The 72,089-nt window shown below is 39.2% G+C and overlaps 1 protein-coding gene across 1 annotated transcript; it reads left to right on the top strand.

Annotated features, from left to right (window-relative positions):
• Window positions 1-24,490: 24,490 nt before the first annotated feature.
• On the top strand, window positions 24,491-60,229 carry KLHL4 (kelch like family member 4; the record flags this gene model as incomplete). Its single annotated transcript, XM_082289739.1, has 11 exons — window positions 24,491-24,912; window positions 44,473-44,643; window positions 45,074-45,210; window positions 45,706-45,902; window positions 48,765-48,977; window positions 50,033-50,219; window positions 53,198-53,422; window positions 55,277-55,439; window positions 58,095-58,307; window positions 59,330-59,501; window positions 60,170-60,229. 11 exons carry the CDS (start codon window positions 24,491-24,493, stop codon window positions 60,227-60,229), a joined length of 2,160 nt encoding a protein of 719 aa, XP_082145865.1.
• Window positions 60,230-72,089: the final 11,860 nt, after the last annotated feature.

Raw genomic sequence — 72,089 nt, 5'->3', positions numbered from 1 at the left:
AATATAATGATATTTCCATGCTGTATAATTGCAGAAAATTTGTAATAGGTTAAATCTTTTATCAATTTGAAAAGCATATGTTAACCTTTCTCAGCTAATCAATTCCTTCTAAAAATAAAAATAGATTTTTTTTAAACTAAGAATAAGTTTAAAGTTAACAAAAGGACTGAACCAAAATTCAACAACATGGCAGGTTTAGGCAAATGGCACAGAAAAAAAAATCTCAGAACCCAAAGCTCTACTTCAATTTGCATCTTTTGTGCAATTTCCACTTAAAAAGCTCAGTTCCACTGAACAGAGCCAAGACTTACTCATTAAGTACTGCCAGGTATGAGAAACTTGGGAAATAACTGAGACTCTTATGAAAGATTACAATGAAATAATGTGGGACAATTCACATTACTGAGCATCACTGCTCAAATCCCCCTGCTGTCATTGTCACACGCCACGCAAGGTTTATAATGAACTTGTATACAAACGTTAATTAGAAATTTCTTGGAAGTTTAAGAACAGGAAGGGTTTAGTGAGCTGTGACAAATGCTCTGCTAAGGCACGTGTCCTTTTTGTAGCATGACTGCCAGGATTTATTCTGGTGCAGCTACAGGAGGGTCCCTGATGTGGATCCAGTCTGGACCCTGCTCATGCACTAAAGGCTAAGTTCAGCTGTAACTTGAACAGGTACACACACTGATATCAGGCTGTAAATGTGGCTGACATGCCTTAAAAACATTTCATATAGAGTTACAAAATATCCATGCCAATCTGATAGGAAACACCTTTGGCAGTGCCCAGTTCTGTTTGCCATGAAAAGCTCATTTACAGGAAGCATCATCCACAGGACTAACAGAGTCACCTACAACAAACTGAGCTCAGTAACTTCCCTGTCACCGCAGGGGAGGAGAGCTGAAATATGCTGGACATGCTCCAACAGCTCCATGCTGACTCAAACAGAGACTTATTGACTTATTCCTATTTTCCGAAGTTAAATACATTCTTCCAACTCAGATTTTCAAGCATGAACTGATCAATACCTTGTCAATACTTTGCACACTTCACACATTTTTGTATCAGCTGTCCATTTTAATGTTTGCCTTGCTAACATCGAATTTCTTTGCTGTGCAAGAGAAAGCCATTCCCTTGAGTAGTCCCATGAGTATTAATTACTCACCTCACTAATTTCAGTAGAGAGAGAAGTTGAATAACTGCCAGATCCCAGGTCTTGCCTACAATTAATTAAACCCGTGGAAAAGATGTTAAATGCTGCACTGGCTAAAGGTTCTCAGCAGCCACATCCAGGTGTGCTCACTGTGCCCGCTGCCATTTGTACAGCAGAGTCCAGGAGGCTTTTAAAAACAAAGATCAAAACCAATCAGAGACAGTACAAATCCCAACAGTTAATACATTCATGTCTTTTTCCTCACCAAAATGTAGAGTTTAAGACACAGAGGTGAGAAGGAGTGTGGAAGCTGCTGTACCTGTGACCTCCTTGCAGCTGTGTACTGTGGCCCACAGGAACATGAAAGCTTTGCAGTTAACAACTGCCTACATTCTGGAAAAAAAAAAATTCCTCCCCAAAACACAAATAACCAAAACCCCCTCCTCGCCCTCAAAAAACCCCCGCTAACTAATATTTTTGAGGATATAAAGAAACATATCATTTCAATTCTAATCACAAAATCACATACATTTAGAGATCACATCTACATTTGGGTGCAAAAATATTTAGGAAGAAAACAATGAAGACAAAGAAGAATAAAATAGGAGTCTAGTAAGTTTCAAAACATTGTGTGCCATAAGTTTTAGCACATTCTCTGATTTTTAGCTCATTTTCTCATACAGAAAAGCAGCATTTTGAGCCATTAAATTAATAGATCAATGGATGCATCTTTACTGTCTAACAGGTTAATAGAATTACTGGCCAAACCAAAACCAATGGACTTCTGTATAGTGCATGGAGAGAAAAAACCCCCACTCTAATGGGTATGTCTGGGAAACTTTAAAATACCACTATATTTTTCCCTCTTTACATACTGTAGCTATCCCTTCACAGACACACTTAATTGACTGGAACAATTCTACTTGGCTTCAGTGACTTTATAATTTGTCATAACCATCTCACGAGCTGTTGAGGAGACAGACTCTTCCTCATACTGCCAAAACAATCCTATGAAATATGGTTTGGTTTAATTAAAGTATAATTAATGCCTTGAATTTTAATTATTTCTGCTGTGATTTGGAGATGAAAATATTCTTCTGCCAGAATAACACATTTAATAAGAAATGGACACATTTTGTATTAATTCCCACTCTATATCAACTTCAGGAAAGAGTTCCTTTGATCGAACAGGCAGAACCTGGGAAAAAAAAAGTAACCCACAAACCTACAGTTTTCTGCCTGTCAGAATAGAGATGCAGTTGTTGAAAATGGAATTCATTCATTTTATGTGGCTTGCAAAAATAAAACTGAAATCTGTTTTCTGAATGCTAAAGGCTATGGCAGATTTTTCCTTTTATCTAGAGATGTGACTTGGAAAAAATATTTCATGGTTAACAGGAAGGGAATGTTGAGTGACACATTGACATGAAAATATTTTTGCTAAATGTGCATGTGCTAAATTTTAATTCTGCTCTGGAGAGACTTGAGAAGAAAAAAATCCCTACTGAGATAAACACAGGGCACTTTCTCTTCAGAGCAGTGATTCCATGACAGGTTACGTGGAAAATAGGGTGGAAACATTTATTATACAAATTGCAAAGTGTACTGATAATTTGATTTTTGTCAAATATGACATGGTTAACATTTGATTTAGTACTGCTGACCAAAATTTAACAGGTGACAGAATACTGCAGCCAGGGGAAAAACAAACCTGGTTATTCAGCGCTTACTACTTCACCATTAGGCACTCTTAGTTTATTCCTTTCTGAGCTTGTTAACTATTGCTCCTTTGGGAAAGAAAAACCCCACATATTTCAAACACAGAAACAGAATAAATTGCATAGCAAGTCATGGAAAATAAATAAATAAATAAAAATAATCTAAGATCTCTCAAAGGCACCACCAGTTTTCTTCTGGTGCAGAAAAACTTTCAACTTAATTTGCAGATTCATGGGGTTTGAGATGGTCAATCCTTTATAAGACCGTGAGAGATGGTTTTAGTTGCACTAGTTAATTCAGGGCTTTTTATTAGCTGAATTTCCTGACTCAAATGTGTTTTGTGTCTATGAAAATATGGTATTTCTATCAGCAGGAATGAATATGGAGTATATAAAGGATTTATAAGACAGTCTCCTTTGTACTAAATCAATGATCTAAAAAAAGATAAGCCATTGTTGTCACCATCTGCCTTTCTTTCTTCTCCTACCTTTGTTTCCATTTATTCCTCCTTGGGATTCCTTCCCTTACTCCCAGAGGAGCTCTTAACAATCAAACCTAAAATGAATTCAAACAGCGACTCTAAACATTAATTCCCCCAGGTTGAGAATGAAATACCAAGAGATGCCAAAAAATCTTACACATTCAGAAAAACAGAGCTACAAACATATGCAGTAACATATGCCTTGAAATGAGCAGTACAGTTATTTTAAATATTGAAATGTTTTTAATTTTTGAAGACAGGAAAACAGCTGAACCAGGAGCAGCATCATTAAAAATCTGGCAGTCTAAGTTTTCAAACGTTAAAGATTAAAATGGCTTCCAAATGCATCAACTATAGACCTAACATAACCCAGCAGTAATTGACATTTACCCTGGATTACCTCCTGTCTTTAACAGGAACTTTTCTGATAAGTATTGAATAAATGTATGAATTGCCAAAATAATTGCAATATCCTTGGGCATTTGCTTTAAAACATTAATTTATTCAAATAATGGAATGCAAATGTTACACCAAGACACAATCCACCTGCCTCAGTGTGCAAGGGGAAAGTTTTCCTCAGACTCTCTCCTTTAAAAGCTGTTACTGCCCTGAAAACCCTCCCTGTGTCAGACCCTCAGCAGGGAAACAGCAAAGCTCCATTTTGTTGCTCCAAAATGAGGAGCCAGGAGCTGCCTGGGTTTGACACAATGGGGTGTGTCAAACTGCCCATGAGCACAGGACTCAGCTCTGTGTCCCTGATCCCATGGAAAGGGGGGTGGCTTGTGGAGGACAGGATTTTGCTCACCCCCAAAGCAGAGGGAAAGCTCTTTCCTTGGCAATCACTGAGATGTCCTTTCCTTTCCATCTGTCCAGCTGTGACTCTCCCAGCGCAAACATCCCACGCTGTGCCCTGGGTATGGATCCAGAGCTACTGAAACTGCCACAGGATCTGAAATGGTGAATTTGAAAGGATAAAGCAGCAGATGGGGTTTATACTGTTCTTTACCACACATGCATTAAACTTCCTGTGAATTTGGCAGGCTTGTAGTGGCTCCCATGGGACAGCACGGGACAGAGACAAAAGACCTCTCTCCCAAGAGAGGCTAAAGGAAGACAAGCTTACCACTGATTGTCGCTCTCCCTTAGATCCCCAGCTGCCCAATGGAGCAGGGAGGCTCCATAAATCCAGTCTCCTAACAAGCACAAACAAAAAATTCCTATGGAATGGCTTGTAGCTGGAGGGTGAGCCACCCCAGCTATGCAGCAAACAACCCACTGGAAAAATTGTGTTTAAAAAGGGAGGAAAAAATAACCAAGAAATGGCAGGTCTGAGCAGTGTGATTTATAACATGCCAGCCCTTGGCTTCTGTTTTGGCTGCTTTCTTTAGTGCAAGGAGCTTTCCTCGGTGAGCAGGAGGTGCCCTTGATGTTGGGAAGCAGCTCTGGCTGTGCTGCTGAGCCCCTCACTCCCGGGAATGCTGCAGGATGGAAGTGCTGTCCCTGGGAGCTCTGGCTCCCCGTGGTGGTGCCTGGCCAAATCCAGAGCACCTCGCAGGGGACTGGAGCTTTCAGCAGGCTCAAATCCTGCAGCTACAGAGGGGATTTGGCTCCTCTCCTCAGCTCTGAGCACAGCTGAGGTGTAGCTCTGTACCTTGGGGCTATATCAAGTTCTATTTTCATGGTATCTTCCAGAACACAATTGAAAAAAACAAAAACAACAAAACCTTTTCCCACCAGTTCCTTTTCCTGCAGAAGGATCTAAAACGAACTACATTAAACATATCTGCTCTTCAATAACTCAGAGGAAATATTGCAGTTTTTGAAAGTAGTGCTCATCACTAAGGTTTGTAGCCTCCGTGTAGTAGAAGTAAATTAAGAATGAACTTCAGGTGGAATTCACATTTCATTTGTTTAAAAGTGTTTAAAAATGTGAAATCCAATGAAATTTCCTCTCTCTTGCACTACTGTAATACCTTCACATCAAAAGTCAACGTTTTGTTAGAATTTCTGTTAAACAGCACCTGTAATCCAGCAGGAATTCTGTCAGTGATTCCTGTTTGGTGTCTCCTCTGCCCCAGTATCAGCTACACAACACAGCACTCCCTCAGCCTTAAGCTGTAAGCTCATAGTAGGCTTGAAAGATAAATTCCCAATACTACTCCTCCACCTACAGATCACCCACCAAGTTACTTTAAAATATGGAAATTTATATATATAAACACATACGAAACGATATATGTTATGTATAATGCATTAACACACACATTATATAATGTACATTATACATATTTCAGCTTGCTAGGAGTACAATAGAAAATTTCGTATCATGAGGGGTGTGGTATTTTGCTAAACAGCACCACTGTTAACTAGATTATGAGATAAATTACAAGAATTTGTGTAAATATGAAGCTAGCCTTGTTCATTTCATACTACCAAATGGAAAATAAATAATTCAACTAAAAGTAGGATTTTTTGCTTGTTGCCAGGAAGAAAATGTTATTGGAAGCTTCAGTGCTTGTGGCAAATGGTATCAGTCACCATTAATTTGACTAAAACTGTCAGTTTTGCATTATTTGACAGGCACTTCTAGCTGGGGCTTATTTTCTGAGAACATTTTGACAAGTGTATCACAGTACAAGTATTCCTAAAAACAATGAAGGGGTTTAGGAGGCAGTCAGAATGATGCAGAGCAGAGAGGTGTTTTCACTTCTCAGAAGTCTGAAGAGCAGAATGCCAAAACTGAGGTAAATATTTCCCAGGCAATTACAAACATACAAAAAGCTCTCCTCAAGTTTTGCACTGTGAGGATATGAGCACAAGTAATGTAATTCATTCTATGTTTCTAGAGTTTTTTTGTTTTTTTTTTTTTTAGCAGCACTGTGCTTGTTTGTGAATAAAAAAGGAAGAATGAACAGATGATACTGAGGACTGTAGATATTAAAAATTGGCTGGACTGAGGATGCTTCACTGCAACCAGCTGGCAGATTTTACAAAGAGAACTCAGCAGAAGCAGTAAAGGGATGGCACATGTGACTCAGAACATCTTCCAGATTTTCTTGGCACCCCAAGAGATTCCCCTTGGTGCTCTTGCTTAAGGACAGCCCTTCCCAGCCCCACCCAGATCACTACTCCGTGCAGGAGAAAGGAAGATGACAGCATCCTAAACTCCAAGGCTATTGCACAACAAAATGCAATAACCATCCTTCAGACTGAAAACTCCTGTGAGCCACCTCGTCTCACCAGAAAACATCCAATGGTTTAACCAGGAGAATGGAAATTCACTATCAAGATTGGGTGTGTTCATTTACCTCTAAAAGGAAAACTTGTCCCCTCACTCTTTTTCCCAGATAGCTGCTGGTGTCCTCAAGTCCCAGCTATTTTTGGCAGGGCCTGCTGGACTGTTCCAGGACAGAACATATAATAGCCTCTAAGGTTGCCTTCAGCATTCAACTGTGGATGAACTGGCAGGAGGTTCAGTAACACAGCCTTAGATAATGGGTTGCTGTGGCAACATTCCTGCCTGCTGCCAAATTCTGGAGCTCAAGTTTAAAAGCTGATCTCAAACCAAGGTCCTTTTCCAAAAAATCTCTAAGCTCTTATTAAAAGAAGCAAACACACCACCATATTCCTCTAAAAAAAAAAAAAAAAAAAAATCCATCCCACATGAAAGGAGGTAGTCCTTGCTCTGGCATTTACTCCCAGAGCTGTTACCCCAGCTCTTCTGACCTTGATATTGGCTTCTCTTATACTAAAATGCTACATTTCCACTATGAATTTGCCTGGCTTAAAATCAAGCATGCAATATTTATATACTTCTACTCAAGCATGTGGAAGATAAGAATGCCATTTCTGAGGCAAGCAGCAGAGTTTAAAAGGGAGTTCTGTTGCTGTGGGTTTTCAAAAGCACCTTTGGGCACTGCCCTGTGCCCCTGTGAACCTCAGCAGAACTCAAACCAGAAGTTTCCCAATAACTAATTTTTTTCCCCTGGAAGTTCTGAAAAAGCAGGAGAAAATAGTTGCCCTAATTTTATGAAATTTAGGGCACACTGAAAAAGCTCTAGACTTATCAAACAGGTTTTATTAATACAGAAGGTAATGCAGAAACGAGTTAAATTTATAATGGAGCTTGGATGCCATTCACAAACTGCAGTGATGGCACAATTTTTTCATTATATTCCAGTTCTTAGAGCTTTTGAATTTGGGTTTCCAATTCCCAGCTCTAAGTTCTCAATATATTTAAACTACATTACAATGAAAAAAACCTCAACAATCTGCATCAACTCAAACATCCTATCACACAGGGAGAGAATGCCAGGAAATACAGTATATAAAGGGGTTTTTCCAAGGAATGTCAAACTCTTTCCACTCGGTCTTCAAAAAGCATCCACGCTTAGAACCAGCTAAAAATGAGAGATGGAGCTTAACAGTCACTGACACTTCAGATAAGAAATATCCTCAGCATCTTCAAAAGCCTCTCAGTGATGGACATTTCCATGGATCTTTCACAGTGTTCACTGTGAAGCAAATGCAATAATCCCTATGTCAGCTGGCAAGGCACCAGCAGACCAGAACTTCTCTGCACTGACTGTGCCTTGCACATCTCACTTTTCCACGCCTCAATGAAGTGCCCATGTCTCACCTTTGCACTGCTCAGCACTCAGCAAATCCTCCAACCCAGGCCAGCACCATGCCCTTGTTGTTATAAATTCAATTTAGTCACTACATGGATGGTGAAATCCAAAGGACTAGGAGGAGATTGCCTTTAGCAATTTCATGTTAGAGTATATAAAGCTTTCCCCAAAAGTTTTAGATCACTGAGGTCTGTCTGCTGCAAAAGCGAAGTAATGGGACAAAAACCCCATCAAGCACATCAGGTCTGGCTGATTCATGCATAAATTAGAATTCAGATTGCCTGACAAAGTATTTTAAACAAGTATCTTAGCAAAATACCTCATTCTAGGTGGTTCATTATACAAATAACATCAACTAAGGGCAGAATAATTGCTTTGTTTCATCTCTTTCTGCATTAAGTGCGTGCATTATTATTGTACATACTCTCCTAAAGCAAACAACCTCCTTCACTGGCTATTAAAAAGTCTTTTAAACTACTTGAATCATAAACCTCCCTGGTTCTCAGTTGTGCTTGGCTTTACACAGGGGTCTTGTTTGTACTTCCTATAATTCTATGTCTGCACATCTGCAAATGTGCTTATTGTGAGCAGATTATAGCAGCACACCGGGATCCCTGGGGCAAAGTTCAAGGATAACGTTCCTCATGCACAAGCAACACAACAGAGGGCTTTTAAAGACACATTGTTTGCAGTGATTTAAAGAAATGAACCTGTCTTTAAAACCTCTGTCAAAGCTTTAGGCTCTCCTAACTCCCAGTGCTCGCAGGTTTCAATGGTTACTGGAAGACTTGGGGCGTGTAAGACCTTTGTGGATTTAGAGCAGGGAGGAAATTTGTCTTTGGGACATTTGGCTCTGCCACCCACGGCTTCCCTTCTCCATCCCTCCTCCTTCTCCCATCTGTGGTGGCTTTTCAGGACCTTGAGGGAAGAGTTTGTGTCTGGTTTTGTCCCGGGATGCTCAGAACCAGTGAAGTTTTAAGAGCAGATTAACAGAGCAAAGTAAAACATTCTGGCCTCTCCTTTCACAGCATCTCTTAACTCCTCTTGAGAAAGTTTTATATTGAAAACCACCACATTAAAACAAGAATCCCAAGTGCGAGTGGAGTCTGTCCTGGTTTAGCAGAATGGAAATATTCAGCAAAACTGGGGAAGTTATGCCAAATTTTCCAAAGATAGTGGGATTTAGGCTTGAGTGTTTTAGGAAATTGGGTAACTGGCTCTTTTTCTGGTCTCTGTGGAGGTTTAGGTTGGATATCAGGGAAAGCTTCTTTCCCCAGAGGGTGCTGGGGTACTGACCAGGCTCCCCAGTGAATGGGTGTGGCCCCAAACTGCCAGAGCTCCAGAAACATTTGGATAACAGGGGACAGGGGATAATTGTTGGGGTGTCTGTGCAGGGCCAGGAGTAGGACTGGATGATCCTTGTGGGTCCCTTCCAATTTAGGATATTCTATGATTCTATGAAAAACTCCTAGAAAATAATCTAGAGTTCAAGAAAAAAGTGCCTGCAGTGAAATTTAAGAAACTAATTCCAGAAAAGAGATCAGTAGAAATTTTAGCAGTTTCATTCTCAGATTTAGGATCCAAAAACTCCCCATCCTATCCCATAACAGAACTAAAACTGTGGCAGTTTGGAGAATTCCCCCATGATTGATGCAATCAGCTGTCAATGTCTCACTGATAAGGTATAGCAATCATGTATATATATTTAAAATACACATAAATTATACACAGTGCAAGTGCTGCAGAGTGGGATGTTTGCAAAAGGAAACGAGTATCTTCCAACTTTGGAGATTCTATGGTACAAGTTTAACAAGAAAGTAGATTTTGTAATTTTTTTAGTACGAACACAAAATAATGACTACTTTATTTTCATGATCCTGAGCTTAAGACAATGAAAATGCACCACAGAACCACTTATCTATCCTTAATGTAGTTATTATCTATCCGAACCAGGTCAGCAGTTGATGAAAACACAGAAAATCTTTGAGTTTCTTCTGTCTCCCAGCTCAGACTGACTTTAAACCAGGGTGTTTACAGAGTTGTGTTTCCCTTTGGCATCAGGCATTTCTGAAAGCACCCCCAGAGCCTGACAAGCTGCACAACATTCTGCCATCTCACTAAAAAAAATCTGAACGCCTGTTTTTTATAAGGGGAGATATTTACCCAGATGAATTAATTGGCAACAAGATTTTCTGAAATACAGAAGTCCATTAGGCAAAGAAAAGTGATGCACAGTTCCTTGAGGACCTCATTTTAAAAATAAAATATAAATTGCTGAACAGTTGCACTCAACTATTCTGGTCCATGGCATTATTTTCTGGTAAATCAAATATCCTGCCCTAAAACTCTCCCCATGAGCAGAGTGTCCTGATGAGACAGAAATATTGCAGCGCTTTCTTTTGAGGAATTATTCTGCCCAGGGGCGTATCCTCACTGGGTATTTGTTACCCAGGGAATGGAGAACTGGCTTTGGCCTGTGATTCTGGGTTGGGAGCATAGACACTTCTTGGAATAGTCAATATATTTTCTCTCCCAGAGTATACTTCCTTCTGGGTGACTCACAGAAGGACATGGACAATGTTCAGGACAAATTAATTATCGAGGTAATCAGCCCTCTGGTCTCTGCTTTAAAGAGAGAAGGGTCACAGAGAGCACAAAGTTAATTTATATATAGCAAAGCAAAGGCAGGGGAATATGGCTTTTCTACAAAATAATTTAAAGATTTGTGAAGAGGCTCTTAGAGCTTTGGATCAGAGATAATGAAAAAATACCCAGTACATATTCTCATTATAACTTCTAGACCAATACTGTGACATGTTCATCAGAAAAATCCCAATTTTTCAACAGATTGCTTTTGCTTACTAGGAATTGAACTATTTCTTATCTGTAGCTGCACACACTCACAGACCTGATTCGGTGCAAGGAGACAAGTGAGACATTGAAATCTATCCCAAGTATTTAAAAATATCAGGAAATATCCCATTACCTTGACTTTTATGGCTGATCAAACAGAGCACATTGTAGTCTGTAGCTGCTGAATACAAGCTTATTTCTCTCCACCCAAAATCATTTTTCCAACTGTAAGTAATGAAAGTTGTACCCAAAAGTAGCCAAGAAAGCCCTTGCAGTTCTGCAGCACAAATAATCACTTGAAACTGTGTCTTGGTGACAATCTAATTTACTATACAACATCTGCAAGCTGACAGCCTGTGCCATGTAATTAAGAAATAGATGCCTGGTAAGATTTATGTGCTGGGGGAACCCTCTGGAACCTAACAGGTTTTTGACAGGACTGAAGAATTGGACAAACTCAATGACTCTACTTGGAAGATCATATAATTTCCTAACTAAGGTTTTGTTTTTTTTAAAGTTTTTAGATTACGTTTATTTGCTTTAAAAGCAAGCAGTTCAGGGAGTTCCAAATTCAAAATGGCATTGTTTATATTAGAAAGGCTATTGATGGAACTTTCTGGATTACATAATACAACACAGGAATTTCCACCTGGCTGCGTTCACATCCCACTGCTAAATTAAAGAGGTGGGAAAGGTGCCTTCAGCCTAGGGGTAAATAGTAAAACTGGCTTTGAGGAAAATCAGGAAGAGAAGGAAAATAAAGAATAAAATATTAATCATAATATTAAAGCCTCAAGCTAAAACAAAATAAAGCAAGGAAAGGCTTTAGTCATGCTATGGAATACAGCACTGAATTCTTTATAGGAATGATACCACAACCAAGCACAGGAAAAAAAAAGGAAATTTTAGTTTGGAGTTAAAGAAAGTGGGTCTGTTCATACAAATGCTGTCTCTTTTGCAGGGAAATGGATGATCTATTTCAAGGACTTTAAAGCTACTAAAGAGAACATCACATAAGGACAATTTTGCACTGACCTGGACTAGGTACCCGAGATCTTCCCATTTCAGATTATCTCATTAAAAATTGAGATGGCAGCTCTGATCCATTTTATATCACTTTACACTGCTGGCAGTATTTTAAACAGGCTCCAACAAAAAAAAAAAAAAAAAAAATCCCAACCTTCTTTTTCATTTCTCTTATTTCAAAGCGTGTTTCTTTAATCCTTGGGCTGAAAGGGTTCCAAACTTGTGCCTTGCAGCCCCCCTGGCAGGGCCCAGGCAGCATTTCAGGCATTTCATTCCCACCAGGCACAGCCTGTTTGCCTGGTGACAGTTTCAGGTGCCACACAAACCATGTTGTGGTTTGAAAAGTCTTTATTGTGCCTTTCAAACCCACACCCCTCCTCTGAGAAGCTCAGCACTGCAAAACTCTCTGTGGGTGTTATGGGCTAATTCGCAAAACCTGAGCTGGGCTGAGGACCAGCAGCAGTTGAGGAACACTAATTAAAATTTGTAAAGACTAGTGGAAACCTTTTACTTTGCTTCATTCCCCCTTTACTTTTCTATACTGCTGACATATATCAGCATCACAGGTGAAAAGTGTCTCCAAACAGCTTGAAGAAGGGGGACACAAAGCAAAGCCTCTCTTTAAATCACAGCAGCACTGAGTAAAACTATGAGTTCCTACATGCTGAGAATTCAAATACTGTATTTGTTCTAAATATGCACTTTGTCCTCCTCAAACGCAGCCAGGCAAGGGCTGCACTTTGGCTTTCAGGACAGCTCTGACATTAAACCCTCCTGGAGTCTCTGCTAACACGTGTAGCTAAAGATGCAGCTTTTTGTGTTCAGGCCTCAGTCCTGCAAAGCTGATTTGTGCAGCCAGATTAATGAGTCATCTATGTGCTGGCAGTGCTACAGAAAGTTTTGTGCAGTGTTAATCAAAATATTGGCCAAAATAAGATATTTAAGTTAAAGAGGTCTCTGCTTTTGAACTAGATGAAAAGGCAACTGGAATTTTGCAAGTGGTGTCAGAAAGAAAATAATTCCTGTACTGGTATTAAAAAAGCCAGACAGAACAATCTTCTCTTATTAAAGCTTCTTGGACTTTACCAAGTTGGTGAAAAGAAGGTTATTAAAGATCCTGATACATAAATGATGTGAATTCCACCACAGATTTTCAGTATTTCAGCATTGTTTCCTTTTGAGAGTAAAATGTGTGTTGTTTTCCAGAGGACTGTATGTCCTGGTAACCCAGCAGTGCCTTTGCTGTGGTGTGTACTTGCTGTATGTAAGTGAGAGCTCTGAAAGGCAGAATGATTAGATTGTCAGCCAGAAGAACAATGAGCTGTGTTCCAGCCTACAGAAAGCAATTTCAGAGGGAAAACCCACCTCAATGGAGCAGCAAGAAGCAGTTATTAAGTAAGGAGAGGCAAATAGCTTTTCTTTCTCCACTGCTTTCTCCTGTAACATTTTCGTTAACATGACATATAAAATGATGAAATAAAGCAGTAAAATAATCAACTGCTAGAAGTCATTAAAAAGCAATCACATGTCCAAGGCTTTTCTGCATGTTTCTGTGGTTAGCTGAATCCTGTATTTTAGAGCAGAGGAATTTGGGAGTTATATTTTTCCCTGTAATCACTAATTCCACATTAGCACCACCACATTTACAGACTTAGTTCTTTAAAGTCAATTGTATTTTACATGAAAATGGTGATAGCATCCAATATTCCTAAATGTCTAAGAAAGTGTAAAGCCACCAAGCACTCACTAACAAGACTATTAGCAGTAACTTAATTTAGGAAATGAATGCCACACACTGTCACTCCAACTGTGCCAAACACCTCAATATGTGCTCTAAAGTAAAGTTCTTTATAACCTCTGATGTGTAAATTGAGACCTCAAAATGAATTTATGCAAAAAGCCTTTTAAATTGGCACAGTCAGCCAAGAGCATCTCTGTTGGAACCCTGGGTTGTGAGAATTTCAGCCTTTCAGTGCTGAGAGGCAGTGATCCTCAGAAATACACTGTATTTGACCTGAAACCTTGGGAAAAGCTTCCTAAATTGTGTGATAGCACTGAGGTTATTGCTGTGTAATTAAAACTTATATCACTGGGTGGAATATGTAGAAACGTAGAAAATTAGGTTTAGGGGATATGGGTAATAATAGGTTACAATATGGAGGATTTGGGGTGTGGATTTTTTTTTAATCTTTTCTCCTTCCTCTTCAAAAAACTGAGTGCTCTGTCATTGGGTCAAAAGTCCCACACTGCAGGATGTGAAAACTTAGTAATTGGGTTGTAAGTAAAAGCATTACTTGCTATTTCATAATTAGTTAATTTAGACTTTAAAAAGCCTTGAAAGTAAAAACTCATGGCCATTTTCCACCTTGTAACCTTGGAGGCACACTGTGCAGCTGTATTATAGATAAGATATAATAAACAACCAAGTCCAAACAAGAATTCTCGATCTCCTGCATCTGAATTCAAACTCTGAGTAAAAGAACTTGAAAATCAGAAACAGGCAAAATTAATACATCTCTCTTTGTGACATATGCTGAACCATATTAGTTAGATATTACCAATTTATTTCAGCAGAAGCTTAATTTCAGGAGGCTTGCTAGCCTTAATTTCTCCTGAAACAGGTTCCTGTAGTGTATTTGCAACATGGTTTAATTTATTACAGCACAGTTGTCTTTGCTATAGAGTTTCTATAGTTAATGTATGCAGCTGCAAGTATTTTCCTTAATCAAAGAGAAAAGGGCCACTTTCCATTGCCAAATCTCATCAGAGCACAGGCACCCAGCAGTGATGGGTATTTCTGTCCTGCTCCCCAGAGGACCCTTCAGGAAGTGGTGCTGCTTGCCATCACCACCCAAGCGCCAGAAATTCCTGCTGACCAGCTCGGGGCTGGGGAGTTCCCACCTTCCAGCCATGCAGGATCGGCCACCTGCATCTCACTCAAACGCCCCCAGCTGGGTTGGGAAACTGGTAAGGGATTTAAAGTTTTTGTCTACAGCTTTTAACACAGAAACTCTGTCACACCTGCCGGAATTCCTCTCACGTCATTAGTGTTTGGGGTGGCACAAATCACAGCAAAATTCAGGTTCAAGATTAAGAGATGAGGAACTGTATCAAATAAGACTGCTGGTGAAGCTCTGAAAAACAACTAAAACAGCACAATCTACACTAAAAAAGAGGTGATCTTATTGATCACACCCCTGTCCTAGGCCGTAACTGGATTTTTCAGCCATTTTATGCTAAATAGTCAAAGTGTTGGGTTGTGTTCCTCTGTTTCTCTTTAGCAGGCTCTGAGTCTCTGGTCCTTTGGGAATCTGTCATTAATAGGCTTTGCCTCAGAATATGTTATTTTCTGTAATCTGTATTTTCTGAAGGTTTCATGTCATCCCTCTCTGCCTGAAATTTGCCATCACTTGCAAATGTAATCACAATGTTGTTCAGTACCTTTTTTATTATTAGGAAATAGATATGAAGATAAAACATATTCTATTTTCCTATCAATCCCCAGTTTTCATCTTATGGTGCAGTACTTACACGTAAATCTATTTTTTTTCCCAGAAAATATGAAAACACTTACTAAAAATTCCTTACACGCCAAAATAGAAATGCTGAGTCTCTTGACTCTAAAAATTGCAAACATGAAAGAATCAAAGTTTTTTTGCATGAGAAGGATGGGACTTGAATGTTTTAAATGTGGTTTTGTGTTTTTATATTCTGGGCCAGTATCACAGAGTGAAAATGCAGCCTCAAGGTGTTTTGGCAGCTGACAGCAGCAAGAGCCAGGCTGAACAAAAATAATATTGTGATGTGGGTCTGTATGGCTTTTTGTCAAAGTGAAAATTGAGTTATTGTGTGCTTTTACAGGTGACATGAGCAAAGGGATGGTGTTAGGGTGCTGGCAGACAGGTTGCTGACAAGGATATTGGTTCACAACACTTTTTCAGATGAGCTTTGACTATGATGCTTTTGAACATATGATTTTAAAAAGTATTCTGTCCTCTGCGTTCTTAGGGAATCACAAAGGAGAGAAAAACCTCTGGGAAAATTGGTAGGAATGGTGACAATTGGGAGGGAAACTGAAGCCAGAGAAAAAGTTGATGGATTATTATGTTACCAAACCCCAACTGTGAAAGCCTCAACTTGTAAAAAATGGCTCTGTTCCCTTGCTGATGTCAAAGTAAAGCAGGTGCTGTTCCAGAATTGTTCTTTGCACCCTTGCAGGGACCACAGAGCAGCTTGTGGCAACTCAGATGTGTGCCTGTGTCCCCATCAATGTGTGCTCGGAGTCAGAGAAGTCATTAAGGAGAAAGACACAAAACAATTGTCTCAAACCTCTCCAACACCTGCTGCAGGCTGCTCATTTTCTCACGAATAATCGAAGAGCTCTCCAGCCCCTGAAGTCAGGGATTCAGGGGAGATGCAGGACTACATATTTTAAGGGGCTTTATTGACATACAGAGCCTTTCATGAGCCTCAGAACACATTTGTGGGATTAAAACATAAACACTTCTGAGAACTATTACATTCTACAGTGCACAGAAATCCAGCTGCCTCCAGGATTCCCATCTCCTACAATTAAAGGTGCCATTTATTACTTTTTAAGAGACAACAAACAAGAGTCACATTAAAAAAACTTCCCAGAGAAGGCTGACCTTGGGCATAAGTCCTTGTTCTGCCAAGGCTTTCAGATGGTAAATGATAAAGAGCTGTACTGACAAGTGTCAAATCTAAATACTGGGCTTTGTTGAGGGTATGCCAGATCCTTTCCATACTCTTTCATATCCAACAGGAATAACTGGGGGTTAAATAGGGGTTGTTTTTATCCCTTAGTGTGCAGAAAATTCAAGTATTTTCTGCAAGAACCTGACAGCCATGATCCTTTTACATTTGTGGAATATAAGCCATCAGATGCTCCTTTGATACAGCTGTTTCATGTAATAAATGCAAGCTGCAGCTACCCTTCTACTACTTGCTAGCAGTTACTAGTAATTTACTAGTAGTTACTAGGCAAGCAGCAGTCGCCTTTAACTCAACACACATAAATACTGCCAGGTTTGCACAGCCCTGCCACAACAGCACGAGACAGATGTTGATAAACTGAAGAGAGTTCACAGAGGGTCCCTGAGGCTGATAAGGGCTGAAATATTTGCCCAAAGAGTAAAGTCTGAGGGAACAGGGCTTGTTCAGCCTGGAGAAAGGAGAATTGCCAGTGCCCACAGGAAGGATATCAAGAAGATGGAGCTATGCTGTTCATGGAGCATGGGAGGAGGAGGAAAGATATCAGACTGTGGGCAGGAATCAAAACAAGCGAGGTCCAGACGACTTCTAAGGAAAATGATTTTACTATTGGGACAGTGGAGCATTGGATCAAGTTTCCCAGAGGTGTTCTGATGTCTCTGTCCTAAAGATTTACAAGAGAAAATGGAATAAAACCTTGAGTGGCCGGCCTGCTCTGCCCTCACACCTGCTATGAGGAAGGAGGATGGCAGCAAAATGAAACTATACAACACCTGGTATTTCACTGTATATAGCTCCATTTCTGACTGCTTGGTTGGTATATGTTGGGTTTTTTACTGAGAAATGGCATTTTACATGAGCAGTAATGAAGACAAACTCTATTTATATCACAGCTGCCTACCTGGGGTTGGAGGCTATTGCAGTGAGGGACTAACAAGTGCGTTCATGCCTGCTGCCCATCAATGACCTGCTCAGATGAGTTTTCTTTAAGTAGAATGGTTACTTTGCTTCAAACTCTATGGAAAATACTCTCCCAGAAGACAATAAAGGGCCAGAGAGAGAAGAATGAAAATAACTTGTTCTGGAGTACTTGAACTAGTAGGATACTCCAAGAATAATCAAACAAAAAAGCCTCAAAACAATCTCAATGAACCAAAACCCAGCAGACCCTTTCTGACTCGCCAGTAGATACATTAGGATTGAACTCTGCACGGGGGGGGGACGGGACATTTTTGTGGTACTCAGAATTAACAGGGGAAAAGGGATGTCATTTCATGCCTCAAAAGATAACCAATATTAAGTTTGAAATTTTGCATTGAAAAGTTTGTAAGAATTTTTCTTACAGTTGAATATATTTAAAGTTATTTTAAGTAACCCACTTGGAAAAATGCTTCCTTAGAAATGGGCTTTCAGAAAGTCAGGATGCACCTATTAGTTTTCTACTCTCCATATAATACCTGCAAAATTACAGATTGCCTTTTTCTAGCTCTGCTAATCCTTCTTGGGAGTGTTACTACTCACAAGGGGCAGATTTTCTATAAGAACAGTAGTTCCCCATCACTTCCTGTGACAAAAATTCCATGCCTTCATCCATGTGATATACCAAGAAATCCTTCCTAAGTAGCCAGAGAAGGCTCTGAGGAAAAACACCCCAGCAGAGCTGGTTCCGAGCCCTCCTTCCAGCTGGCAGAGGTGGGGAGCATCCCTGCTGTAGCGCGAGGGCTGTCCCAGCTCTCCCTGGCCCGGCAGGTGGGAAGGGTGGAGGCTGCAGGATGCCAGCAGGGTCACCGCTCCTTTTCCTTGCTCCTGCTGGACAGGCCTGGAACCACAGGAGGGAGGAGGTTGGGAGGGTCCAGTAGGCAATGAAATAACTAACGTAACAGTTGGCTTTTCTTGAGCACAGCTGTTGGACAAGAACATCTCAAATTTTACTAAATATAGTGAAATCCAGTGCAAATAATTTTTATGCATCGTTGCATCAATCCACATTTTTTCCATTTTTTTATATCTTGTTCTTGACTTGTGACAGGTGTTTCAAGTCATGAGTTTGAGCTTATTTTTGATGCATTAGTGGCATCACTTTCAAGCCCTTGTCCATGGGAGACCCTTCCCAGTGGATATTTGCTATTTCTAATTTCACTCCAGTATTCCGGTTCCATTTTGAGGGTGGCAACTTTGTCACTGTTTATCAAGATCTTAATCAGACTGACTTATGCCAGGCTCATGTCTCACATTCTTTTTCTTTGGATCTTGTGGGAATGCTGTGATTTTTTTCCAATTCTGGCACAGAGCTTTGTAGGTGGGTTGCAATCTGTAGGATAGTTCCCAGTTATTTGAGGAAGCAATTGCGTCTAAATGTGTCAACACCTTCCCTTAAGTGGATCATCTCTCCTGCCTCCTTTAGTGGGGAGTATGGGAAGTCACTGATTGTCTTAAACTGATTTGTGTCTGTGGCATTCAAAGTTTTCTTTGAAGAGAAAGTGGAGCTTTCCTGCAGATTTTAAATATAGTTGTTTGTTCTGGGTTTTGTCCTGTTCCTTTCCACTTAGCTCTGACTCCTGCAATGCTGCTGCTGAGCTATGCAGATGTTTCCTGGCCTATCTCTTTCCCAAAGGATGGACTAATGGGAGTTCTTTTTAGCATTATTTTCAAAACAGGGTAATAAAAATATTCAACTTCTTGTTGTCTGTGTCTGGCCTGGCCTGCAGTGGAAGTGGCTGAGTACACAGAGTGTGCAGACCCTGTGGAACATGGTGTGGGCAGAAAGGGAACAGTTTTTGACATAGGGCTGGTTTAGTTATCAACAGTCTGTGCACATGTAAATGTGATTACGCTGTTTCCCCCCAGTGCAAACACTGTAAACAATACTGATACAAGTAATTAACTTGACTTTCTAAAAAAATGTAGTATCACAACAGACACCAAATGTCTTCAAAAATATGAGAAAACATTCTTCACTTTCTGTACTTGTCTTGCCTATGCAGATCTTTCCTAGTTGAGTCAGTTACCTAGCATCGAAGGACTCTGGTCCAAAGCTATCCTTGACTTTAATAAAAAAACTCACTTTTTTTTATGGCCTGCCTCATATCTGGTGTAGAACTGTTTTATCAGCTCTTTCTACTAACCTAGACCTTGCAATAGTCCTGGCTCTGGAATCCACAAGTGGTACCTTTCTGGACTTATTCTACAAGAAAGGTGGATGATTCCTTTATTATTCTTTGCTAGTCCTGTAGAAACAGATATTTTTCTAACAGGTTTTCTGTAGGTACAATGTACTACCAGGCTCAGGGCAAAGAGAAAAAGAATAATTTACTGTAATGCTATTGAGAAGAGAATAAACATTACATAACTGCATAAATATATTCCACTCAGTTGAATTTTCAAAGAATGAAATTACTGAGTTATTAATTAGAAAATCCAGACATTTTGAAATGCATTACAAAACTCCTTTCTGTTAGGTGTTTTGGTGGCAGATGGACTTGGGAGGCAGCTGTAGCTAAAAGTCATTTTTGAAGCCTATTTAAAACATGATTTGTGGCAAAATTCTAAATTTCTTTTTCTAGGTAGTTGCAGATGAAAGTACTTTTATAATTTGCTAAATCAAATGGTGCATTAGGTATTCACACACGTAATCTTAACATTATTACAAAAACCTATTTAGACTCTTAATACATATCATTTAAATTATCTGCAAGCTCAACATGTTTATACGAAGCTTTTCAAATCATTCCCAGTTTCCTGCTGGGTGCCAGTCTACCTTCAAATTTAATGTGTTTTCCTAATGGGAGCAAAGACCTTTCCCAAAATCTTGTATCCATTGAATGAATGGAGGGTTTCTTGTGGATAAAGACTTCTTTTTCCTCAAAGTCCTGGCAAGCCTGCTTGGGATGAGCAGCTGGCCACCCTCCACCCCTGCAGGCAGTGCTGCTTTGCTGCCGGACTGGAGGGGAGATTTCTGGAGATGGATTTGTTCTTTCCAGCTGACAACCACATGAATTTTACTTGGCTCTAGCATAGCCATGAGATAAAGATATCAGAGAGGCCCTGGCATGTCACACAGTCACAGAAGAACAGGTTGGGAGGGACCTCTGGAGCTCATCCTGTCTGAGCTCCTACTCAAAAGCAAGCCCAGTTAGAGCAGTGACACAGGACCGAGTCCACTTAGGATCACAGAATCCCAGACTGGTTTGGATTGGAAGGGACCTTAAAGCCCATCCAATGCCACCCCTGCCATGGGCAGGGACACCTTCCACTATCCCAGGTTGCTCCAAGCCCCAATGTCCAACCCGGCCTTGTGCACTGCCAGGGATCCAGGGGCAGCCACAGCTTCTCTGGGCACCCTGTGCCAGGGCCTCCCCACCCTCAGTGGATCTCACTTTCCCTGAGGAAGGAGATGCCACAGCCTCTCTTGGCAGCCTCCTCTCACCTCCCTGATCACCCTCACAGGCAGAAAGTTTTTTGTACATCTACTCAGATTTTTCCCCTGGGCCAACATGTGCCTGCTTTCCCCAGTCCTGTCAGAGGTTCCTCTGGAGCAGCCTGATTCTGTCGCCTCTCTCCTCTCCCATCAGGCACCTGCAGGCAGCAAGAAAATGCCCCTGAGCCTTTTCTTCGTAAGGTTGAACAAATCCTGCTGTAGCTGCCTCCCCTCATCCATCATATGCTCCAGCTGCCTGACCCTCTTGGTGGCCCTGGCTGGACTTGCTGTAGTCCTAGAAAATCCCATTCTTAGGAGATTTCCAACCAGGAGGGGAAAAGATAGTGCTGTTATGTGGTTATTCATCTAAATGAGACCAAAGGCCTTAAATTAGGGATAGTAATAGCAGAAAAATCTTATATCTTATCTATTTAGAAGTTTGAGCCCAATCAGAGATACACCTAAAAATATATGAGAGATTCAGAAAGAAATTGCCAGGAAGCAAACACTCATTGCATTCAGATTCAAGGGAACTAATTTTCTCACCAGAAGATAGATTTAAATGATGAAAAGCAGGTACATGGCATAAAGCTGCTCCTGGGTTATACATATATATTCCACATATCCACTTCCAACAATTTCAGGCCTGAAGTTTTGGGTTATCAAATCACTTATGGTGACCTAGTACTGCTCATTGAAATTTTAGCCAGAACGCTAACAAGCTCTGTAAAAAAAAGAATCTCCTTATGCCCTACCTGAAACATATTCTGTGCTGACTCAAGCTGACTTTCTGAGCAAGATGGTCTCTTCAGCAAAAGTCCAGTTTGGCTATTTTAATTTTAGTTAGATTCACTGCATCTGCTGAAGCATGTACTGAGTTAGCAGGAACAGGAGTAATTCATGAGCAGAAATGCTGTTTGTACATTCCCCACTACAATGCAAGGAATTTGCTCTTGATGATTCTCAGAGCAAAGGATGACTTCTGCAAAAGGGATTTAAGGGAAGAAAACCGACACAAGCTTTGTGACATGATGAAAAAATATGGATTAAATGTATCAGAGCTGTTGCTAAGAGGAGCTGACAGAGCTGCTGAGATAGCTCAATGACCTGATTAAAGAGTAGCGAGAAACCGTGTTCTCTGTCCACCTCGACAAGATTTCATCATAAATTATTTCATTAGCTTGGTATATAGAGACTGCCTCCCTAAAATAGATGTCAGATTGCCACGTAGGCAATCCTGAGGAATATATAGAGATACCACTGGGTCTCATTACTTGTGCAAAATTGAAAAGAAAAACATCCTTAGGTGTGGAGGCTGAAACTGAGAAGTCAAGAAATATTATATTGAATATTATATACTTGTAATGCAAGAAAAAAACCCTGAAGCACTTGGGTCTCCAGAAAGTTTTAGATTGTTGTAAAAGATCATCATTAAAGTGTGAAAATTTGTTACACTGACTTTTGGATATACAATAATCTCTCTTGCTCAATGCCCAGCCTTTTCACTGATCCACACACTCCTTATAAATCCTTGAATATTCCTGAAGTTTGGCAGCAGCTTCCTTATTAGCTCATATTCTCAACAAGCTTGAATTGAACCCCCCTTATTAAATGCACCAACAGGTCTTTATATACCTTCTTCTTAATGTGACTTGTTAGAAGCTAAGTTTTCCAGCTTCTCTCTATTCCTAGAACACCTAAAAGAAGTCTTGTTAAAGTACATTTGATTGCAACAGCTCAGCCTCAATGTTCTCTATAGCAACAAATATGCATTGGCTACGTCTGTCAAACCTTCCTTCAGCTTCTTCCTTTCTGCCTTTTATGGCCAAGCCTTTCACACAGGTTGTCTTTGGTACAAAGTCTTTCCCTCTACGTATCTAGATAGTAAAATATCTTTCAATTATTTTACTGTTCTTCACTCATCCTGTAATTTCTCTCCCATGCATCCAGTCCACGATGCTGCATATCCTTTGCTCAAATATCATAAGTAGGACAGGAGCAGGGGAGCCCAGCAAAAACCTGATGATTTCTTAGTCCTATCCTCTCATTTTGCTGCTTCTTCTTCTTCTTCTTTTTTTTTTTTTAACTCTACTTCACATTTCCTTGCTTGTCTTAATATGCAGTCCTAAAAGAATAAAAAGCAGATTTTATTTGAAGGTTCAATGTCCCATCATAGAATTTAGGTAAATAAAGAAGAAAAATTCACAACAAATACAGAGAAAAAGGAAATTAATATCAGAAGGTCTGAGAGGAGAGGTAAGAAGGTGTGTTGGAGAGGGGTAACCTCCTTTAGGTCTGAATCCTGTTCTACTAACTCTGTTACAGCTTCTTCTGCTTCTGCACAGTGCTTACAGCTGGATAGACCATCAATAGCCAAGCTGGGAGAATAAAGCATAAAAAAAATCCAGTCCATTCATTTCTTTTCAATTTGCACTTGAAAACATTCTGTGTACATTATTTCAAACCACACAGGGAACAGTTCTCACAGCCCTGCCTGGTAACCAAGGGATGGGAACGAATACATTTCTATTAAATTTGCTGAAAACACATTACAGTGCACGCTATCAAAAAAAGAAAAGAAAGGTGTTTTCAAAAAACCCCAAGAGCGTTTCACTGTCCGTGAGAAATTAAGAGCAGGATGGGAAGGGGTGTTTACTCGGGCACTTAGCCAGGAAACTGTGTTTTCCACGGATCCAGTCATTCAGGGAGCCCATCTCCGATTTTCCTGAGCTCCCTCCCTCTCTTCTCCCAGCCCTGCAATTATATTGAGAAATCTATCTGTAGGTGAGAAAAGACAGCCAGTCCTGCACCATGCATTCAAACGCTTCCTCTCCTTTAGGTAAGTGCTACCACACCGAGGCCATTTGTAGGAATTTTACACAGCAAGATAAACAAATGCAGACCCTTAAGGAAACGCGTGAGCTGCAGGAGAGTTTTGCAGAGAATCGCTACCAAAAATCCTCCTGAAAGAATCCTCTCTAAATCTCCTGGGAAATGCAGCATTGCTAATTAGCAGGCTTGATGGAAAACGCTGTGAGATAGATAGAAAGTCTTGTCACTTTATTTGTGCGTGCTTCCCTGCATCTTAAGTTGCAGCTCCGGCTCCCTGAGGATCATGTGAGGCTGGGTTATATATTGGGAGCCGCGCTATGGTGCTGGGAGTGTGTAAGCCTGGCAGCTGGGGAGTGTTATGGTTGCTGCTTTCCTGTGCTAAGCTGATTTACTTGTTTAAGGTCTGACCTCATCATCCTGTCAGTATGGATTCCCACCTATACAGTTAACAGCAGCTTAGCATCGGCTGCGAGAGCTCGCGGTGTATTAATCAGAAGAGAGAGGGAGAGAGCTACTGCTATTGGTTCTTTTGTTGGCTTTTCTTAAGAAGAGGAGTTGAAACAGAAGAGATAACAAAGAATCCATTTCCTTCCTAAAAGAATAGGCTTTTGTATTTTTTTTTTTTTTCCCCTCTATAAAAAATGTCAGTATCTGGAAAGAAAGAGTTTGATGTGAAGCAGATCCTGAGGCTCCGCTGGAGGTGGTTCAGTCACCCCTCGCAGGGCTCCGCCGGCTCCGGGGGCTGCCATCAGCAGGAAGGATATGAGCACAGAGGGACTCCGGTGCAGAACAGGTTAAAGAGCCACTCTCGGGACAGAAATGGGCTGAAGAAAAACAGCAGTCCTGTCCACCACAACATCCTGGCCCCCGTGCCAGGGCCAACGCCGGTGCACCACCGATCCATCCAAACCTGGCAGCAGCAGAACCTCATAGAGCAGCTGCGATCAAATGAGGATATTCCCAAAACGAGCACTGAGGAAAACTCTGTCAAAGAAGATTCAAGTAAAACCACACAGGAGCTGCAGATGATCACGGAAGAAAATGCAGATGAATCTGCAGAGAGGTAGGAGTTTTAAAGTCTGCACTTGGAAAGCCAGACTTGTTTCCAAGTTATTCCCTAAATCTGCCTTTGTTTTTAGCCAGAGTTCCTCACTGCATTAATCTCACTTTATGTATGTGCACACCCACACTCAAATGAGAAGGAACACTCTCACATCAGAAAAATGAACAGAAACATTGTCATGAAATTTTGATCTTTGCTCAAGGTACATAATTCCATAACTCTTCCATATGCATACAATCTGCCAGTTTGTCAAATTTTCTCTATCAACATTCACAGCGTATCTATTTTTTCTCTTGATTTATTATGTGTGAGTGCAATGAAAAAAGGAGCCTCCTGAAATCCTGTCCTCATTCTGACTTTATCAATGGGTGCAACTTTGACAAATGGGAGCTGCTGGAGGTGCATGGGCTCTGTGGTTGCCATTGATCTCTCAAATTTCTCACTGATTTTCTTTTATTGTCTTCCTGGCAAGTAAAATTAACCTTGAACTAAGTGGAAAGGAAGCATCATTCTTTGCTTTTTCAAAGGTTTCTTTGAAATCCCAATACTTTCACAGCTGATTTCTTATGCTAAGACAAATATTTTCTGCAAGGTCAGGTGAAAAAACATTACAGCTATGAGCTCTTAAAGGTATAAGCACAAAGGAAGAGCTGTTTTTAAGTTGGGAATAACAGAGAATACAATATTAATACCCCTTATTTGATAAAGCCTTTTTATGTTTTCTTTTTCAAAACTCATGTCAGTATTTTCAGCTCATACAGCAACAGCTTATACAGCATTTTTACTCCACCTTTACCCCACCCTGGACTCAAATCAAACATTTATAATATGATTATTTGCACTATTTGATGAGATTGCCATCTGTCTTTGGGAATAATTTAAATGTATTACATTGCATTTAAATACAAATTTATCTTACTAGAAGTTATGGTTCTCTCAGTAAAAATCAAGCTGATAGCTTGCATATTTTTAGCAGTTATTATTTTTCAAGTTGTGCATCTGCTGTGGGGAACATCTGCAGACTGAACAGCAAAAACTGCATCCCAAAATGTCACTTGGAAAACAGTCCCAGTAGTCAGCAGGTACCAGATAAAATCATTACAGAATAAAAGCACTGAGGAAGGACTGTGGGAGTTCTGTGTGTTTCCAAGGGCACTGCTTTGGAATGGGGAAGCAGCATACTCTTAGTACAACATTTCAAATGGTAGTACAAATTTCCTGTAAAAAAAGTGATTTTAGACACACCTGAGAAGGAAAATCAATTTAATTTGAAGAGAAATAAGAACAGCTATTCAACAAAATAAGATTCTACACCATGGGAAGAGGGAGGTAAAAAAAAGCCTAATCAGTTCAGTTTGGGAGGTAATAAACCACTGCCTTCTAAAATAAGATGTGACATTTTCTCCAGCTATATATAAAGTTTCTGCTAAGACCTCCTGAAGTTTTGTACCCTCATATCTGTACAAATTTAAGTTCTGCTCTTGAGCTGTTTAAAGTTGCAGCTTTTAGGATAGTTTTGGGAATGTGTATATCATGGGTTGTTATATAAATAAGTGGGGTTTTTAGGATTTCAGTAAAAGCCTTTGTTGCATGTTGTAGGTTAAAATCTTTCTTAACATTCATCTTAAAAAGCTGAACTGGTAAGAAATTGTTTAGAAAGTGATTAATGACTATGAGTTTCTCTATAATTAAAATTTATTTCAAGAAAATAAAACTGACCACAAAAGACAACATAGCTCCAATTTCTTAAACATGTACCAACAGAAATCATTAAGTAAAACACTGTTCCCTTCCCCCACAGCATCCAGCACAGGCCACAGATGAATTAATACATTAATTGGCTGGGTAGAAATAAGGAGAAGCAGCCCTATATCTACATTTACCTATATCTAGGATGTAGATATCTGTATCTGGATATATTTTCATTTCTTCAAAACAATGTCTCATCTTATACCTTTGAAATCATCTGATTAAATCCTTCCAGATCTCCTTTTCCTTTAGAAGTTCCAGATAGTCCCAATCAATTGCAATCTGTGGGTAATTAACACATAAAAATCAGGTGTTTCCAGGATCCCCTGAGCCCATGTCCTCACTCTGCTAAAGTCACCACAGAAGGAGCTGTACAGGTACTGCAGCCACATTTAAAATCCACACCTGAGGACACCAAAGACAAATTTACTTTTTATACCATAAAAGCTCCGTACCTTCAAAGCAGCTGTCTCTAAACCAGTGGATTTATCTCTGCCTGGAGCAGTCCCATTTTTGGGTGGATCTAAAGCAGTACTCTGCTGAGTGTCGTGTGGACATCCAAAATAGTAGAAAAGGAGAGAGAATCTGGCCAATACCTCAACCCTGAGCAGAATGTGAAAGCAGTTTCTACTTAGAGTTTAATGCTTCCCATGATAAACTTCAGAAACAAAACCAATACTCTGAATTTCTTCAGAAAAACTTGAGCTGTCTTTCTCTAGAAACCTCAGGAGCCAATGCTGTCAGTGATTGATAGAGAGAACCCTGGGGTTTGATGAAATAAGGGCTGGTTATTGAGGAGGAAAAGTAAACAATAAAGTTCCAAACAACAGTTCCATTTGGAATACGTGATCATCAATATGCTTATTTCTGCTTTCTTCTATCCATTTTGGTATTCCTGTCCCCAAATTAAATACTGCAAGATTTAAAGAAACCCTTCTGGTCCATGGGCTTGCTCCTGAATTATATCCCATGACAAGTGAGAAAGTAAATGAGGCTCAAGGGACTAGAACTCATTAGTTTTCTCTGAATCATTACCACTTAATGTGTGGTCAACAAATACATTCTGGGCCATAAATAAGTGGTTTATTGGCACAAGGGTAAGGAAAGTCTCTCAGCAAGCTGGGGACGGTCTGGTCCAGAGTTGCTCAGGAAAACTGCTCAGCTGTCAAACAGCCTCCTAGAAGCACCTAAAATGATGGATGCTTGACCTGCTGCTATGAGATCCTTATGGAAGTTACATCTATAGTTTGGAAAAAATATGAACAGTGGACAATATATCTTTAGTGACCTCATCTGGCTCTCACCAATCTGCTCCTTGAATGAGGGTTGGGACCTCCTCACAGGTGAAAACCAGAGAAACCAGATAAAGTCTGAATAGCCACCAAGTTCTTTTGTTTGTAGAGTGTATTTCCCAATATCACATTTTTTGGTATTACTGGGGTGATCAGGGAGCTAAACTTTTGGCATTTGGCCATGCCAAGGCAGAGCAAACACCTCCAGAGATTTCAGGTTTGGCTTAGAGAGGGAGCTGAAGTGAGCTCTGCAAGAACCCATGGGAAATGACCTGTGGATTGCTGCTGGTGCAGCAGGCAGGGCTGGGGCAGCTGAGCACTTGAGCTGTTCAGGACATCTCTGATCTACCCTGTCTGGAATCTTGTGAGGTTCTGGTTCCTCTGCCAGGGGGACCAGGGAGCATTTCCTTTTCTTTCAAAGAAAGTGATCAGGCAGTGGTGCAGAGACACCAGCACACACTGGCAGGATTTGATTGCTAGGTTTTAACAGAAACTTTGCTCTTGTGTGCATCAACACAGGTGTGCACACAGACTGACAAAGCACTGAAGACTCCTAAAAAGAAGAATTGTGATATTAAATTACTTAAATTACTTCCCTTAATAAGTTCTGGACTCACAGACATTGACTTCTCCACGAGAGCACCATGCCCAGCGTTTATTAACATTATGCCACATTACCACATCCATCCCTGCATGCCTGCCAGGTTTCTGATTCCACAAGTGTGCTACTGCAGACCATGAGTGCTGCTGAAGTGTTTCCTAGCTGCCCAAAGGCAGTTAGTTTTCAATAGTAAATGTAGCATCTATTCATCACTTTTCCCTTAAGCAGTTTTTTTTTCCTAATTATGTGGCTGAAAAATTGCTGACAAACTCCAGTTTGGGACAAACTCTAGTCTTGCTAATGACAAATGTTTTCTAATTTCCCACATGAGACAAAATATATTTCTAATTAATTTTAATAGAACCTTTTGATGTCGTAATCCAAGCAGTCAGTACCGATGCACATGGAAAGAGATACGTGGGAGGAGTATCCTCCCAAAGGCAGTCCTTTTCTGGGGTGGCTATTTTTGATGTACAGCTATTTTGATAGTTCATCTTAAGACTTGAAAACTTGCATTTTTTGGTTTTGTCAGACATATGGAAATAACTATCAGACTATTTTCTTCACTGTCTCTGACATACATACAAACACACGCACGTGTACATGACTATTTCAGATGTTGTCTCCTATGTGAGGGTTTTCCCTCGAGTTCTGCTTGTAACTCCAGTAGCAGATGACAGTCTTGGCTCACATTCCAGTGTGAAATAAAGAAGAAGAAAATAGCTGATAATTTTCCTGGTGAAAATGGAACATAAGACTTATTCCGTGAAACCACTGGTCAAACCAGACTGAGAGGGCTTTTGGCACTGAGAGTGAAGTTCTGGGTATCCAGATAAACAGTGAATCACAGGAATGACTGATAATGGACCCCAAGGCAGCAGTAAATGGGAGGTCTGTGAGGTGCCCTGTGCAGAGAAGGTGATAAAGGGCTGCATTCACGGGGTACATCACTACACTCTTTCCCTGTTGTGGGTAAGAATTCAGTTCCATGAACCATCTCTGATGCCCAAGGTAAAAGTTTAGAAATGATGATTCCTAATCTCACATCACAGCAACCTGTATTTTTAAAACAGAACTACTCCAATTTTATTTTCACTGAACCTCCAGCATTTTGAAAAAAGTTTTAAAAAAACTTTAGAAAATAAGTATTTTAGAAGCATGTAGCCAGGCAGAATTTCAATCCTTCTGTGACAAAGTTGGACCAGCTACATTTTGGTGCTTCCTTGCTTGTCTACAGTACAATTTAGACTCATTAATGCCTTGGTCTTTCCCCTTTGGGTAAAGGTAGGATATTGCTCCCCTTATTCTTCTTATTGCCTCACTTCTTTACACCCTTTGTTTATGTTAGAAAATTGCTGTAAGTCTAAAGAGCTGCAATTCTTGAAGTCTTGTCTCAGAATTCCCATTTCTGACAGCTTTGATATTTCATTGCTGTCCTGCCTGTCTGCAGCAGGTCTGTCTGGACTTGCAGCTCTGTGGGCAGACCTGGATGTGTTCCTGTTGGGGTCTGGCAGCTCTAATGGAGAGCTGGATTACCTCTGTGTCATCCTGGCTCAAATCTCTTTGAATATCCTCAGTAGTTGTTTTTCTTTTATCAACAGCATGGTGCTGTTGCTCATGCCTGGCTTGTGATTCATGTGAAACTCCTGCCTCTGTACCAGAGACCTGTTCCCAAGCCATCTGTACATTTTTGCAGTTATTTGTTCCTAAAACCAGTACTTTGCACAAATAAATCCCATCTTGTGTTTATCAGATACTGTCGCCAATTGGCTGAGTTAATATTCAGTTCTGTTGTTATTTGATAGCCTTGATTTACTGATTTTATATTCAGTTCTGATCCAATACCCCACCATACTTGCAGCTTTTCTCAGCTTGGCACGACCTCCAATTTTAATATATAATATCAAAGATTTCTCTTTATTTCTTCCTCCCTTCAAGTGATTTAGAAAATTTGAGAAGTTATAGAGGAACTTCCTTAGGAACCCAGTTTGAGTTACCTTCCTATTTGTCAGTGAACCATTGATAATCACTTTAACAGCACGATTTCAAACCAGCTTCACACTTGTTCCAAAATGGGTTACTCCAGACAGACCTTGAGGTTGAACTTAGCACTATCTGATAAGAGATGCTGAAAATTAATATTCTCATGTTCAAGATATAAATGACAACTACTTTTTTTCTGTTCTCCATAATGTCTGGTAAAACCTGTTAATGAGGCACTTCAGTTTACTTTGACATGTTATTCTTTCAAACTCTGTCTGACTGTTAAGTTTTATTTCTAAGTGCTTAGAAATAATAATTTTATGAATTTTAAACTGTATAATTTGGCAAGAAGGAACAACAAGGAAAAGAAATTATGTTTGTGTCTTGTGGGGAATTTTGCAGTTTCTTTAGTATTCAGAACAATTTAGTATAAATTCCAGCAGAATGTTTTAAAAAGATGATTTACTGCGAACCTGCAATGGACAACCAAAATGCTTCATGGTCACCTCAGGGACAAGCAAAAACTGATTGTCTTCTAACAATGATCTTTAGCTAAAGGTGAAAATATGAATTTGAAACTGGATTGGTTAAGATGCTGTAGCTGATCTGAAAGGACTCAAAAGTGCAGCTGGAGCAGCCTCTGATGAGGTGGAAGCACCATTTGGAACAGGGTGAGGGTGGCATCCCAGGCACGGGGGGTGGGTGAACATCACTGGGTGCTGCCCCTGCAAGCACCAGGGATTCCTCTGGTTGTACTCAGGAGCTGAGCAAAGGCACGTGTGGCACGGGAGATCCTGAGTGATACAAAGCTGAATTTTGACAGCATTTTACAGGAATTCACTCACAACTGGTTGAAATATGGTAGGTGGGGGCAACCAAGGAAATTTGATATCTAATGTTTGCTAAGTGTGGAAAATCTATGAAGTTATCATAAATGGTATCTGATGCAGGATTGAAATCTAAGAGGAAAATCCCCTTTTTCCCAGCAGTTGTTAATTCACCAAGAGGAACAGGCCTTTTGAGGCCAAGTGCAAATGCACTGAACAGTGACCAATGAATTAATTCTGACTAAACAAATGCTGTGACCTCATACAAGAGCTCTTGGTACAGAAATTAAAATCAAAATGTCTCAAAGGCATCCTTGGGATGTATTCCTACTCCCACCTTCTATTATGATATCTTCTGAGGAACTTGAAAAAGCAAAAAAATGGAGTATTAAAGTGGGTTGAAAAAGTTATTAAAGATGAAAGGAATGAGTAGAATTGTATTTTGAAATTAATTTTATATTCACCCTGTGGAAGGACTGGATATTTATTTAAAACTTTTTTTTTCACAGCTAGATAAATAGAATCATAGGAAAATTTAAGCTGAAAAGGGCCTCTGGATGTCATCAAGTCTAACCCCGTCTACCCACCAAGAAGTCTATAATGAGAAATAATCTGACTTACTAGAAAACACACAATATTTTACAGGCCTACATTTAACATCTTAGCTTTCAAAGATGAATTATTACAGGCAAGGGAAAAAAATACCATTTAATAGTAATTTAAGAATCTAGGACAATTGCAGTCATTTCAAAACAATTTTTTTATGATTCAATTATCTTCTCATTTTCACTCCATAGAGCTTGCTCTCAGCAAAGACAGCTGTTAAATGACTTTTTAAAGAGTTATTACAGTTCTTAAAATCACTTCTCAATGTCTCCAGAAAAAGTTAAGGAGATGATTAAACACATGTGTCCGATGCAGAGCAGTTTTTGCAGACACACTGGGCATATGCAACTGAAACATCAACAAGGAATTGGATGGTTGGGGAAACAGTCTGGGAAAAGGGGGAGAAGGTTTTGCTTGGCTTGAAAGTTATAGCCAGACAGCATCCTAAAATTAAGAAACTATTTATTTTCACCCATGGTTTGTGGCTGAATTGTTTACTTTGGAATACTGTAATGAGGAACATTATAAAATCCTTCATATTTAAAAAATAAAGGGATTTTTTGTGATAATCAAACAGCTAAATTAGCCCAACTAAACCAGACCAGTTTGGTTTAGCTCCTTTCATTCTGCTAGAATAGAATAATTCTCTAATGTACTTAGAGAATGACTATATCAGGCAAATAGATAAGACTGTGGCTTACTTGTGGTGCACCCGGTGGTGTGCAGCATAAAAGAATTAAAAAATGAAGCTGAAATGCTGTTGGGATTCACAGAAAGAGCTGAAGATAAGTATAGGATATAAACTTAAAGAAAATAATCTCTAAAACAAAATTATGACCAAATATTTTCCTCTGTGACATCAAACTCCACCTCAGTGACTCTGTCAGCAGATCCACCAGCACTGGAACTTCCCTGCTTGCTGTGACAGCAAATCTGCTCCCAGGCCACCTCCTTCCCTCCTTTTTCAAGCAAATGCTTAACAGTCAAAACTCAATTCAAAGCAAATTAAAATAGATAGAACAAGACCAGAGAGCCTGGCTCTTTAAAAAAATTCTGCCCATCCAATAATTCTTAGCTTAAAACATCTTTGATTTCATTGTAGTAATTGTTTTCATCCTATGTGACAAGTGAGGATATTTCACTAAAACCTGCCTGCTGCTCACAGGGAACAAGAGGATAACTAAAAGTTTTTAAAGGAGCATCCTGCCTTCATTTGAGGTTTAAATATATGCTGTAGAATCTAAATTACTACAGTTTAAAAATGTTTTGTCTGGAAATAGGCACTGAGGTCCCATGCTGTTTTAGAGGAAAAAAAGTTTGCCTCATCACATTCTCAACTACAACCCATTTAGGCCCAACAGACATAATTAGTGGAAAAGAAAGCAATAGCTGATATGTGGTCCTTCCTTCAGTTTTGCTGTATATATTTTGAAAACCTTGGGAAAAGAATCTAGATTTCTTACCTGGATATTAACACTGGATTTAATCAGATTTTTACCTATATGACTAGGATCTGAAAACCAATATATGGGTTATGTCTCAGATTTGTTGCCTGCTTCTAATAATTACCTCAATCACTCAGCCTCTTGCTATCACTGTTAACTCATGCAAAAGAGCATTTTCCTGGGGACACAACAGGAACTGAGCAGGGTTTTCAAATATCCAGATTTGCCTGCAAACAGCTACTCCAATGCAGAGTGGAATTCATGTACACTATGATTGATTCGTTATATTTTATAGTTTTATATAGTTTATATAGTTTTATAGCACAGTTTATCTTCTCGTTATCCTGACATCACAGAAATCAAAGTCTGCTAGAACTTTCCTGTTAAAATAAGTAGAGACCAATATACTTCCAATAAAATGTTCTGAGCAGCAAACAAAGGCAATACTTTTGAGAAAGTGGACAGCCACTGTCACCCTTTGCCATGCTTCAGTTTACCTGATAAGTTACAAGTCAAGAGGAAGGGAGGCACTCTGGCAAGAAATGAGCATTTTCAAACCCTGTTCATTTTAACAGAAGTTGAGAAAATGAAGAACCTTTTTGAACTGGGCAAATATACCTTGATTTAAATGGAAATTGTGAGCAAACCACTAAGAAATCCTAGGAGTTGGAGAAAAGCTATTTTAAGCTATTACATATGGTTTGCGTTGCTAGGGAAACCTCTTTTACAGTGCTCATTTAGCACAGATGCTCAGGAAAGCTCTGTCTCCATGTCAGACCGTTTCAGAACGCTGCAGAATGTGAAGGAATAGAGATGCACATACACACACATGCAGACAAAAATACCTCAGTAATTTTATCTTAGTCATGTTCCATGTCTTCGGTTCTTTCCCACTCTGCCGCGACCAGCAGATCAAAAGCTCAGATTCCAGACTGAGAATATTTGCTTAAACACTGCCTCCAGATTTGATCCATTTGGGTTCGTGTTTTAGACATTCATCTTTGTAGAGCAGGAGCTTTGCCTTTGTCATGTACTCAGTGAAAAGGCAAAGGAGAGAGGCCAGCTCTGACACCGTTTCTGGCCACCCTTTGGAGCAGGGCAGTGAATAAATATACACCCTAAACAAAAGCTGGGGGGCTCTGTTATGTTTCTAACTGATATATATTGATCATTTAAAGATGAAAATGCTGGTTCTGGGTCATGACTCACAAAGGTCTCTCACAGAAGATTCTCTCCAGCTCATCATTCAGTTTATGAAAAATTACACCTAAAGGCAGAAATTCCTTCCTGTGCCATTCCTTACCCTCACCCTGTTCTGTGTGCTGGTGCAAAGGCTTAGGACGGACTCTTGATCTTTCTGTCTGAGATGCCTGACCTAGTAAAATCCCCCAGCAGTGCAGCCTCCTGGTGCAGCCTGTCACACTGGATTTAGGAGCAGAGCAAGACAACTTCCTGGGAAGTTCCAGCCTGGTGATGCTGCAGGAGCCAGGCTGTTCAACCAGAACACAATGAACTGGTGAGATAGCACAGAAAGGACAAGGCTCGAAGTCAGGACTAATTTCTTTTGTCTTAATTTGTTTCATTCACTTAAAGGATCCCAATTTCTCCTACAAAAGAGATGTAGAGTGGCTTGGTGGTACAAAATGCTGATAAGCTTGCTGGGAGGATGGTGCCGTGGGATGCCACAAAGCAGGAGAGCTCAAATGTGCTCTCACTTCCTCATTCAAATGGAGCTCAATTACTCCTCAGCTGTTTAAAATTTCCTTATGCTTTTTCCCTTGGTGTTACAGTGAATCCAAACCTGACCTTAATGCAATTAATAAATTAACAAAGTCAGGGCTGGGAGGACAATTTGGTCTGTTCAGTGGAGCAGGAGAGCTGTGCTGGGTTTACCTGCACAATGCTGAGCTTACATTCTGCATCTGGAATCTGAAATAGTTTCCTTATACATTTAAGCAATGCATCAGATTGATACACTATCTTTCAATTTTTACAAGTTGTTTTGAGTCTCTACAGTTCCTAAAAACTACTCTGTTCTTCCCCTTGTGTCAAGCCATTAATTAAAAGGCTTTTATTTCACTTTTACTGGCTGCTGCTATGGCAGTTTGTAAATCTATTACCTTTTCCAATAAATAGCTTTCAATGTTAAGCTTATTTTAAAATAATTTTGGAGAATAACATAGTTGAAATGTGAAATTTCTAATTTCTAGGCTTGTAACTTTCTTATCTGTTACTTTTTTTATTCTATGAGCTGTTGGTGAGATCATTCCAGTTTTCCTGTACCACAAATACTCTCTCAAATGGAAGACCAATCTCTAATGTAGATTATTTGGCAAGACTTGCAATACATAAAACTCGTCTGCACACTCCTGGCAAGTTAGAAAGGTAAAACCCCAGCAAAAAAGGGGCCTGACCCAAAGTAACATAAATATGGTCACAGCTTTGCCTGCTAAATTTAATATTGAATTTCACATTGAATTTGGAGGGAACATCAATTTTATTCAATTAAGAGGTGCTCAGCAGACAGTGGCAAGAAAGGCTGAACTGGCCCTAAAACATTTGATTTGCTCTGATTTGATTTTGCTGGGGAAAACAAGGTCAGTGGGAACACAGTAAAAGAAATATTATGATATTGCACAAATATTAAACAACTATTAGCAGTTTTCTGCAGCCACAGGGCAAAACTGTCAGAAAATTCCCAAAAGAGAAATTAAAGCATAACAATTTCCAGAAAGAAGAGCATCAGTGCTTTAAGGCCACCCTTAAAACATTGAGATGGGTACAGATTAGTGTTTATGTTAATCTAATTAAAGACTTTTCACCTTTTATTTGAAATCCTTATTAAATATATTATTACCTCTTTCTAGTTTTTGAGTTACTGGAAGTCACAGGACTGTAAGATCACAGGAAAGTTTGGGTTGGAAAGGATCTCAGGAGGTCTCCAGCCCAGTTTCTGCTCAAAGCAGCGTCAGCTGTGAGATCAGCCCAGGTTGCTCTGGGCTTTACCAGGTCAGGTCCTGGAAATCTCTCAGGATGGAGATTTCACAACCTGGTGAAGAGTCTCAGGCTGATCTTGTAGAGCATTTTCACTGAAACAACACAGATTGCAAGGAGCCTAAATAATCAGTTCCTTCTCCACAAGGCAGAAAACCCATCCAAGGAAAGATTGGTTTCTTCTCTCAAGATTAGATATGATAGCATATTATCACATGCTTCATTTAGTTATGGTTATATAACAACCTCAGTTGTTATATATATTTATTTATATATTAACTTATATTATTTATAACAGTTGTAATATATATTTTATTGAATAAATGCAATAAAATTGCTGTGTTCTTTTTTGTACAATCATATTACAATGTAGATTTGCCTCTCTCCAGCCTGGTGATTACTACTGGCACTCCAGGAAAAAAACCTGTCATAATAATAATAATAATATAAGCAATATTTTCCACAATTCCTATCAGTTACACACTTTTAGCCTTTTTAAATTTTTTTTTTTTTTTTGATTTAATGTGCTACATTTGTTTAGATTTCACGTTTTTATTCCGATTCAATTCCAGTGACCTTGGCTTGTTGGAGCAAGTTCTCTCTGTTATCTGTCCAGATAAATGCCAAGTCACTAATGGCATCAAGAGAACAGGTTTATTAAGCCATGCTGTCAGAAATGGTGTTAAATACACTGTCAAATAAAAGCAGAGCTAATGTTCTGTCTGTGAAGGCTGTAAAGGCAGTTCTCTGTCTCACAAACGTGCTGTGGGCTCACAAATAGAGGTTTCCTCACTAAGCAGTTCCTGTGAGGTGCTGTCTCAACCCCTTTCTTCTCTGTGCAAGCACAGGAGATGTTCAGTGGGTGTTAATTTCTGACATTAGCAACGACGTACATCATGACAAATGCTAAAATATTTCTCAGGTATTAAAAAGTGAAAGTCAGTGACCAAAGGTAAGAACAGGAGCTAAAGCACAAAAGTCTACATAATTTATAACAATAAAAATCCCTTCCAGTAAATACAGAAGGGCATTCACTGCATGCTGGTTTGATTGTACTGACTGAGAGAAAATGCCCTCAATTGAGCCAGAAATGAATACAGTAGGTTAAGTTATTCAAATTCCTTTCCAGACCTAGGTTTGAGTTATGTTTTCTGTCACAGAAGCTCAGAAGATAACAACTGGCTGGAGAGCACTTTGGTATCAGGATATCTGTACCTATGAACACATAGAAATATTTGGCAAACAGGGAAGCTCTCTCAGGGTGTAATCACACAATTAAGAGGAGGAGAGAATTGATCACAGAAAAATTTATATGGCTCAGAAAACCTTCAAACAGAATAGAAAACTTCAGTCTACCTCTCATCTGTGCTTTCTACCTGTGAGGCTGCCCAGACCTTTATACACATCCCCTCTCTCTCTCTCATTTCTAACAAATCTGTAATTCTGACAGGGCACTCTGGCTAAATAGGTTAAAAATCACACTTTTTTCCCCCCATTACAGTAGAGTTTAGCCTTGAATGAGGTATCCAGCAGATCAGCTGAATCAGGTCAGGAGATATTTTGGAAGAAGCCTGGAGATTTTTATGAGACTGGGGGTGTCTCACACAGCAAAATGAAATTTGAAGTGGTGCCTTCAAACAGGGGATCATGTCTCACTTGAATGGGAAAATATGGTAAGTCTTGTTATTTGTTATTTGGGATTTAAACAGACAGAAGTAGAAAAGAAAAAGATGTAAAAAATGAAGTGGTTGTGAGAAGCCAAGAATAGAGTCCCTTTGCCTTTGATGAAAAACAAAAAGGAAGTGAGAAGCATGTGTCAAGGTATTATGCTAGTCATTTGAGGTTTAACAAATCAGGATAAGAAATCTCCCAGCAGGATCCATATCTGATGATCTGCAAGGCTCAGGTTGGTAGGGGCAGGCCTAATTGCCATTGAGACTGTTACTCTCTGCCTTTTCAAAGCTCTGCTCACTGGAGGCACAACCACTTCACATTTGGAATTTTCTTATACTTGTATCTCCCTTTGCGCCTCTTTGCTCCACTTTTCCCAACAACAGTCAAAAGGGATAGCACAAAGCAGGTCTTCTTCCACTCAACCTCTCCCATCAGGAGTCTTTCTGAAAAGTGCTTAATGAAGGAAGAAACATGGAGTTAATTAGTTTCATCTGGCAAGAGTTTTCCTTGGAGTGAAAACCAGGTTTTTTTGCCATTGGCCTGTATTTTCTTTTCTATGTCCTCTAAGGAAAAATGCCACAGGCCCAGATCCAGCATGAAGCCATTATTTTTCATTTTGTACATTCTGACAGCTTGAAATCGTGCTATATCATGCCTTCTGGACACACAGTTTTCTGTTTTTTGGAAAGATTTACACTTGCTACCAGGAAGCTGAGCAAGTACTCAGCCTCCCGGAGTTTCTCCTTCATGACTTTTAATTTCCCTCCAACACAATCATGCAATACAAAAGTGAGTTTGGAAATCAGGCATTGCAGTGACCACGTGGTATTGTCAGAACAAAGGATAATTTTAAGATGATAATATAGATGCTCCTATCATTTTACCTGAAAGGTTTCACTCAGTTACTATTGCATAATGTAAATGAATACAGAGTTAATCCTCCTAGAGGATAATGTTCTTGAATGGTGATTCAAACTGGCTTTAATTGAGATGATTTGTCTGAGACACTCACTTCATCTCTGAATATGGACATATATCTCTTAAATAAAACAGGGAATACAGGCAGTGTTCTCTCCAGGTTGATTAGATATTGCTACAGAAATAAGTGTTCACAAGTCATGCATTAGAGTGTTTATAGCAAAGTTTCATGTTCAGATGAGTCTGTACCAGGAAGAGAATCATTAGAAACTCCTTTCTATGTACATAAGATTATTCAATTTCTTAATTATCTGCATAAAACAAACAGTGAGCATAAAACCCTTCTGTAGACACAAGATGCCAACAGAGGAATGCATTAAGCTCTCAACAGTAGAAAAAGTAGAAAAAGATCAACAACCAAGGGAGTTCACACACTGATCTGCAGAGTCTGGAAAATAATTTTGTAATTAGCTTTTTCTGTTAAAAAAAGAATAAAAAGTACGATTTCCAAAGGAAAATATCTTACTGAGGAGAGTGTTTGGATTGACTCATCTTTGTACCACGAATCACGATGTGGCCACAGCTGAAAGCACAGAGTGCTCAGGGGCTCTGCAGTTTGGGTGCAGCTTCCATTTTCCAGTGGAATTACCCCAACAAATACATGATTTCTCTTCCTAGGAGCATTCAAAATAGCATAACCCAAATTCATCCTGGTATGAATCATGATGACATCTGTCTGTATATTGTCATGTCTGGGGGAGGAACAAAACTCAAACCAGCTCCAGTGGTTTCAGTGCTTTGCTGAAGCTCCTGCAGTTAATGACATGCACATTTACACTTGTAATCCCAGAAGGGAAAAGCTATTTTAACTGACACCGACTGAGAGAAGAGGCAGGTTTATGTTAACTCCAGCAATAAAAAAATTGTTAAAACTAGGCAGTTCCAAGAGCTCCAGGTTCTAAAGGAATTGTCAGAGCTTTCAGTTTAGTTGGGAAATCAGGAGTTTCTCCATTAACTGAAATAAATTGTAAATTTTAATTACTTATTTCTTCACTTACTACATGATTTTCTACCATTATTACAACCTCAGGTTAATGTTACAACCTCAGCAGTCATCAACAATTTTCCATACTCTTTTAGGTCAAATGTTTTCACCCATACCCTAAAAACTTCACACTAAAGAGTAAAAAATAAAGAGATAACTGCAGCAGAAATTTCAAGGCAGAGGCTGGGACAGTTACTGATGTGCTGTAATTTTATCAGCATCAATTAATACAAGTGCATCAACTTTAGCATTATTTTATCTGTGCTCAGAAATGGCTTCCTAACTGAAATATTTTTGGTTCTCAGCCAGCTGCTGGGGTTTGGCTGTGACAGATGCTGTGATTTTTGTGAGAAAAGGGTTTCTCTCACTCCAGCCCCACAGCAGTGCCCAGCAGCCGGAGGGGCAGAGCTCACCCGGCTGCACAGGACAGAGCTGTCTGCAGGAAAGGGACTGAGCTGCATTTCTCTTAAATAAGCAACAATAAATGAGAGGAAAGAAAAATGATGAGCTGCACTGTAAATACTGCTGCACAAACAAACGGAACTGATGGAGTTGCAGTTTTGCCTTGCCACAGCTCCAGCACGTCCAGTGCCCCACAGAGCTGAAGCCCCTCTGAACTCCCAGCTGTGATAGTGACACTGATAACTGAACTGTTACCTGATTAAACTGAATTTCACCAATATCATAGCAGCTTAAATAGGCACATTCAACAAATATCCAAGAAGAAGAGAGGTCACCATAAAAATGTAAATAATAACATCAACAAAATGAAAAGACTCCAATAAATCACCTTGTTTTCATGCAATATTATGCTTCTAAGCTTTCTTATCATCAGGTTTGCTTCCTGGTTTTGGCCACAGGCACACTGAAGGAGGTTTAATAAAACACTGGATTTTAAAAAGGATATGGCAGATAAATGGCATTTATGTGTTATCACATTCTAATTAAATAATGAGGAAATCGGAATTTATAGACTGATTAATGAAGAGTGCTCTGCTGACTAATGTGAAGAGTACGTCATTATGACAGAAAATAAATCCAACATAATTCGCAATTTTAAAGAACTGTAGACCTGTATTGAATCACAAAACTCATTACATCAATTCTGATTACAGAAAAGATGAAATTTTACCTTCAAACACCATTTCTGACTTCCAGATTGCTTAGGATCCCGTACAATCTCACTGTTACCTGTCATTTCCTCTCGTGTTTCATTCAGGTTATTATTTGAACAGAGGTGTAAGCAGCTCTTTGAAAAGTGCAAATTTCCCTAAAGTTCAACGACGACAAGGGCAAAGATGCATCTCTGAATTTAAATCCTGTTCCCAAAAACTTTGTGCCTTGCTATGATAAGGCCATGTAACCATTAAACCCTGCTTCCATCACATGATTTTCTGTAATAGAACCATGGAGCAGCATCAGAAGCAGGATTTGCCTGGCATGCTCTCAGCACCTTGTCTGCCTTTGGAACTGAATCCCTGATAAGTTTCAAGCATGGCTAAACAAGTTATTCATATCTCTTATATTTATTACACTTAAAACCTGCCATCCCAGCTCGATTCTGAAAATGTCATGTGAAATAGTGTCAGAAGCCATCCAAAAGGCGAGATGACTTCTGACAACTCATGTTTTTCTCCCAGTAAATTTTGATATGCTGGAAAAAAAGAATAAAATACAATGTTCTGACATGATTCATTCTGACCAGCCACGCTGGCTGGTATTTATGTCCTTCTTATCATCAACACACTTAATGCTTTTTGATTATTTCTTCAAGTTTTCAGTATTGTCTGTTTCAAAATTCCATGTTTCTTTTAAAAAATGGGACCATATTTTGACTATCCTTCACAAATCCTTGCAGGAAAATTCTGGAATCATTTCACTTGGCTATCTACCTAAAAAGAAATTCATACATCTCAGTGACTTTGGAATAATTTAAATATAGATTTATCTCTCCAAGCTAATCCACGTTTTAAGCCATTATTATGAATGTTAATGGTGTTACAGCTCCTCGTCCCAGTGAACACCAACTCAAAGATGACATTAAACAGTTTGAGCTCCTGATTCTTCAGAACAATTCATTGATATTTTCCTTCCTGACTGATGCACTTTTGGAAACTTTTATTCCTGAATATTCAGCTTTTGTTTGTCCAGACTTGTGCGGATTTTACGGGAATAAATCTTTACCTGTGCTGCATCCTCTGCCAGAATCCCACAAAGACTCCAGGGGCCTTTTCCTGACTCCTTCCTTTAGGATATTTTGATCTTTGACTTCTTCAGTTCACCACTACCCAGTGTTACACTCTGAAGGTCAATATTTGAGTCTGACAGTCATACACTAAGGAAAAGATATAAATATTTAACTTTGAATTTAATTTTTCCCCTCCATAATATACCTACCATTTTGAATTAGCTGCTGCAGATAAACCAGAAATTATAATATTAATATTAATGGAAAACTTGCTTTTGATTCCAGTATTTTTCAGTCTCTGAAGACCTTTGCCTTTGAAATAATTAATTATATTAGTGGTATTTTTGCTGTAGTTAAATGTGACTCCACTAAACTTGTGAAAAAAGTACTCAGCACTAAATGAAATAATTAGACTTTCACTCCCTTGGCAATGATTCTCTAACCACAATTAAATACACACTGTGGGGAATTATTTATTTCTCACAACTGGTACTGTCTATTTACAGTAGGGATGGTTGAGTATTATTTGAGTTTTTTCTGCAAACACCAAGGCTAAGTGCAATGTACTGAGCTACAACACTTAGAGTGGATATAATGAATCTGAAAAAAAGATTTTTTCAAAAACCAATTTTCTGAAAAACATTAAAGGACACTCAAGAGGTAAATAGCAAAACATTACAGAGTATGAATTTGGCATCCAGTAGCTGATACAAAACTAATGAGCATATAATCCAATTTTGCAGCTTTGTCATTTTCTATGAAGCATTGAAATAAAACAAATAAGAAAGTGAAGTCATTAAACACACTGAGACAAATTCATTTTTATAAGTCTTAAATGACAAAGGAAACATTAGAGGTCAACTTGGTGTTCCCCTTTTCCTTTAAACTAAGCTAAGCTAAAATGGATTTGAAATTGTAATAAAGGCAGAAATGTCTTGCAGAGGGGATGGAAAACTGCTGTGTCTCAATTCAATATTACATTATAATTTGATTTTTAATTATTTCCCTTGAATTCTATTAGATATAGAATGAGGTATGATCCTTGAAAATGTATGATCTAACATCTCTATTTTCTGGTACTACCAATTCAACCTGACTTACCCATTTTTATTTCTCTGTTTTCTGAACTAGATGTTAAATTCTGGATGTAATCCAATATTCTGCTAAATTTAATATGCTAATTTCATGAAGAGATCTTATCTCTCCTAATCATTTATGAATTTGCATTAACAGTATCAAAGACAGCCAGGAAATTTAGTCAACCAGCTGTCACTATTTCCTAGTTGGGCTTGGAAATTTAAAAAAAAATCCAGGTGCTTTACATTCTAACAAAATATTTAGATTTTTCAAAAATTATTTTCTAAATAATCTTTAGCTAAAGTAATGTTAAATATTGCAGCACTTTCAAGGTCTGTGATAAACATTTATATCAACAAATGCATTATTATTTCACTAAAAACAGATGGATCGAAAAATAAAGATTTTCCTGAGGAAGTGTCAGAAAGGTGTTTCAATATGCAAATTAATCCATATTAAAAGGCCGAAAGGAATTGATGTTTAGAAAAAACAATATGGGTTTTCTATAAGTAGGACAGCTAACAGAGTTCTGGAGTGGGAGGAATATATTTATATTGTACGTTTCCATGAAAGGCAGAGAAATTAATTTGTCTCCATTATTTGCATTCAGATTCTAAAGGCCATGCAATGTACAGCTTCTGTGGGTTTTTAATTTGGCAATTTCTCTAGAATTATGTGGTGCTCATTAAGTTTTCTTCAGATCCATTCCTATTGAGACATGTAATTTAATGGACAAAGTAAGAAGAGATCAGAAATTTCACCTAAAGATGGAATATTCCACATTTCATTCCAAGAGGTATTTTAGCTACCAGTATCACAGGAAAATAGGGTTTTTTTTAAGGATTCTCTTTGTGAGGCTGCATTTATCACGTCAGTGCTGTGCAAACAGCACATCCACTCAAAACTGAGGGAAGCAGACAAGTCAGTAGCACCATCTACTCCAGACAAGTCTAGTAAAGTACAGTTTAGGTGCAGGTTTACGAATGAAAACTTCCAGATACCAAAGAGAAAAAGCTGGAAGAAGCCATGGTGAGACCAGGATTGTGGGACCTTTTAACTTTAAAAATTTCTGTGCTGCTGTCTTTTGAACAAAACCCACCCTAATCTGCATTTCTAATACATTTCCAACGCTGTGTTCATCACTGCCTCTGTCCCTGGCAGGCTGTCCATGACCAGCAGCTCTCTTGGGATGAGCTCCAATGGCTCTGACGAGTATTTCCAGTCCACAAACCACGCGGAGCAAACCTTCCGCAAGATGGAGAATTATCTGCAGCAGAAGCAGCTCTGTGATGTGCTCCTGATCGCTGGGGACCAAAAGATTCCAGCTCACAGGTACAGTTCACAGGATCCTTTGGGCCTGAAATTTCCAAAAGCTGCCTCAGTTTATGAATACCCTGGTTAGTTATGAATGAACAGTTAATTAGGACTTCAGCTAATGTGGAATAAAATTATGTGATCAACCTTTCACATCTATTATTTCAAACAGAATGAAATTCAAATACAAACCACCGGCATTGTCCATCCTCTCCTCTCACTGCTGTCAAACTAAAGCACGATCAGTGAAGAAAATCTGCCCAAATAAGCACTCTGGGAGAAAATTAGATTACTAATTACTCCTTTAACTTCACTGCTACAAGATTTGAATCCTAAGCTAATTGTTTCCATTGTACACACAATTTATAGCATAATAACGCTGGATTTTCTCCCTGCTGGTGAGGTTATGAGGTAATTTTCTGTCCTGCTCACACTGCCTCCCCTCCAGGCTGGTTCTCAGTGCAGTGTCTGATTACTTCGCTGCCATGTTCACCAACGACGTGCGGGAAGCGAAGCAGGAGGAGATCAAGATGGAGGGAGTGGATCCCGAGGCACTGAGGGCTCTGGTGCGCTACGCTTACACAGGTAATTACTTAATTAATTAAACACTGCCCCCAGCGCTGCTGCTTCCCAGCTTCTCACACTAAACTTCTTCTTATAGAAACATTATATATATATTTTTTTGTTCATTAATATACGAATTTTCCTACTTCGGGCTAGAAGTGAGCTTAAAAAACCATCTTTTTCCAGCCCTGACACCTTCCACAAGACCAGGTTACTCAGAGTTGCATTTTGGGAAAGGTTTTTCCCTAATAGCAATTTTCTTTTTATTTTTTTTTTCCATCCATATCAGATCTAAAGCTGTTAAAGTTCCAATAAAAATGTGCCAGTCATTGTATTCAAAACCCACCAAACCCTGTAAGTCTGTTAAAACATCTGTATGAAGAAAGGAAAATGAATTTTTTAACCGCAGGACATCTCAGAGAAAAATCAAAGAGCAACAAACTTTTAAATTATGACAACACAAGGAAAACGACTTAAAACCTTCATTTTTCTTTTTCCCAAATGAAAACTGCCCAGGTATCCTCGAGTTAAAGGAAGACACCATCGAGAGTTTGCTGGCTGCTGCGTGCCTCCTGCAGCTCTCCCAGGTTATTGAGGTGTGCTGCAACTTCCTCATGAAGCAGCTCCACCCTTCCAACTGCCTGGGGATCCGCTCCTTCGGGGATGCCCAGGGCTGCACGGAGCTGCTGAAGGTGGCACACACCTACACCATGGTAAGGTGAACAGCTGACAGCTCTGCACTCATAATTACAGAAAGAAATAGTCACTCGTGTTGCTCCTCATTTTAGAGTTTTGCCTTGTAGAAAGGCATCCTTAGTGAACTGAAATGTGCAGTACGGGTGGTACCTGTTCCTCCCAAAAAGAGTAATAGGACCTTAACATGGCTCATGTCTAGAGACAAACAGCAATGGGCCATCCTTATGCCTGTGATTCCACACAAGGAAAATTCTAAAGCTGATTTTAAGGTGAGACACGCATAAAAAGAGTCAAAATAAAGAATGTATTGGAAAGATTTGGAATGCTAAAAAGAAGCACGTCCCTGACTGGAACATAATCCTCCTCTGGCTCTAAGCAAGAAATGAATATTCAGAGGGTGGGAAACAGAGAAGCGAAATAACTTGCTGTGAAACCAAATTGAGAGATAAATATTCAGGGCAACAAGATGTGCTATTACAGCTTAAAACACAAAAAGAATGGCAACTGCTACAGCTAAATAGATATAAAAAGAACTACTTGTTAGGAGACACATGGCAGATTTATGTTTGAAATATTAGTGGAGGATGTCAGAACCAGTTTAGAGGCTTCATAGTACTGAGAACACTCCAGCAAGGGATTGTGCATGTCCACCTGCTGAGAAAAGTGAGAGTGGCATGTGCAGATTGAGGGCACTGCTTGTGCTCCTCCCTGTCACAGTAATGAATGGTTTGTTCAGCAGCGATTTACATCCCCTTTACATTTCAGAGTTTGGAATGGGGCATTTAAGATAAAGGTTCTCTTCCTGCATAAAATAGTGTTGTTCTTGCTGCTCCACACCTTTTTATACTCATTCAAAATCAGGAAATCCCCCCTCTACTGTTGCCTCTTTCCTCCTGCCAGCCTGAGAACATGGGGGGCATCTTCAGGCATTTAAAATTATGGTTCAGATTTCTTCAAAACTGAAATAAAATCATACAGTTGGATTTATGATTTTCTGACAATAAGAGAGCTCTTTTTTCTTTATAGTTTTTTAACCATTTGAATTCTCCAGTCTTTCCCAGGAGTTAGACCTTTATTATTTTTTGAAACCATGTGTCACAGAATTGAGAGTTGAGTCATTAAGAAATGTCTAATATGAAGGATCATGATGACTCTGTGACACTCAGCAGCACTGGGCATAAGTTGTACACTATTTTATTTGAAAACATCTTCTACCACCTCTCACCTCCTGTTCTTGCATGGAACAGACTGAGAATGCTGCCATGAAAGAGGACCTGGCACGCCATAAACTCACCCACCACGTGTGCTACTGACAGCTTAGAGAGAGAAGAGGAAACCTGCACCTCTGAAATAAACTTACAGAAAATTTTGTTTCAAACCCTTGAAGTGATATTGAAAAAAACCTTTGGAGAATAGGAGATCATAAAAATGCATAAACACATAAAAATTTTGGGAGGGGATAAGTAAAACATTTGGGTTTGTTTCATGTTGGTGAAAATGTGTAACTTAGGAGAAAGACCAGAAAGTTGTCCTGTCAATATAGAGACCATTACATTTTCAGAAGATGTACTGTAAACACCAGATCCATTCAATAAAACCAGACACAATAGAAACCCTCCCCTTCAATATTTTGGCCACTGAGGCAGAGTATTAACAGTTTCCTGCCTGGTATCTTTTTGTGCAGATAGAACTCGTTCTGATAAACAACTTGTGCTATATTTGTAACTAGAAGTGGACTGGCCTTCCTGTCCCTGTTGACTGAATGCCACAAATATTAAAGCAGGATATGCATAACAGACCAAAGTTGACATCTTCTTTAATCACTGATACTTCTGTATTTGCATCCTGGCTACATTTGAAATGAGTAACAAAAAGCGAAGAAACTGCTGAAAACAAACAATAAAATATCAGTTATTAGAATTTCTTCACCTGCCCTATTTCAATCTGGTTCCTAAAGAAGATATATTAATTCTAGGTACAGAAATTGAAATTCTATTTCAAATGCAGACATGAATTCCTACCTAAATCTCTTTGCAAATAACATAACCCCCTCTCTCTCTTCACCAAATTTCTTTTGTCCTTTGGAATTTGATAAAGAAACAGACTATATGTATATTGATATCATGTATATTGATATCAACTCTGATATTGTTGTAACCCAACTGTACAATATATTTTCTTAATGAAGAATAATTCTATTAAAGACTCTAGGGATTTAGTACCTGTGGTCACTTCTGGTGTGGGGGAGTTTTATCACAGCAGTAGCTAAAAGACTGAGATCCCTTTGTTGGGACTTCTCCAACTTTGTATTGCCCAAATAGTGTTGTTAGAAAAGTGAGCTGAATTTCCTTTGCTGTATTTTCTTGCCCTAAGAGCAGAGTCCTACAGCCAACAGCTGGCACAGCTTGTTGCAAAAGGATTAGGAGGTTTCAGTGCAGTTGGCTCAAAGCCTTTGAATCTGCAGCAGAAGTGACATAGTTTATTTGAATGCTCACCTGGCATTTCCAAAATGCATGTTATATCTTCAAACAGTATTTCTATCAAGCCACAGTGCTAAGATCACACTGATGAACAAAAGTGCCAGTGGCAAATCCCTAAGCCAGGACAGGCTGACAAGAAGCCTGGCAAAGACAGCTATGGTATGGTGGTGTGAAGATGAGAATTACTCCTCAGTTCTGCAAGAGTGAGGCAGCAAAATGCAACCAAAATCTCACTTAAATGGTAGAAGGACGTTCAGTGATCTTTAGAATACCCACAGCATTTCCCTATATTGTGGAACAGAACGAGAATGAAATATACACAGAGCCTACATTATCTAAGAAAAAGCTATTCCTATGTGTGAAAATCATCAGTGCATTGAAATCTTCTTCTATTTTTAGGAACACTTCATAGAAGTAATAAAAAACCAGGAATTTCTTTTGCTCCCAGCTAATGAAATTGCCAAGCTCTTGTCTAGCGATGACATCAACGTGCCAGATGAAGAAGCCATTTTCCAGGCCCTGATGATGTGGGTGAGGCACGATTTGCAAAACCGCCAGCGGGACCTGGGAATGCTTCTCTCCTACATCAGACTGCCCCTGCTGCCACCCCAGGTATCAATGGGAAGGGCTAACAGGGAACTCTGCCAGCTGAAATGCTTGTCTCGAGCGTTCTGTAGGCAGACAGAAGAGTTCCGTGGAAACGTTCTGATTTGGACTGGAGATTTTTTGGTATATTTTTATACTTTTTAATATTTTTACCTATATAATATACATCTTCACTGTTTTTAAACAGATTAAAAGAAATCCCCCAGTGCCAGTGTAATTACTAGGCTCAGAATTACCTCTAAAAAATGTCAGTGTATTCCAAAAGCCAAGTGTTTCTTTGTTGGGTTGTAAGAGTTCTCCCCTAATAGCACAGCAATTTAGATCACATGCAAAGGTATTTAGATTTGCCAAACTGCAGGACAGTTAAGCCACAAAGTTTCTTTATTGCCATAAAAAATAAACAGACACAAAAGGGCCTAAATTATTGCTGACAATTCTGAGCGCTGACATTACGTGTCCCTTAATTCTGAAAGAGACAATTCATCCACCAGGTTCCAGAGCTGGACATTCTGTTTCATGGAAAGGTGACACTGCTGTGCCTGTGTCATAGAAGAATCTTTATATCCCGTCAGAAATGCATACAGAATATCGAAACTGTCAGTCAGGACACGTTATGGATCTAAGTGATCAATGCTGCAAATATTCTACCTTGGATAAAGTATAAAAGTACTACACACACAATTTTAAATACATTTAATATCTTCTAGTACTCAGAGATGTCTGGTACTCTGTACTAGATTTACTTACAGCAGAAGGAGTTTTGCATTCAGAGGGTGCAGTACTACATTTTTGTTTTTAACCTTTTTTAAAAGTTAAAAGAAAGAGGTAATAAAAAATTAGGCAAAGCCCTCATACTCACAGAATTTTCCCCCCTACCTTTATACAGTTTTGCTTCCATTAAAGCAGAGTTCCCAGCAAAGCTCAAGTGAGTGGTGAGCTTAAAATGAGTGTTTGTAGCTACAAATACTTTAATTATTAAAGTACATGCAATTTTAATGATTTAGATGATATATCAAGATCCTCTTTTCTTTTTTTTTTTTTTTTTTTTTTCCGTTTCTTAGCTCTTGGCTGATCTAGAAAACAGCCCAATGTTTGCAGATGACCTGGAGTGTCAGAAACTTCTCATGGAGGCCATGAAGTATCACCTCCTGCCAGAGAGACGCTCCATGATGCAGAGCCCTCGAACTAAACCCAGAAAGTCCACAGTGGGTGCCCTTTATGCTGTGGGAGGTATGGATGCCACTAAAGGTAAGCCCACAAATTAATATGAGTGTAGTAATTAATTGTATTGCAGACACCCAGGGAATATCTGACAATTGTTTAAATATTTCCTGTAGGAAAATATCAGTTATGGGGAAGAAAAAGAAGAAAAAGCAAATAACAGAACAGAATCCTATGTGTCAGAAGTTCTTTCTTCTTGCACGGATCATACTTGTACACAATACACTTATATTTAAGTGCAGACTAAAGAAGTCTGATGGAGATGGTGATTTTAAAATTAAACTTAGTAGGAATTTTTGCAAAAAATAGTTGAATTTACAAATCAGAAGAAAATGTACAAATTTGAAATGTTTCAAGATTTGTTTAATATTGTACCTTGTGGTCTATACTCTGACAAAGTAAGAAAGTTAAAAAAACTTTTGAAGAAGAGAAAAGAAAAACAAAATGCATCACCAAACTCCAGAGAGATCATAAATCGTTATTATAAAATTTCAGGTGGAAAGACTCGTATTTTTCATGAATGCAACTTCTTTTCAGGACTCCACACACAGGTTTTTTTTCAGATTTGTAGTCGAAAGTTAATTATTATAAACTATTCCAGTTTCTATTATTTGATTTTCACAACTGCAATCAGGTTACAGCTTTAAACATTGCACTATTCTATTTAGGAGGCAGAATATTAAATAATTTTCTCCAGGAATCTCAACTTCAAACCCACAGCTTGGAGCCAGAGAACTCTAATTAGTTTAAAGTCTAGCGACTTGCTGCACAGAATTACTTTTAGCTGTGTGAGTTCACTTTTAATAGAATCACAAAGAAGATAATCCATTTCATGGTTTACAAAAAGCTGCTGACGACTGATTTTTGCCCATATGAGACACCTTGCAGAGCTACCTCCCTATCTCTGTGCAATCAAATCAAGTGCAGAATACACATTCATTGCCAGCACAACATGAAAACACTCATTCCTAGGACAATTTAGCAAATTGGAGTTAAACTGTTGCAATTAAGTAGATTCATTAGCGATACTGAGTATTTATGAATTGTATAGACAACCACGGATTCAAGGTAATTTTTAAACTCTCTTCCCCTAAAATAAGAATACAATTTTCCAATATATTTTGCCTAGTAAAGGTTATGCAAAGAAAGGGCTGTTTCAGTCAACATCTGCACTTCCTGTTGGTGCCTGTCCTGCTTCTTCCCTTGGAATGAAGCCAATTGTTTGAACTTTTGCCTTTTGATGGGTAAGAAGAACAGCACTTCCGCTCCTCCCTGCTGTCCTCCACGGCTCTGACTCAACCTTGGAGCCCGGGCTGGATTGTGAGATAAAGGAAACAGCACTAAGAGACCAGGATGCACTGGAGGAACAGCTCTGAGAAGGGAGCAACTCCCACCGCTGGCAATAACACGCTGCCTGTGATAAAGGCAGACACCAGGTTTGGTGTCTCAGGCAACGCCAGGTTTGGCTTTGTGCTTATCTCAGGTGGAATAGGAAGTCAAATCTCAAATTCCAATGATCAAAAGAAGATCAAAGAGGTACATTTGGGCCAGAATTTTGAAAAACGTGAATGTGCCTAAACCACGTTAATTTTACGACTTTCAAATCTTTCAGCCTCTGTAAGAATTACAGCCCACAGGGTACATCTGAACACACTGAAACCTGACTGCATTTTCCCTGTGTTTCAGTTAGTGTGAGAGATTTCCTTTGAAGTGGGGAACTTTGGGGCACTCATGTATTAGCACAGAATAAATGAGAAAGAATCAAAGTGAAGAGGAGCAAACAGACTAACAAGATGGAAAGAACAGGCAAAGAAACCCAGCTGCACTAAATACAGGGCAGAAAGCAGAATTTCTCTGTTTTATCGCAGGTGGAGCTGGTAGTTCCTTTCCCAGCCTATGCATGTGGAAAAACAGATAGATAAGAGAAAAGATAGCATGAGATAAACTCTTATTTCGCTGAATTTCTGGAGTACATGACGTGATCTCTAACTGTTCTCTAAACCAAATCCTACCTTTCTTTTCTGCTTTATTGCATGGTTGTTTTCCTGTTGTAAAAAGAATTTCTTAGCCACAAACTGCTTGTTGTTATCTTCAAAACACTACTCGTCTGCTCTCAAATCCCAGTCAAGGAACAAGAAATCGGCTCTGTTTTCCTCATCTGGTTGCCTTTGACTGAGCTGAATTTGAGCTCCAAGGTGCACTGCAGCTGGAACTGGCAATTCTGCCTTGGATCTTACTGAGCCATGCCCTCGCTGTGCTTAGCAGCTCTCAGAGGAGCAATTACGGCTCCTGAGTGATGATGGGAGCCAGCGCGTGGAAAAGTGTCAGTGCTGAATGACAGAGAGCTCGTGCCTTCTGAAAAGTTTCAGTAAAAATGTTACTGGAGGTCCAGTGACTTGAAAAAAATGGAAAATGTGGCTTTATATGTTACAGCAGCCAAGCAGCTACTGCAGGGCTGCTGCACAGGTGAGCGCTGGGGAAGACACCTGTGGGAACCAGATGTGCATTCACACACAGCCCAGTCTTCTGCCTGACTCCATCCTAAAATGGGAAATATCCACAGGATTGCTGGAGATGCTTGTCCAGTTCCTCAGACAGATACATGGAATCTGGTTTTGATATCCTTAATACTTTAGGCACAAACATGGTTAAAGAGTAGATTGTTGTGAGGCACCGTATTTGTAGGGAATATAAAGAAACCCCAAAACAAACCCACAAAACCCCTACCCTCATGGTATTTAAGTTATAGATTTAACTTCTCTCCAATATTTGCACACAAATATTACCTCAATTTAATTCTCCATTTCTTGCTCCCAGTATATTCTCATAGATTTGCCAATCATGTATGCAATTAGCACAGCTTTCTCACTACGTTCACATGAGAACTGAAGTTCACAGCAAAATCTCACACACAGAATTTCAGTATTTCATAATTTAATCGTGTTTTGACCTGACTACTGATTGCTGGGTACTGCTCCCTCCATGGCTGTCTCTGTTTTTCACAGGCACCACTACAATTGAGAAATACGACCTCAGAACCAACAGCTGGATCCAAATTGGGACCATGAACGGGCGGCGGCTGCAGTTTGGGGTTGCAGTGATTGACAACAAGCTCTACATTGTGGGAGGAAGGGATGGGCTCAAAACTTCCAACATTGTCGAGTGCTTCAACCCCCTCACCAAGGCTTGGACTGTGATGCCCCCGATGTCAACACACAGGCATGGCCTGGGTAAGAGGGGCTCTGCCTCTGCAAACTCCTCACAGCACACACAGACGGGTTTTGATTGACACAAACACTGCTGAGAAAACCTTTAACAGCATTTAGTAACATGCAGCAATATTTGTAAAAGATGCTTTACAAAGACAGATTTGCCTGTTTCCGTAATTTTATGATTTTATTAGTATTCACCTAATTAGCACTGGTCTTCCAGAGTTAATTCTGCTTGTAGGAAATTCCAAAATATAAGGTACAGTGAAAATAATCAATGCTTCACAGGATTTAGTGGTCAAGAGATACATTTACAATACAATAACAACCTTACTGTATTTTTTTTTAATAAATTATGAATTAAGCCCAGAGGTATCAGTCACCTCTGTAATTCAGATCAGGACATTACCCATATTGAAGAAAAGAGTGTATGGAAATAAGTGCAACTTCACCAGTTCTAATGTTGTAATTACAAGAAGTTTTACAGAGCTCTGCCATGGCTTAGTGTCTATGGGTTTTTTACTGCAAATAATCCTTAATATTATTCACACTGAAGGAATAATATGAATATGAACTCTAGAGTTTATTTCTGGAACTATAAAAAATAAGGCTAAGTTTACAGCTGAGTAGACTGTAACAGAGGGAATATGATGATTTCTGCACAATTTATGAAAATTATCTTTTGAAAAAGGTCTTATGAAAAAGCTGGCTTCTCTCGAGTTACAGGTATTGCTTGAAATCATTGGCAAGTTCAAACGACATGGAATATTTTTATTTTTATGGATAATAGAGGAAGATTGATCCAGAATTATTTGACAAACCATTGTGGCCTATGTCATGTTCTCCACTGCTTGGTGGAGAAAGGGTAGTGTAGGGTTCTTACCAACTGGAGCACAAAATTTATGAAACCAAATACTAGTAGGTAGCAAAGGGGAAGAAGACCAAACAGAAGAAATAATTTTCATTGAAGTCTTTATAATTCCTGACAACAGGGGCATAATTCTCCCCAGCAAATAGGTCACAGCCATAGATTTGGGTGCCCAAAGTTTGGCTTCAATCTGTGTCTGGTTTGCAAAGCTGCCTCACACTTCCAGCCCCTATTACCTTCAGGGAGATTCTGTGGAGAGCTGGCCTTTTGAAGAAATCAGGCCATGTATATTTAGGCCTGAAAGACAGATTTAGAAAACTTTTAAGCAGCTGGATTGAAACATTTTGCCTCACCTAAAAAAGCGAGCAAAGAGCAGCAGCAGCTCTCAAAGGAGAGGCACCAAAGCCCTTCTCTGGAGAAGCACAATGGCACAGGATTTGTCCACACAGAGCTTTGCAGTGACAGCCAAGTTGGCTCTCCCATGCCTCAAGGACAGCAGATAGGAGCCAGCTCTTATCCAAAAGGCATTAAAATGTTGTGGTGCTTTAGCTGTTAAGGACAGCCAGCTACCCACCCACCCAGGCTTTGTGCTGGCAGCACTACAGAGCTTCAGCTGGCTCAGAATTAAGAGAGGTTGTTGGCTTGGGCACATTTTTCGTTGCCTGACTCAGGTTTTGTCATTCTGTAGGAGAATAACATCGTTTCCCCTTTTGGGGCTCAAATTTGTTTCAGAGCAAGGTCACCAGAAGCGAGATAAAAGTCCAAGAAGAGAACATTAGAGCTAAAGCAGATTTCCTCTAATCTTTTGGCAAAAGATAATGGTTATTTAGAAGAACACTGTATGTGAAGTGCTTGTTTATTTATTCTGCCAAATGAAAAGGCAGCTTTCAGATCATTTAATACCAGCTGAAGTTGCTTATCTGCATACAGGGAATTAACGTATGAAATGAATACGCTGCTGGTCACTGAAACCAAGGGATAATTTGTCCCTAATTCCATCTCTCAAGGAGTAGCAATGCTTGAAGGACCAATGTATGCAGTTGGTGGCCACGATGGGTGGAGTTACCTCAACACCGTGGAGCGCTGGGACCCGCAGGCGCGGCAGTGGAATTACGTGGCCAGCATGTCCACCCCCCGCAGCACCGTCGGGGTCGCGGCACTCAACAGCAAGTATGGCAACAGGAAAACCTCTCTTTGGGTTTTCATTTGCTTCCTTCCTTGGAAATACAGCTTCTTAAATTTTCTTTTCAGGCTTATGGTAATTAATGGCCTCAAGGAAACAAAGAGAAAATATAATGCGCAGACATAAGAAAGGAAAGCTTTTCCTCTGCTGTGTGGTAAATTGATTTCAAACTTGCAGTCAGGTTTTAGACACATTTCAGCCCTTTTAAGCTATAGCAATGTGAAAATGTTATTACGTGCACATCAGAATTTTACCTGGAATATAACATATGGGGATATAAAATCAGCTACTTAAGAAAATATTCCAAGTGTGTGTTCACACTTTAAAATCATTGTGGCTAAACAGACTTAAAAGAACATGTATGAAAACGAAGTCAACAAATTCACAGAAACAAATTCACAGCCAATTTTTAAAATGTTGAAGGTATATGATGCGTTTAATGGAAAGAAGAAAAGTTTATTAATTAGGTATGGAATAAACAGCCTCCTGTAAATCTTATCCTTTCCAGATTTGTTCTGCCCTCCATTTATTTCTTGAATACACCAAAATCAAGTGTTAATGTGCTTAAACATTTTGCTAAGATGCTAAAGCCACTCAAGCCCTTTTACATGGGAGCAGACACCCATGTGGATCTTACAAAAGCCTTGCAAAAGGCCTCAGCTTATGGAAAATATGGCTTGAACCAACCTTCCTTCTTATTTAAAGCTGTGGGAAGCTCTTAGAGGGGCCAGTTTATGGGGGCTGGGAACGCTCAGTTACAGGCAGACAATTGCATTAACCTGGAACCTTTGCCACTGGCTTCCCTGATCCATCTGTAAACTCCAGAGAAAAGAGAAGGACAAAAAAGCAGCAACAAAGATGTCGGCAAAGGGATATTTGTAAATTCAGGTTGGGGTTTTGCATTCATACAAGGGCAGGATTCAAATCATAACTCAGAAGTTCAAGAGAGGCAGAAATGCCTCTCAAGGTTCCTGCTGTACCTCAGAGGAAATGTTCTCAGCAAAAACTCCACCAGAAACTCCTGGTGGTGCCTTCTACAGCAACAACGTGCAGGAAACCACTTTGTCAAAGAGGAAATCAGCCCGATCCTGAGTCTGTTCTCAATCATTGCTGATATAAGCTGTCTCCAGCAGGGCTTAAATCACGTCTGGTGATGTAATTTCTGGCATACCAGGAGATCAAATGTCCATCACTCAGTGCTACTGCTGCAGTCCAACCAAGCAGAATGCTTCTCCTTTTCCTGTTTCCCTAAATCACACCATACTTTTTCCTGTTCAACTCCACGAGAAAAGACTTTACATATCTGTGGAGCAACACTTTCAGACCAATAAATGGTCCATTGAAAACATCAGTCAATAATGCTATATTTGGTCTTTTCCTTAGAGAATGGGAAACACCACCGTGTTTATAGATATGTTATGGCAAACAAAGGATCCCAACCAATCACTTTGTATATACAGAGATTTCCTTTCCCTGTGAAAGCTGGGTAAACAAGCAGTCTGTGTCCAATGGCATGATGTAAAAAGAAAATAAATCAAAGCCTCAAGTTTTGTATGGATCAGACAACAAACTGCACAAGCAAACTCAATTTTATCGAGGGAACAAACATTAGGAGAGAGACAATTGGGGATTTTTTTTATTCTAACAATGGTTAAGAATCTTCCAGTTAAAATATGTATCAGAGCTCTCTGAAAGGTTTTTAAGTCACTGGAATAAAACAGACACTTCTAAAAGAAAATTCAGCTGATCTGGTTCAGGTGATTTTCTCTGGGCAAGTCCACGTGTTCCCTAGGTCTCTAATTAGGTGCACTAAGTAAATTCCATTTCATGGCAGAAAACAACAACCAGGGTTTGAAAGGGAGTAGAAAGAATGGCACACTCAACATCTGATCCCATCTTCTATTACATTCCATCATAGTTCAGCAGCATCCAAGTTAGCTTGAGACCAGAAAGAAATTCAGGCTTTGTAAAATTCATTGACAAAAAGCCAGAACCTCCAATGTTCTTAAACATGCATTACCACAATTTATTCCTAAAAGTTGCCCTACTGTTATTTAACATGAATTACCACAATTTATTCCTACAAGTTGTCCTAACATCAGCTGTTTAAATCTTTAGTTGTTTGCTAGGTGCTTTGGGGTAAACAGACAAGATGACACAAGATGGTACCTTCTGTCCAGCAGATTTTCTTAAATGCAGGCTTGGAGGAAAATATATTTACTTTATGTTTTAAGTATGTTTTTGATGTCTATTCATGTTATTAGAGTCCTTTAACAGCACAGAAAATCTCTTAATGTGATGTCAATATTCTACAACCTTGTCCCAGGGAATGCTACCATATATTTCAAACATATGCAGCATCCTTCAATTCAATTCTTTCTATTGCTCATATTTAGAGAACCTGGCATGAATTTTTCAGGTTAATTTTCATACGTGGCTGCTTGGACATTTACACTGCAAGTGAAGAACATGACCTCATATAACACAGGAAAGCCTTTGAGCAAAGAAAGTTCCAGAGCGCAGCAAATAATGGGCATAATGACAACTTTAAGGTGGTCTGGAGGAGGTTAGCCAAATAAAACTCTTATTAGTGGGAGAATAAAGACTGAAATTGTTTGCCTGCTTATGGGTTGTCATCCCAGGCTGTACGCAGTTGGTGGGCGAGATGGGAGCTCCTGCCTGAAATCCATGGAGTGTTTTGACCCGCACACAAACAAGTGGAGCCTATGTGCTTCCATGTCCAAGAGGAGAGGCGGCGTCGGTGTGGCGACCTACAATGGGTTTCTGTACGCTGTGGGAGGCCACGATGCTCCTGCTTCCAACCACTGCTCCCGCCTTTCCGACTGCGTGGAGAGGTAAGGATTTATTTTGCTTTTTTTTTTGTTGTTTACTTTCCAAGAAGGAATTATAGAATAAATTCTCTTCACGGTTGGAACGTTATGTTTGTAAAACGTATTCCGCCTTTCAAAAAAAATGTTTTGAGCAGGAATAACTGATTCCCAATACTTTTGTGATGACAAAAGAATTAAAGCTTAGCAGCAAATTCCTCCCCTCTGCTTGAGGTACCCAAGAACCAGGTAAAAGCAACTAAAGTGAGACAAATTCAGCCTGTGACCTTTCTACTTCTTAACTGCCAAAACTCAGGTTTAGGCTGCTTGTGCCATATATTGTAGGAATTAAATACTTTTCAGTTGTTCGGCCAATAATTTGACTGATACTGATAAAAGTTGTGAAAATAGAAGAAATATCACAAAGTCTTGTCATTTGGGGACAAGAAAGGAAAACTGAGGGGGTGTTCAACCCCTGCTGTGAACAACAATGGACCAATTCTGTTCTCAGTTAGATGGGGTAAAGCAGGAACTACCCTGGAATTTACTGCAATTTATATTGGAGTAGATCAGAAGTAAAATCAATATTAATGTAAGATGGTGCCAGGCCTTTCATGAGATAAACTTAGAGTTACTACACAAGATATTTAACTTCTTTTACAATGAAATTTTCTGAAAACTTTGACAAGAAAGATAAAACCAAAAGCTTTATGAAGAAAGAAAATAAAAATGTATTGAAATTAACTTTGCTGAGTCAACTAGTGGCCATGCTATCATTCCCTCAGGTTCCACTTGTGTTTAAAATGTATTGATGGCTTAATGTAATTGAAATGGAGAGACTGTAATCAAAAAGTGAAAACAGGGGCCTTTTCTGTGGGCTTGAAGGCCCCTCTAGTGGCTAAATCAAAAACTGAATCACATCACAATTCTTCTCGTTCCTGGTGTAAACCGAACAGCAACACGGGAGAAAACAAGCGAATGTCAGCAATTTAAATTTGAAATGTGCCTCCACAAGTCATTTTTCTGAATTTGACCATCCCACTGCCTAGGTACGACCCCAAAACAGATGCTTGGACAACGGTGGCCCCTCTGAGCGTGCCTCGGGACGCGGTTGGGATCTGTCCCCTGGGGGACAGGCTCTACGCCGTGGGGGGCTACGATGGCCACACCTACCTGGACACCGTGGAGTCCTACGATGCCCAGAACAACGAGTGGACAGAGGTAATGGCAACAGCTGCCTCATAAATGATAGGGGCTCTTCCTGCAGCTAGGAATAATTCTGTCCAAATAACCTTATCGCTGGTTTGGGGAAAAACGGCACATCAGGGTGCAAGCAATTCTGTAGGTGAGCTTGAATGAAATATTAGGTGTGTCTCCTGTAAAATAACCACGTGAAGCTTCTCAGACTGAGGGGTGGAGGCAATGCATGGGCAAGCAAACCAGGTCGCACAAGTAATTTTGGGCCTTAAGTGTTTAATTTCACCATTGTAATCTGGTGTGTTTGTCAGCAATGCCCTCTTCTGGAGGCACCTTCAGACTTTCGTATTTATGGCCCTCACCGCTGAGACCAAGAGGAAACACCTGAGCTGCCAAGATCCTTTGCTGCCACACAGTCCCTGGTTTGGAACACAGGATGTGAAGGCCTTTGGAATGTGTTAAGGGAGCAACCCCAGGCTGCACCCTTATAACTCAGGGGCTGCTGAATTTTGCCAAACAGCCCAAACTCTGTTTTCGTACCTTAGTTAAACCTAATTGTTTTAGCATTACATCAGTTTGAATAAACAAATTGCTTTCCTATTCGTCTGAAAGTAATTTCCTCTAGTCCTATCATAGGAGGCTACTAAATATGTTTCCTCCTTTTTCTTCTCCTTTTTTCTTTTACTTTCTAGGAAGTCCCTGTCAACATTGGACGGGCTGGAGCATGTGTTGTTGTCGTGAAGTTGCCTTGAGGACTGTAAATTATTGTGAAACTGAACTGAGTGGAGTCTCAGCAGACAAAAAACATTTCCAGGAGCAGGACAGACTGCACACACCTCAGCAGCCCTCCCTTGCAGACAATATTTATCTCTGAGCCCTCACACTATTAGAGCACAAAAGCGTCTTCCTGCATCACAAAAATCAGAAAACTTTGGAGAAGTGAATTCCTTTGTTATGCCTAATTCATAAAATCCAGTAAAACAGTTTAAATGTTTGAATGGTTCAGGTTTGTTTCAAAAGTATATCTATTATTTATAAAATGCAGTAGTGAGAGATGGTATAAGGTTTCAAAAACTTCTTTTTCTTTCTATGTTGTCAGGAATATTAAAGTTTATAACAAAAGCTTTTACATTTTAAGTAAATGAAAATGACTATGAAGCACGTCCAACAGAGAACTGCACAAAAAGAAATATTAGCTGTTAGATATTACTGACAGCAGAATATTCTCTGCAGAAGCGATTTAATTCCTATATTCAGAAATTAAACTCCTAAATTAACTTTAAAATCAACTCAAAGAAACAGATAATTTGGCTGTTATTTACCATCCAGCACTGCAAGAAGTGTGACAGAATACCCATTTTTAACAGTATATTGAATTGAGTAATGCAAGTTAAGTCATAGTAGGGTTGAGGTACCTTTGTGCTATTGTGTGCCAGCAGAACGAAATCTCTTTTGTCAAAACATAATGCAAATATAATTTGAAATCATTTTCAGTGCATAGATATGTGATATTTTAATGCTGCTCCGTGTGTCAGGTTATTCATGGATTTCTCTTTGCCCACTAACCATCTGTCAGTAGGAGTTAAACTAATCTGACTCTTCTTGGGATGATAACCACACATTAAATTTTAAAACAATCATATAATTACATTCCTCGAATATAACTTACAAAATGAAATTTTTATATCATATTGATATGACAATCTTTGACCTCAGCTGAAGATTACCAGCTTTCTCTCATGTACAGTAGAAATATGGGTAAGGAATAAACCACATCCACTGTGTAACATAAGATACCATTTGTGTGAACGTTTATATTCTATCTGGAATTAGGGGAATGCTAAGAATCAAGAACAAACAAGAAAAAAATCACCTGAAAACAGCACATAGTGTTCCACATGCATGATATTTTCTTTTTGCGTGCCAATTTCTACCGTTTTGCTTTAATTTCATTTTTATAATTTCAAATGCTGAAAGTGTATTCTAGAAAAAAGAATGTATGTAAAATATTCTATGCTGTAAAGCACAATATTTGGTCAGTATCCACCTCAGTGTTTGTTATGTTGTTGTTTTGTCAGTATCAGAAAATTCAGGACAGAGACAAAAATCTCTGAATGTGTAGGCCAACTTCCCTGATAGAATACTGTGGTTACAGATTTTAGCAATATGTTATTTTAAAAAAATTTATAGTATTAAGCCTATTGAATGCCTCTAAAGAAAAAAAAAATCTCATAAGCATATTTATAAAAAGAAGGACATTTTTAACTTTAAAAATCAATTATGTTTATATATAGCATGCTACATTCAAATAAACTTTACTTTCTCTGCTAAGAAAATTTAGACTATATTTTAACAACTTTGTGGTTTTCATTTTGCATCCTTTCAAAACTAGAAGATACAGAAGCATCAATCTCATTTTTGTACTCTAAAAGAACAAAAGATGCACAAAAACCCCCTAAAATCTGAGCCAACACGAAGAGCCAAGCAAATGGGGGATGAACCCTAAACCAGCTCGTGGGTTCCAGAATTCACATCAGAAGAAGGAACTATTTTAGCTTCCCAGCAGATCAAGAACCTGAAGCAAACACAAGGGGCCAAGCACAGAGAATCCGCCCAGCGACACACAGGGGAGTGCGAGGTGGAGGTTTCTCTCTCCCCTGTCCCATAGGGAAGCTGTCTGACCAGCTACCCAGAACATCTTCTTGCAGCAAATACTAACTTTTAAGCACTAATAATAAAAGTTCTAACATTTCCCCCCCATTCTTTGCCATCCTGCTTTGGTCCTGCAACAGCCATGTGCACTCTTACAGAAGTAGGGATTTATGTGGATGCAAGGAGAGGGTCACTGCTGCTTTTCACTCAGGCTCCAAATCATGCTTTTCTCCTAAAACAGCACACCACTGCTCCCAGTAACCAGCACAACCTCTTCTGTTTTATTCCTGTTTGGAAACACTGATATTGAATGCCCATTTTTAAAATTCCAAAATAAAAATGTCATAGACAATGTACAGCTGATGCCATCATGTACAAGAGGACAGGCTGAGAGTGCTAATGGGCCTGACCCACAGAGCCTTTGCAGGGAATTTGAAGTTTTCTTGGGAAAAAGAAGGTAGACAGCCTCAAGTGAGAGAAAGCAGCCATGGCTCCTGAGCCAACAGAGAGGTTTGTAAATATAAACCCATCTCTAAAAACCTATTCTATTCTACCTTAATCCAAACACACAGGACCAGCCTTTGACAGCCACACGGCTTCCAAATCTTCTCACTGCAGAGATAACACAGAATTCCCCTGCCTTTGTCCCCTCCTCAGCTTGCAAATTTTATTAAATGCTCTATCAGTAAACGAGACATGAAACACTTAGGGAAAACATTTAGATATAAACAATCCCCTTAAATAGCTCTCGAAATACACACTGCCATTTCTGTAATTTAATAAAGGCTCAGAAGGGGTATTAGAAGACTTCCTGTACTTCTTTACAGCTCTCTAAAGAAATCGTGTCTTGAGGTTTGCTTATGCAAAAAATAACATGAGGCAGAAAAAAATATATCATGCTTTTAGCTTGCAGAAAGCAGCTCCATTTATCAGTTTAATAAATTCAGTAGCTCTTCCTAGAAACAACCACAACCTCTAAGGAAGAGTATGTGAATATCTGCGTGTGTGTGTTATGAGAGGAGATGGTCTAACTTCTGTGGCAAGGCTGCAGTGACAAGTGCACTTTTTACATTTTAAGGTTAAGGCTGCGCCTTGTTACAGAAACAACACCAAGATAAATACAGGTATGGGGAAAAGGGAAAGGATGGGAAGGGTGTGGTGGTTTTAGTGCTGAACTTTAAGGGTTTTGTTTTTTCCATATTATTTGTACAGCAGCAAGAAACCATGTGAAAGGAAACCAGCACTCCACAAAAGGAAATTGGGCTCTTAACAGGAAGGTGGAAGGAAAGAAAACTGGGGAGAATTTGAAGATTTGGGTGATAATCTCTACACGAACTGTAGATGTTGATAGATGTTGATAGATGTTAGATAATGTATGGGAAGCAGGGATACCACTTACCCACAACATCAGTTCTGGGAAAGGCTGAAGATGCAGCTTAACCACTATCATGTCTCTATCGTGTAGGAGATATTTAGGCCAAGAGCACAAGCCCAGAAAAGTCCCTCCCATAACCTTAGCAGTGACAGGTGCAGGAAAGCAGTATTGGAGCTATTTACAGCTGTCACAACAAAAATAAATGATTTTCCTGAGAGAGTATATTTTTTAATTTCTTGCATAACACAGTTAAACACCAACCCCCAGTCTCAGCTGATCAGTGCTGGGTGTCTTCAAATTGTACAAACCAAGGAGTGAACAGCCTACATTCAAAGCTTATAGGAACTTGGTAAGGATTTATTCAATCCAGGCAGTAAAAAGAGATTTTTTCCCTGACAGGATCACACACCCTACATTTTCCACATAGGATGCCTCTGTGTGAATTTCCTTACAGTTGCTTGAGGTTTGCCCATGAATTTTTCACTTAGGGCAGACACGAGACTCTTGAACACAGACACATTTCTTAATAATGAGTCCTCTTCCTCAGAAAATTGGATGGAAGTTTCTCAACCCCTAGTCCTTGAAAAGTCAGGCTTTGAGCACTGGGGGTTTGAGTGAGACTCGAGCTCAGCTCAGGCTCGGTTTGCCATTCAGACTCTGCTCAGAAGATGGTGCTATGGGACAATTTTTGGAGAATCCTGGCTCTAAGAGAACACGAGGCTACCTCGTAGTAATATTTACCCTTGAAATATAAATGCACTCTTTAATACTCTCAAGAGCCTCCTCCATTTGTTAGTGGAACTGCCTTAGGGAAATGCTCCCCACACACAAAAACACAGACCCTGCTGAGCTCCTAAGGCAATTTTGGAATCAAAGCTACTGAGTTACAGCAAAGTGCCTTTTGCAAATATTCCCAAAGTAACAGCTGGTATCATTGCCCCTGTGCTTATCCTGGGTTTTGGTACATAGAAATCAGAAGTTGGTCGCGTTTGATTTCTCTGAGTATTTTTCATGGAACCCATTTTTTGGCTGCAAAGGCTTGTGGTGAAAAGCCAATGACGTGGGCAGGTGCATGAAGAGAAGCCTGTGCCCATCGAGCAGCCAGGTAGCCCCCAGCACCCTCCCCTGACTTCATGCAGAGATATCCAAGCTGCAGTTCCTGATGTGGGGTAAAACTGTACAGCTCTGCCTCCTAGAAAATGCACATGACACGTCCAAAGGTCTTGAATAAATAAATAAAATATAAAATGGTTTTTGCTCTGCTTGCCCATTTTTCCATACTGGAATAGTCATGAAACAGAGCCAGAGGTGAATACAATGTGCTTTACATGAAAGATAAGGAAACTTCTTTCCTTCTATGCAGTGCTAACATTTCTCGCTCTAGGGGATAAAGCAGGGCGTCACCCTTCCTCTGCAGCAGTGAACAGAGACTGCTCCCAGAAATTGGATGCAAATTTTCCAGGGTTCAGCAGTCTCACCTCTCTGTAAACACTGAGCTGCAACTTGCTTTTACATGTATTTCTCCCTGTCACCTCAAATTAATAAACAATTCAATGACACTACTTCCAGAATTCAGAAAGAGGTTCTTAAGCATAACATTAAAGAAAAAAATACAGATTATGAATTATTTCTTACAGAAAGTAGAGACCAATTTACAAGCAGCTTTATACTATTTATAAGACAGCTCTAAATAAAAACAATAATTTAAAAAACTTTGGGGACAGTGAAGTGTTAGAGCACTTGACACTGAACCTTTCCTCTGCCATACTTTAATCAAAGGGGTTTTTCTTCACTGACTTCTGTCTGCTCAAGGAAAGTCTGAGCTCAGAGACTTTCGACTATGCTGTGTAGAGAAGTTAAAACACTGCAAGTATATTAATAATCTGTTATGAGCCACCATTATTACATGGCAAAGTTTGCTTTTGTTTTTTCAGGACACCTACCCCCCACCAAAGACATTTCCTCAATAATTACAACTGTGGGGCAAAAAGAAACCCCAAGAGAAAACCTTTTTATTTCTGTGGTACGAGCAGCAGAGATGGAAAGAGACACAAAACCCCAAATGGATTCATTGCCTCAGCTTTCCAACCTCCTCAGTGTCCAGCTGATCCCTTTAAAAAGTCAGAGCTAATATTTGGATGCAACTGTTTACATAACCAGTCTCAGTGGCTCTTTCCCTGCCTCCCTCTCCTCACTAAACAGGAGCTTTCTCCCAAAAAGCTTGGAAACATCATTTCCCTAGAGACTCCTCTATGCCTTACCTACCTTCTGTTCTCACAGCCTCCTTAAAAACAAACATCCTGCCCTCAAATCCTCCAAACCTCTACATGCCAAAGGCTTTCCTGCCTTTGAGTTTCTCCTCCTGAAGCTCAGTGTTTATGTGACAGTGCTCACACGTGGGATCATGCATGAGAAAATAATGCCAATTGTCAAGAAACCAGTCCAAGTGGGAACAGTTTTAATTTCAAGCATTCAAATGTAAGCTAATCTTTCTTAAAATAAAGATAAAATCAGCACTTCTAGATGAAAAAAAGCGCCTATGTACAGCTACTGAACAACTGATGATAATTGAAAAACCCCATTCTGCCCAAGGCATCTCTGATAAGAATTGATTATCAAAGGCCTCATTAGTTTCTTTCACTCTACACTGTTTGTGCTGAACAATAGTAAATAAAAAGTCTTGTGATGATTGTGTCTTTACAACCTTAAGCGTTGCATGATGCTCAGAAAAACATGTGCTTCTCTGATTCAGTTGGGAAAAACAGTGTGCCATATAAAGAAAAATTCATTTTAATCACACTCAATAATCAAATTCTTTTGTGGGAAAAGGGGCCTGCAGCTGCTAGATGGAATCAAACACGCTGCAAGAATAAAGAAAAATCACTATGGCATGTTCTTCCCAAGCAGCATTGTACACACTTCATTAACAATATCCTGTAAAACTGAGAAAGATTGGAGAGAAGAGGTCAGGAGCTAAAAGAGACACTACAGAGTAGGGAAAAAAAGCCAAACCAGAAAGTAATTCCTCTGAGGAACCTGTCAAACTTAATTTGATCCTTAAAATACAATAAAATACAATCTAAAAATCTCATTTGATACTTTACTACAAGAAGTAAAAAGGACCATGAAGCAAAGCCGGAGCAATGAAGCTCTAAGTGTATACAGGATTATTTGTTACAGACTTCTTTCCTGTTTTCTTCCTTCCAAGTAAATTATTTTCTCAGATCATAAAGCAACATTATATTTGGAATCTGTTTCACTCTATACTTAGTAACTTAGAGATGAAAACTGCATATATATTCACATTTCAATTATCTAGCATGCAGACATAGCAATGGAATTAAAATTCACGGTGATTAAATGCCAAGAATTTTTTTTCATTTAGTCATAGAGAATTGAAGGGCCTTAACCAGGTTAAAAGCCACCAAAATCCAAAATGTGATGTAATTTTCTCAAATTTAAACATCAGCATCTGTGAACTTCACTGTACATATCTTTTATTTGTTTGGTATCTCCTTGTATTTTTTTTTTTTTTCCACAGTCAAGACCTTTTATTTAAATTTTTTTTTTTTTTTATTATTATCTCCACTAGGTTGTCATCATAAAACCCTTATAATTCTCTCAGGACTGTTGAGTTTGTTCAGCCCTCCAGAGACAGATACAATGCAAGGTCCACTACAATGTTGGCATCTTGTCATAAAATACTGTAGCTCCAGTTATTTCAAGAATATTGTTTGGAAACTGATTTGATAATTCTCATTACCTTGAAAGGTTTATAGTCCCCTAATTTATTTGCATAGCTCATTTCTGTTATTATTTAAAATGCAACCTTTCCAGGGAAACATCCATGAAATATCTTTTTATAGTCTGATCATTTGTTTTCCCTCATGGTAACTACTGAGGCAACCTATTTTCTTACACACAGTACATGTTCATACCATCTCAAAATGGTTGGCAAAATGTCATTAAATTGAACAGACATGGAAGAGAACAATCTGTTATGACCCCTGCAATATCTCACATCCAGCCTTGGCCAACGGAGCAAGTTTTAAAGAATGATATGAATTTAACCAGGCATTCAATTGTTGCCTAGGCTTTCCTAAAAGTACTGCAGAATTACATATTTTATTCTCCAATTCTCATTTGAGAACAGACATTTTTAGGAGTTTAAAAACAGAATTTTGTAGAATTGTGCTTGGATATTGATTGACAATTGCAAGAAACAAGCTCTTGATTTGAGCGTGAAAATAACTTCTTTTTCAGATAAAAGCACTTCTTTATACATTTATACTGATAGAGTCAGGACTTAAAGGGTCACTGCAAAAACCTATAAGTGATCTGCAAATTAAAATATAAATTCTGTGCAGTGAATTAAAAGCTTCTTTTCTCCACTGCTAAAAGCTCATTGGCTCTTTCTGTTATAAACTGTTAAATAAACTGAGTTCAAGCAGTACAATTCATGGAGGAATAAGTCTCTGTAATATACATCAGACCATGTCTTACCCTCATGATAAACAGATTTTATTTTCTGTGTTTCATGACCTATGAGAAGTCCAGATGCACTTCATAAAACAATAATTTATTTTAAAATGAAGCAGACACATATTCTAGTGGTCACATCACTGCAGTGTTAAATAAGGAATACTGAGATACTTTATTCCTCAGTTTTTCAGATTACAACCCACTAAGGAGAGAGAGCTAAAGGAGCTTTGTGGGCAGGTGGGGATCAGTCTCTTCTGCCAGGTAACAAGTGAGAGGATAAGAGGAACAGAAAAGAGAAACTCAGTCTCCTACTGTGGAGAACCAAGCAGGATCAAATAACAACAAACAAATTGAGGAGGATCAAAGACCAAAGGATGATATTCCACATTATATCTGTAAAACTCCCTACACCCTGAGCCCCCTGCATGTCCTCCCTGCCCAGTGGCATGCACAGCACCCTCAAATTTCAGCACAGACATATTTTATTTTTAGTCTGCCACAGGTGACATCTCAGAAAGTCACCCAGTCTAGCCAGCACAGCTGTAATGGCACTCCAAGCTATTTTTACAAAGCAAATCAATTTTTATATATGGTATTGAGTTACAATACCACTAATTTAATTTCAACTTGAAAAAAATACTGCAAACTGATTGCTCAAAGGAAGGGAGAGGAAAACTGGATTTCAACACCAGAGAAACCAATGTTTGGATTGGATAGAAAATTCAAAACAGGGCTGAAGCAGCATTTTAAATCAAAGAAACAAAGATATGGTATATCTCTGACTGCATATCCATTGCTTTTATGGTATTTTAAAGTTTAAAAGCTTGTGATGTGTCTCAATAGTAACAGATTAAACAGAAAATTATATTACTGGAAAAAAAATAGATGCATACAGCTCTTAGAAAAAGGAAGTACTGTCTATGTGTGGTAATTTTGCAGGGGAATCCTGTTTCTTTGGGGGTTGGAAGAGGTGACCATTTACTCCAAAAGCTAACACTAACATTAAAACTGAATGTGTGAATCAGGATGCTGAAATGCATAACATTTTTAAGAAAAGGTGGTTCTTTCTAGCACATGTTAATTTATTTGGACTGACAGTAACTTGATGATTCAATTCACACTGTCACCCACTCTGTCAGGTTTGCTAAATGAAATAAATTTTCAGGTGCCTGCTAAAAGGAAAAGTCCTGCTATGTTGTAAACATGATATTTATTTGTTTTAATACATGTTCAGGGCTGGAATGGCCACTGGATGTCAGTAGCCTTTCATTTTGGAAAGGGAAAAGAATAAATATTGGCGCCACAAGACTGCAGGAACTGCAGGACTTCTAAACCCCCAAATTATAGGGAAATTCTTTAGTTGACTTCATCCTCACCATGCTCCTGCATTGTGTAGTGCAAGCATACACTTTTTTGGGATCTTAAAGAAAAAGAAGGTACAAAAGGGGGAGGTTTTCATGACTTCTAAATAAGGAGGGGAAACAACACAATGAGTCAAGTGGGGAATGAGCCATGCTGCTGTTCTGCACTATTTACCAACAACTGAGGTGAAGCTTTTGCACCATTTAATAAATGTGCAGTTTTTAAAACTCAAACCAATAAATTCTTTCCAGCATGACCCTGTGTTTTACACATCCTTAGAAGAAATTCTGTCATCAAATGACTTTATCAAACAACACACCAGTCATCTGGGAAATGCAGATAAATCAATGGTCTCGTTCTAAAATTCTTCTGCAAGGTAAAATTTGGAAAGGTCAGAAACTAAAGAAATTATCTTTACAGCCACCAGTGGGGATTTGCTCAGCACTGTTGGTAGTTCAGGCTGATTGTGGCTCTCTCAGCTCTCAGCAGCTGCAGACCTGGTGCAATGAGCTCTTACCAAGTGTGAGCAAAGCACTGAGCTCCCACTCCTTCTTTACTTCTGAGAGGCAGCAGAGGATTCAAATTTCAGGTGGACCCCCACCAAAATATTAAAAAAAAATACAACAAAATTCTATTTTAAAGAATTTTTATACTCCACTGAACATTTCTTTGGTCTTGGTCAGCACTTAAAATATTACAGCCTACAAGGACAGAAAATCTCACAGTTCAGTGATGTCATATCATGATGTCATCTGTGATGTTTTAACACAATCACCAGAAAGTGCCAAGAAGCAGCAACATTATTTCCAGTAAAATCAGTAGGATCTGAGCCTGTAAGTGGCCACACATAAGTGGACATAAAGGTTAGAGCAAGTCCAGCAGCTAACTCTTGGTTATCATCTCCCCATCCTCTGTACTAGGATTTCTCCTTTTGTACACAATAATAACAATAAAACACCTTTAAATAAACCTGGAAGTTATTCTTTAGTACATTAAATTCTCTTAGATTTTCAAGTTTGTCTTCATAAGGAAGGGAAAACCTTTTCCTGCAATCCCATAAAGGTTTTAGCACCTTCAAGGTGTAGCCTTGTAGGGAGGTTGCTGAAGCATTACACATGTGATTTGTATCAGTTCTTTCTCTCTATGCCTATTGCACAGAAAAATAATTGCAGTTTAATAGACTTCTTGTGAATAGCATAATTTATATAGAGTTTAACTTTTAATGTAGACTGAGGTTACTTTAAAAGGAAAGGTAAATTAAACATTTTAAAGAGTAAAGATTGTAAGCAAATGGAAATATAATTCAAAGCTGGAGAAGAATTATGCTACTTGTTGGAAACTGAAAAGTACTAATTTGCATTTCTGTAATCATTAATAGGGGTTATGAGGTGTCAATTATGTTCCAAGTGTGACCTTTTTAGTTTCTAGGTAATGTACCTCAATTAATTGTCTGTGGCATCATAAAGCACCTTTTTCACTGCACCATGACTATGAAAAGCAATAAAATTCTGCCTCTGCAGCTGAAGTATGAAATGCACAGCTGACCTTAGCACTCAGCAGTAGCTCACTGATGCTAATGCAGACCTTCTATTGGCATAAATTACAGTGCAGTCACAATCTCAGAGCTCAGCTAATGCTTTCCCAGCTCAGGGTGGATTTTTGTAAAGTCACAGGAATGGCCACGCTTTGAAATTCCAGTTTGACTTCTCAGCTGAGCTACACACTGAGAATTCTGCCAGAGCAAAACTCAATCAGCTGCTTTAACTTTCAGTGTAGAAACTGCTGTGAAAGACAAAACCATGATCCAGTTATGCTGTTCCTCTCTTAGGAATATAAATGAAGCAAAAGTCTGGATATTGACAGGCATTCTGAACAACACTGATGAACAAAATCAGAGAACATCATGCAATATTTTCTGCCCAAGATCCCTGTGCTGTAAATACAATGTGTAAATGTAATCTGTGAATGAAAATCTGTCATTAACTCATTAAGTTCTTTGGAAATATTCAGATGAACAACTAGTCATGTGATTATTCATTTTTTAAAAAAACCCCAACAACCATAAATTAAACTTCTTGAAGCAAGAAAACTAATATGATTTTCAGCTTTCAAAGTAATTGACTTGCAAAATCATACAGGAGGAAGAAGAGAAAAAAAACCGGCTCAGGTCATTAAACAGTAACACAATTCAATAGAAGAGTATAACCCTAAATGGCACTTGCATCATCATTTTAAGAAGGAGAACATGGTGAAAAAGTTAATGTAAAAAACCCCTTTAACTTTCCTCCCTCTGCTCCACAACAATGTACTACAGAACTGAAAATCTAATCAACAAACAAAAACAAACTAAATCCAACAGAATATTTTATCTTTCTCCGCTTTCTAAATCTTCAAATAAATGTCATATGTAAATATATTTTCCAACCTGGCAATGCCAAAGTGTAAAAATCCTTTTGGGTTCATGCAAATGTCTCTTGCTGCTCACAGAGACTCTTTGAATCAATTTTGAAATATCTATTGAAGTTCATATTTATTGCCAAGATTGCTTTTCAAAGCCCACCTGTCAGTAGCAGTTTTGTTTTCATTAATTATTGACCCACATGTCTCTGCACAGAGACAGACACAGCAGAGGATTTATCTCAGCTTCATAATAACAAGACTGCTCAATAATTTCATGAAGTATGCACTGATACAGATATAAAGTTGGCATTACTGGAACTTTTAAAAGAATAGAGTTGAAG

This window comes from Coloeus monedula (assembly GCF_965178545.1).
Source record: "Coloeus monedula genome assembly, chromosome: 12".
In the NCBI taxonomy this organism is placed as follows: domain Eukaryota; kingdom Metazoa; phylum Chordata; class Aves; order Passeriformes; family Corvidae; genus Coloeus; species Coloeus monedula.
This window is presented reverse-complemented; position numbering and strand designations above follow the sequence as displayed.